This window comes from Larimichthys crocea, chromosome XI, assembly GCF_000972845.2.
Source record: "Larimichthys crocea isolate SSNF chromosome XI, L_crocea_2.0, whole genome shotgun sequence".
Lineage (NCBI taxonomy): Eukaryota > Metazoa > Chordata > Actinopteri > Sciaenidae > Larimichthys > Larimichthys crocea.
In genome coordinates this window covers 23277609-23349697 of record NC_040021.1, presented here as the reverse complement: position 1 = coordinate 23349697, position 72089 = coordinate 23277609, and the positions used below count along the sequence as shown (strand labels likewise).

Sequence of the window (72089 nt, the reverse complement as noted above, 5' to 3'; positions counted from 1 at the left end):
ACGAGAGACCAGAGACAAGAGTCTGCTGCAGGTTCAGAGTTCAGTCTCACCCTCAGAAACACGCAAACAATCTCACCTTGAGGTCCATGTAAGCTACTCTGGAGCTTTCAATCATGTCACATGATCTGAGAGTCAACTTTTCTGAAATTTGAACATCTCCAGTTTGATTCCATGACAACCGAGCAAGTATGTTATAACGAGAGATGCAGGGTCACAAAAGCATCACGCTGGACAGGAGGTGTGCCGAAAATCAGGTTGACTTTTATTCTCATATCAAACAAAGGTGGTCTGGAGGTGCTGCTCTTCCCATAGCATACCAAAAAACCTACTAAACCTACTAAAACCATTTTCAACATATATATACTCTGATAGGCCTTCTTTCCAGTTCAAATAAGCCTATCAGAGTAGATCTGTGAAAGGGAGGACAGACACAATAAATTTATTTATTTGCCCTAAAAAACGCACATTAATTTCTGCAATATAAACAAAAAACACAGTACATTCAACTGATTAACAACATGAACAATGTAACTTAATTAACTGAAGAATTTCCACCCATTCCATCTTCCATTCAAAACAATACCCACCTCCTTTTAGCCTCCATAAAAGGGTACCTATAGAGGTGCGCTTCCTCTTGACGCCCATGCCCAGAACAAGAATATATATATATATATAGAATATATATATATATATATAGATTATATATATAACAATTATTTTTTTCACAAGCTGAATGAAATGCGTTGTGTGTCTGACAGGACCTGAGGGAGTGAGGGTGGTGGAGGCAAATAAATCACCGCGAGGAGGCCATGCTGAGTCTGTTTTTATCTGCAACATAATACAGAGCAGATTTTGACCCCTGCCATCGCCTACGCAATCACATATCAGCTATATGAAGCTATGCCAGATGTTTTTTTATGACCACTTCTGGAGAAAACGCTGTTTTGATTACAACTATGAACAGGAGATTTTTTATGTGACAGAAAAGGGCATTTGTAAGGTGGGGAAAACATGTTGCTGTCACAAACTGTGGGGTAAGAGGCGGGCAGCTGCTCATCCTTTTCTATTCCCACTTTAAATGCAAATATCACATTCTACTTTGTATGCATAAGGATGCTGCATATATGAGGTTTTATGTGCTGTTATGTTCACATGCTTTTTATCTTCTTTTATCTTCCTGGACTGAATATCAGGACAGGCCATGAGGTGATGCCCCGGGCTGGGGGAAAGCCTGCCACTGTGAGGGAGGAGACAGGCGATGATGGATGAGATGAAAGCCAAAGAGAAGATTCACGATAAAGCACATAGATAAAGTTGAAAAGGAAGCTGTTAGAAGCACAAAAATAACTCTGTCCTTGTCATTTCATATGAAAAATTGTGTTTTGAACTGAGCTACAAGTGTGGTTTCAATTTGAAGTGCTCTTTTCTGGTACCACTTTCTAATGATGCACTCTATAACGATTACCTAATTACTCTATGAATAATTAATTAACCATCTACCAGCAAAAAACAGCAGGAATAAGTATTTATTTTCAACAGGAAAATGAAGAGTGTGTGTGAAGAAAGAGCTGCTTTATAAATCAGAGATTGTTTGGGACATGCGTGACTTGCTTTGTCTTTGTAACTCTTTGGTTAAGTCCTTAAACACCTTAAAGTCTTTGAACAGCCCATAAAATGAAGGAATGCTTGCTTGTAAAATCAACAGATGCGTTTAGTTATCAGTGATGAGTTCAACCAAAGACAAGACGAGACAAGAGGAAAGTCTGAAAGGCTGAAGCAGACACACGTGTTTCCACCTCTTCAGCGATGTGGGACAAACTCCAATGTCTTCAGTCTGTTCAAAAATGCATTCTTAACTTCAGCTGAGGACAAACGAAGAGGGTTTTTTCTGGACCTGGTCTCAGTGCTCAGCTGCAGTGCAGATAGGATCATAACACAAAGTGGGAATTTGGTGCTAAACAGACCATAACTCTGGAAGATAACCACTTCATTGTTTTTTTTTTTACCCAATTAGATTAAGATTCATATCAGCTTGAGTAGAAATTTAGAACTAAATGACTTTTCCAGATCACATCTACCCAGATGTGAAATAAACATGAAACACTTTTACTGGCTGTCTGCATATTTCTTAGATCTGAACTCGTGATTTGTGTCTGTATTTTCTGATATTCAATTTGTCAGTTTATTTTTTTTTAATTATGTAGCTTGATACAAGTATGTCTTCTTGGAAGAAATATTTATTGACCTCAATGTTTTAGGAGAAGTGGAAACTCCACAGGGTGCATGGTGGTGTAGTGATCAGCACTGCGAGGAGTGTGTATGTTCTCCCTATGAGTGCGTGGGTTCTCTAACTATATCACATTTAATGGTTCCTTGGTGGCGCACTGGGTTTATCAGCCTCATGTGTGACTGACTGAAAATGACAGACTGTGAAAGACAACAAAGTTGTCCTTTCCTTTCCTGTAATATTCATTGTGACAGAGGTCAAAGGAACATGACATGACAGAATGCTATGAGAGGACAGTGGGAAAATGTGGATGTCTCAAACAAAGTCCAGACAGGAAATCCTGTTTTTATTTGTTTGTTTTTCCTGATTGATGTTTACTGCACCCTCAAGGTAAGGAGGGCAATGATAGTGGAGCAATGGAAAGAATGGCCGACAGACTGACTTCTGGAAGTCTCGGAACTCTACTGGAAGATGAACACCATCCTTCTAAAACATTCCCTCGTTTGGTGCATTTCAAGGACTGCATTCTTCCACTTACGTAGCATCGCTAAAATCAGACACATCGTGTCTTAAGCGGATGCAGAAAAACTAGTCCACGCATTTGTTACTTCTAGGCTGGACTATTGGAACTCTTTGTTATCAGGCTGCCCTAATAAGTCTCTTAGAACTTTGCAGTTAATTCAGAATGCTGCTGCACGTGTTCTGACAGGAACCAAGATCAGAGATCACATCTCTCCCATTTTGGCTTCCTTGCATTGGCTGCCTATTAAATATAGAATAGAATTTAAAATTCTTCTCCTTACTTACAAAGCTCTCCATGGTCAGGCACCATCTTATCTAAAAGAGCTCATAATACCTTACTACCCCTCTAGAACACTGCGCTCTCAGGACACTGGGTTCCTTGTGGTTCCTATAGTCTCCAAAAGTAGATTGGGAGCCAGAGCTTTCAGCTATCAGGCTCCTCTTCTGTGGAACAAACTACCATTCTGGGTTCAGGAGGCAGACACGGTCAACACCTTTAAGAGTAGACTTAAGACTTTCTTTTTTGATAAAGCCTATAGTTAGGGCTGGCTCAGGTCATCCCTTAGTTATGCTGCTATAGGATTAGACTGCCAGCAGACTTCTCATGATGCACTGAGCTCTTCTCTTCTTCTCTCTCTCTCTCTCTCTCTCTCTCTCTCCATCTGTACACACTCATGTCTCATTAATGCATGTTACTAACTTGATCCCTCTCATCAGGACATAAATATTTCAGGATAATATGATCACAGAGAACAATTTAGGACTGATTCATAAAGACCTTTCCTTCTACCCAGGCAGCAAAATGCCCCAACAGCCTAACAGATCCATGGGACCCCCTCGCTGCAGGGGTCCAGCATGCTGGACTGTAGTGTTCTCTTGGTTGTACTCGCCCACTTGTGGAGAATCTGGTGAAGAAGGAGTAATCTGCGCAGACCTCTGTAGACCAGAGCTCATGATTTTTACACCACTGATCTCTCGAATGTGTGTTCATCTTTCTAATGAGGTGTGTATGCACTGCAGCTCTTCTATTATACACCTCTGATAAAACCAGAATCAACTGCCCCCACTCAGCATTTTCACACACACACACACACACACACACACACACACACACACACACACACACACACACACACACACACACACACACACACACATATGTCGTGACCCCTGTGGTCTAACTGCAGGCATGGTTTTAATAAAGAATTCCAGTAATAATCTGCCTTTTTCCATCATTCTGTTAAGATAATTTGCAATATTGCAATACTCTGATAGGCTGAATCTCCAGTGTGACCTTGTACGGAGACATTTTTTTAAATCTTAGAGATTATCAGTTCGAGGACTTTCATTAAGCTGTCATACTGTAAAGAGAATGATAAATGGACTGTACTTATATATCTCCTTTCTAGTCTTCAGGCCACTCATTACATATCTCATTAACCCATTCACACACATTCATACACTGATGGCACTGGTTGCTCTTATAAAAATCAGGGTGAGGGTCAGGGACAGGTCAGAGAGGTTACATTTAGATTGGGGACATACTGGCTACTCATTAGGGGATATGTTGAAGAAAGCTGTTTAAATGCTATAAGAACCAACTGTCAGAGCTCCTCAGGGAGCCTTTTTCTCTGTAACCCCTTTAGTGTGTTGCACTGTGAAACGCTCCTCTTGTACAAGAACAATAAATTCAACTTAAACTTTGATGTTTTGAATCCGATCCTTCTTATTTAAGGGTCTTTCTTTAAAATTCCTGTAACAGTTGCCATACAAGGTGCCAACTGCTCATCAGTTTGAGGAGCTCACCATTCACACACATTCCCACACTAATGGCACAGCCTTCAGGAGCAATTTGGGGTTCAGTATCTTGCCCAATGACACTTCAACCACTCTACCTCCAAGCCACAGCCACCCCAGTTGACAACAATCTGGAGTAAAACCCAAAGAAAAATCACACACACACACACACACACACACACACACACACACACACACACACACACACACACCACACACACACACAGTGTTCCCAGGCTGCCATGCCGTGACATCAGTGATGACAGGTGGACAACATTGTGTTTAAAGATGGGCTCCCATGGATCTTCTCACAAGCTGTCGTACTCTGCAACAGGCGAGCAGTGAAGCGTGATGAATGATAACCAGAAAAGATGAGACTGATGCTGCCGTGCTCTAAGAGATTCCATCTGTGTGCGGAAGTTACAGCGGCGGGCCTCTTTGTGCATCGCATCAGGATTCACTATGAATGGAAATGTGAGGTTTATACTATAGCTGCAATGCGTCAAAATGTTTTATTCTGCAGTTATTGAAAACTCTTTATTTATTTATTGAAATTAAAAAAAACACTAAGATGGTTTCATCTTTACAGTTTCAGTTTTTGATATGTGTACAGTCTGCACACTGCATGATGCTGACATGAGCTGGCCTTAAACACTGAACCTTGCATGGAAAAGTGAGAAATATGAGTGGACAGAGTGACAAACTAAAGCATTTTACATGAAAGCATCATATAAATACCATTTCAGTGATTGCAACAATTAACATAAATTTAACCAATCCCTGCAACTTTTACGCAAATTTGACCAATCATCAGAGATTATCACCAATCATAGCTCTCTGTCTAAACCTAACCAAAGCTTCCCCACAGCGAGCACTGTCTCTTCATAACGCTGGATTCTGTTTCAGTACTTTAGGTCTGTTCTGTCTGTTCTGAAGGACACTTCCAGGTTTCATCTGGACGACTTGTTGGCTGTCCTGCTGAAGCAGATCAAAACCTTGGACTTCTCTTGTCTCTGTTTGCAGGTTTGGACTGTTGCTGTTACATGAAGGGAAAAGAAGCAGCAAAGTGAAGTACAGAACAGTTTGAGTTTGAACTGTTTAAAGTTTGAACTGCTTAAAGTTTGGTTTATTTGGGGCTGTTTGTTTGTTTGAGGAAATGCAGCACCAATCTGCTAGACAGAGCCACATTTTGCTGGTCATACTTACATACCTTTAGGATTCTGACTCATAGTAAAGTTAAGTTCGCGGGGTGGTTTTGGTACTTTTCCTTAAAGAGTCCAGTGTGTAGGATTTATTAGCATCTAGCTATGTAGAAACTCCAAGCAACTGTGAAGGAGATGGCTGTGAAACATGCAAAAATGTCAAAGGCCCAGGCAGACTCCGCTACCATGTGTGAAGACTATGTGGAAGAGGAGTTTACCCCTGCTTGTGCAGAACAAATAGATGGCTCTGCGTTTACAGTGTGGGTAGGTTTCTGGTAACATCCTGACTCATTTGTTAAGGTTATAATAATAACATATGGTTATGGTTCAGGAATGATTGTGATCCACCACTCCTTACACAGACATTTCCTCCTTTGCTCCTGTCATGATTACAATGAGATTTATTTTACAGACACTGACCTGTAACAGATCAATGTCTGACAAACATTCACAAAGGACAGTTAAGAACATAATATATATTTGGTTGAGATTAAATTGAAACTTGGAGAATATGAAAAAGCAAAATTAAGCTTATGACCTTAGTTTTGCTAGAATCAGAAGATTGTTGGTTTGATGCCCAGTTTGCTTGTCGAAGTGTCCTTTAGGCAAGACACTGACCCCAAAATAGCTATGTGAAGGTGTGAAGGTGATGAGCAGTTGGCACCTTGCATGGCAGCAGCCTCTGCTGTTATAGTATGTAAATGGGTGAAGTCTAGTTGAAGTGTGTTCAGGTGATTATAGACTAATTATTTAAAAATATAATAATGAATATATTCTTCATCAATATAGGTGCCATAAAATAGTAGCGTTATAGAAGTCATTAATGATGCACATTACCGAATGTTGTAATTGTGGGGTCACTTTAAAGAATATGCCATTCACAAGATAAGGTCAGACCTGCTGTCTGCAATTTAAAAATCAAGTGTCTAGATAATGCATGATTGGATTGGAAAATTAACATTTGTTGAGCTCTCTAATATGTCTATGTATGTCTAGGTAGGCCTATCTATATATTTTTAGGAAGAAGAGCAGCAGGCAGAGGTCAGACCTGCCGATGTGGACACACCAGTGGAAGGCGTAAGCTTTTTCACAGTATCTATTGGTCAGATACTGTGCAGCATCTATGGTACAGACATCTTTCTTTCTGCCTTTTCCATAGGACTCGGTTGAAGATCACATTCTTTACGATTGCAGACATGCAGCAGAGTGGGTCGAGGCCAACAAATGACTGTTCTCTGCCAGAGTGGACCTGTCTGATGTTCTGTGCATGGGGGAGGAGGAACAGGCAGAGGCTCGCTGCAGGGGCCCGGGTTCGAGTCCTGACCTGTGTGGCCCTTTCCCGCATGTCATTTCCCATCTCTCTTCCCATGTTTCCTGTCGATCTTCAGCAATCTTCAATAAAGGCAAAAAGTCCAAAAAAATTATATAAAAAAAAGAAAAAAAAGAAAAGAAAGAAGAAGTGGATGAGCATGAAAGGGAAGCAATTCCTGGAGCCCTGCAAGTTCACATTTGACAACACTGAGGACATGGAAAGAAATAATGGACCAAAGAAATTATTTGGCATATTGTGAATGTCACACAGATGAGTGAGTTTATTGTGTTCGAGAATAAAGGTCTACAGAACATTTGATCATGCTGGTGTGTTGTTGTTTTTTTGTTCTCATTGATCACTTAATAACTTGACATGGATTATGCTGTAGACATCAAGAGTTAGGGTAGTATTTAGAAGTATGTAGTGTTGCTGAAATTTCTGGGAAGCAATTCACCGACACAAAATAAGGATCTTGAATCAATCAATTGGTCCTTTAAAGTTTTTTTTATTTTATTCTTGCAAGAGGAACAGTTCTACAAATGCACAAGACAGTCTGCAGAAAATGTTCAGGGTGGGGCAGTCCCACACTGATTCTTATACATTTCTAAGGAGTATTCGTCATTATTATGATTTACTTATCTAACTGTACCAGGTGGTTACAATGGAGTGTGTTCATCCCTATCAAACCTCACTAACAAGCTCTGCTGGACCGTGAGAACCAAGGTCAAGTTTATACATCAGAAAACTACTTCTTCAAACAACTTGCATAAATGAGAGAAAGATTTCTAAGCGCAAGGTACTGAGTGAAACCAAACAAGATTATAAGGCACACAGTGTTATACTTCAAAAACTTTTTGAATATTACTGAGATCAAACATGGCTATATATGGTTATAAAAAAACACACAATCATGTAATATAAATTTTCCATTACAGTAGGTGTTCCAGCAGCACAAGAACATAATTAGCATAGATATAGAACCATGAAATGTATGGTGGTTAGGAATAAAAATACAGAATAATACAACAGAAAAACTAATTAAAAAATATATAGAAAAGGTACACAATAAAATGTATAGGCCTATGATATCTTATGAGATGTTGGCTTATGAATATGAGTAATAGCTTAAGAGAAAATGTGTACACTGACCAATGTTATTCCTGCCCTCCGTTGTTTTCAGTGATCAACTATTTGACCTCTTTTCAAGAGCCTCAGCTTTATAGTAGGCTACAAATAGACAGTTGAGCCCGAGTCATATCACCCACCGTTTGTATTTCATAATGACTGAGTTGTAAAATTACGCAGTGCAGTGTATATTAGTCTACATATATGGCAATCATTAATGAGAAGTGTTTTGAAAAAGACATAGGCTAATGCTTCAATTGTCCAAATCAAAAGCTTTATTTTTTTCTTTGAGTTAATACAGGTTATGGATTTATGACTTTTTGTCCTAGATTTGGACAGAATAAATCAAAATGTCCACGTTGGGGCTCATGCACAATGCACAACATAAAAGGAAAACACAGAACAAAAAACGACAAACAAAACAAAAGTTTAATATATAAATAAAAACGATATATACTATAGACAAGGAATTGATAGATTTTATGTCATATTGTTTACCAATTAATGCATTTGTGAGGAAAACGATTCAACCGGAAGGGCATTCGCAAATTTATTTTGAAATGTATCCCCTGCATTTCCTGTCCTGACAGTGGAGGTGGCCTGAGAGTGGAGCCTGTCGCGGTATTGACCTCACAGTGGAGGTCTGCAGCCAGGACCTTTGTCACACTAGACCTTAACATAACGTTGTTTTTTGTAGATGCCTTGCATGATAACTGACTGAATTTGTTGTAGTAGCCTGTGTTACTCCAAACCTGCCTGTTTTTTTTGTTGCCCTGCAGCTTTAATTAAACAGTGTTGAAAACTAGGCTCCGTAACACAGCAGTGAAACACAAATCCCTGCATGTCAGAGCTCAGAGCACCATCCAGGCCAACTCTCAAGTGTCTGTGTAGGACACTCAGAGGCAGACAGCAGCATGTTCTCTTCCTGTTCTCATCAGCTACTGTTCTTCTTATCTCTGACCAAAAGGAGACACCATTTCAGTGAACATGTCACTGACAAGCGGACGTGCTCACAGAAGAAGAGCTCCACTCCTGGCACACTGAGTCAAACAAACAGGTTTGAATAACAAAAAATAAATCAAGGGAAAATATGAACAAAAAGACTTGTGTCATGTCTCATTTGACTAAGATCACAGACTCTCATTATGGATTATCTCTCGTAGTAAAAATAAATGGTGTACATGATGTTTCTCTTTTATCTAATCTTTCTAATAATACCAGCTGCAGGTAAAACAGATTGTGTTTCTAAAACATATTTTAAATGTCCTTATATCTTTATTTATTAATAATTGTATGTTAATGTGTGATGTGTAATGTGTGACAGCAGGTGTCGTGGAGGAACAATTGTTCCTAAATGACTTAATCCATGCAACCTAATGAATATTTTGTGTATGATTAACAGAATATTCAATAATATTTGATTTTAAGTTGCTCTGATCAGCATTTTAATTAACAATGAATGAAGAGACTATGTGTCATTTCTCACAGTGATGTTATTACTAACTCCTTTTAGCCTCTTTCAGCTCATTGTTTTGGTTTTATGGTTTTGGTTGGTCTGTGATGTCTTAAAAAACTAGCTATCGCCTTTATGAGGCAATCAATGTTGCACTGGCAACTTGTTGTGCTGCCCCTAAGTGGTATAAAACAATACATGTTTAAGTTTAAAAGTTGAAGGGAGATCAAATAGGCAAAAGACAAACAGCAACAACAACAAAAATTGTAGACAAAAAATGTGTTACAAAAACACAATATACATGTAGTTTCGTTTATTTATTGGATGGATGTACATAGATCTGGCCTTGTTGTCTGCTAAACAACACTGTGTTATCAAATGGATCAAACATGTTGAAATATGTTAAATGTTAAGTGTCAACGGTTATGTATGTCGTGTTAAGATTAATTTTAGAGTAACTTTAGAGCACAAATCATTAATAAGTGTGAAAATTATTAATTTTTGATACAATCCATGAGAAATTTTGTCAAACAGCAGTTTATGGCATCAATTAAACAAGGGTATACACATGTTCTACATACACATACCATGCCAGCTATGTGGGCTAAAAGGTTATTTTAAACCAATACACTGACTGTAATCCCTCACTTTACCCTCTCGTCCTAACATGTAAAAGAAACTACAGCTACTGTAGAAACATGGCGGAGCAGCATGGTGCACTCTGTGAAGGAGTACTCGCAGCATCTGTAGATATAAAAGCTCATTCTAAGATAACAGAAAGATAACAGTTCTTATTTCCAGGTGATTATACATGAATGAAAACAGAGTTATGATATTATTTTCAATTTCTGCCATATTGTGTAAATGGAGCCCCCAATAGTCCCTGAAGAGTTGAAGAGGACTTTGCTCTTAATTTTGGTATATAACAGTAAATCAGTGCTGATGGGAACACCATGAAGCCTCGGTTACTGTTTCACAGTGGTGCTTTGGTTTAGGAAACTTTACCCCAGTGGATTACCCTGCAAGGTTGATGAGGAAAGCCATGTCTTCTGTGTTTATATGCTCAGTGCCTCCTGAGATCATTGGAATTGCATATTTTGGATAGTTCTCCAACAGTTTGACCTACCTTAGATCACAAGTTAGCAGCTCCAACAATGTGAGGCACAGGAATCCAGCAGAGACACTTCCTGTTAAGAAGGAGAATCAATCCCAGCGGAAAGGGTCATGGTCATCTTTGCTGCATACCAAAGTACAGATTCGCTAAATTAAGTTAGTCCATATACCCTCTGTTCAGAGGGAAGCCTGGCTGCTGCAGTCACGGGGGTGACAGGTCAGATCACACTTTCCAAACTACTTCACAGTGTTATTCCAGGAGCACCTCCTGAGCTGTTTGCTTTCCTATGCAACTGGAGACCTCAGTCTACGAATATGACATGCATCTATGCAAGGAAAGGTCTACTATAACAAAACATACACTGAGTGAACTCTCAGTTAATGAATGTCCATGTCACATTCCCGGGATGACTTTCAGACAAGGCCAGAACCATTGTAATGCATGTAGATAGTGACAACAGAAACTGCATTGTATTCCACTGGAGCTACTCTACCACAGATTTCATCCGCAGTAAAGTTCAGGAAAATTTGTATGCTAATGTGGTACTTTTGAAAAATATTACCCCCCAAAGCAGATACTTTTTGGAACTCATGTCACCAGTACTTAATCTAGACCCTGGTCCCTGAGGGGGGAAGATCCAGAGGTTACTAGCAAAGACGTTTTATGAGACTACAAGATACAACAATCGTTGCAAGGATATGAAATAGTATACACTTCCTAAGCGGCCATATCAACCTAATCTCCCAACCCCATCCAACATTTGGATGGATGAAAGTTAATTAAATTGTGGCAAAGTTTTAGTGTCAGAATATTCAGAAGATATGTGTCTTGGGAAAAATGTATCTCTTAATAATCTCTGCTCACATTCACTACTCCTGTTAGGGAGTCAGACCTGGGAATAGTCTCTTAAAGGGGAGCAGCAGTAACTAAACACATGTGATACAGAACATGACTCTCTTTCTAAACCATCTCTGAGCTTTGTCCATCATGAAACTTATCATTAGAAAAAGTCAGTGCAATAAATTGGAAAGAAGACTTCCAATAGAAGGCTATTTAGAAACATTTGGGCAGTATGTTTTAAATTTCTTTTCTTTCCAAGTCTGAGATCTTGTCAATTTTATGTCTGTGTGTAAGCTACAGAGCCAAAGTCAGGTCATGGTTAGCCAAGCTTAGTAGTAGTGACAAAGCTTGTGTGGCTCTAAAATGCAAAAGTAACATGATCAAAATGAACACTTCCTACATTTTTTGTGTTATAGTATGTTAGTTCAGGGCCAGTTATTGGACAATTCCTTGATGGAGATTTTGGTTTTGGTCTCTGAACGACACAATGTTACCAAACCTGTCAGCCTCACATGACAGAAATTGTTCCAGCACACAATCTCTAAAAGTTCTGTTCATGCATGGTTAATAACGTGATAAAATGTGTTATTTATTGAGCTGTAAAGGTGCTCACAGGCATATTTTAAGAGTGTCAGTTCTTTATAGTTAAGCTAGGCTTCCATGAATTAAACCTTATTCTCATATTTGTACTACTTCCATGTTTTATATTGAAACAGAAGTAAACACAGTGTATACAGTTGATACATTTGAGTGCATTGCTGCTTGTAGTCCTTCTTTCTTGGCTGTCTTCTAGTCTGGTACTTGATACACAGAAATCAAATCAACATGGATTATTTCATATGACATCGGAAGGCAATCCAAACTATGTGGTAGTTCCTAAAAGAGAGAAATCAGATCCACATTCCCTGTCTGCCCTGCCGTTTCTTTTTCACACCCATAGCTCTTAAGCATTTACACAGAAAAGGAATGAGGAGCCAGGCAGGCATTCCTTCAGCATAGTTTTCATCCTGCAGAGAGGAGTCATGGCTGTACACACACAAACAAGGGTCGTGTGAATCCTGTGTACCTTCTGCCCCTCTCAAATGAAACTGTGACCTAAGAGATGAATGCACTCCTATTCTCTCCCTTTCTTAGCGCTGACACACACATGCACATTCCTCCTTCACAGTGTTCAGAATGTTCTACAGTGTCCTGGATGCAGGAATTATCAGCCTCCATAGCAGACAGAATAACAACTCTGAGCCTGGCTTGCCATGAGATTGCACTGGTATGTAATCACATAGAGAGAGGGCTATACTCACATATTAACCTGTGTGTATATATGTGTCTGTACATGCACACAATGAGATGGTGAAAGAGAGATATTGAGCAGAAAGGCACAGGTTAACCAAACAGTGCGGTTGTTATCACAGTGGTGTTGGGCTTGGTTTATTTACTGAAGCTCGGGGACGAGAATGACGCCATTGCCAAAGAGCCACATATGTTGTATGCAGTGGGAGAAGAGATAACATGAGGAGAGGACAGCTGGGGTGTTTCATTACAGAGAAAACGCAGTGGAACAGAGATGCACCACAGATACAACACCTCTGTCAGTGTGTGCACAAGATTACCACCCACAGTATCTAATAATGTCAGGTACAGGCTCATCAGGATGATGACGAGTCTGTCCTACACTTATTGGATACTGTGGGTGGTAATCTTCTTCACACACTATTTATTGTCTGTCTGTGTCTGTGAGAACAATGGTCTGCTAAACTTACAACACAACATTCTGCAATATTCCAACATTTTACTGTGTGAAAACCGTGGACGCCGCATCTTTCAGGCTAAAGAGAGGACAGGGTCCATCCGACTTGTGATCAGTGTTCAGTCCAACATCTGTGAAGGTGTAAGAGCCACTTAAGCCATATAGCTTTATTTGTTTATTTGCATGTGCCGTCAGTTAGTCTTAGTGCGCATGGGCGCAGAGCAAAGGTTTGGTTAATTGGTTCTAGAATCTGAATATCTGAAATTGTACTCAATGTACCTCTCAACCGCTGCCCCACACAGCGGCAGGGGTTGAGAGATTAATTAATAAAACCTTGCAAATTAATGCAGAAATCACGTAATGGAAATGCTACTGCCAGCGAGTCTAATACAACACTGATGACTGTTTTATAAAAAATTTTAAAAAAAGTGCCCATAACAGCAGCAGTTGCCATGGCAGGGCAGTGGTAACTGCCCCAGACACCGCCAAGGCACAGGGACTGGTGGAAACCCCATCTGCCACTGACCTGCCGCGGCAGCTGGGGTTGCCACCGGAAGTGCCACTACTAGCTGCCGCTGCCACGAATTCAGCCATGTTTTAAAGAGAGACTAGGCCCCACCAGACTGGTCCATCTCTCAGGTCAGGTCCTCCTAGTGGCCTGGCACGCTTCCGTATTGTGGAGTGAATTTGCAGCATTTCTCTCTTGCAGCTGTTTTGGGGTTTTGTGTGTTTTTGGTATTTGCAGCATTTTTCTTTCGCATTCGTTTTGTGGGTTTGCATGTTTTTGCTTCTGCTTGGTTTCTGTGATTGCAGTATTTTTCTCTTGCAGCGTTTTTCTGTTGCATTTGTTTTATGTGTTTGTGTGTTTTTGGTTTTGCATTAATCTTGTGTTTGCAGCGTGTTTGCCCTGTACAAAGGAGGCTTGGATGGATATAAGTTTTTGACCATCGTCATCTTTTTTCACATGAAGGACAGATTTAAGACGTGGAATTTTTGTAACATTATAAGTTGTTGATTTCTAAATAAATTATCCTCTAAGATAACTTTGTCTCTTCATGATTGCAGTGGGTTTTTCACAAGAGTAGTGAGGTTCATGGACACGTGTCAAAAATAAGATTACTCAGTTGAGTACAGTAAGTTGCCGTTGGTACATAGCCACTACAGATGGAGCAACATATGCTGCCAAGTAGACAATGTCTTTTTCAGTGACGGCTTTTCCCAGTTCACCACCACATCCACAGTAAAAGAGTCCAGGTGCTAAACTAACCTGCCTACAGTCCAGACTTTTCACCTATTGAAAATGTTTGGTGCATTATGAAAGATCAAATATGACAAAGGAGATGTTGAACTGTTGAGCAGCTGAAATCCTTCAGCACTTTAAAGACAAGACTTTGACAGCAAAGATTTGTCAGTTCACAGGAGTTTAAAAGAAGAGCTGATAAACAAAATGGAAAGTCTTGTCCAACATTTTTCAAATGTGCTGCTGGCTTCAGAAGCTTGGTGGTTGTAGCAGATATTCAAATGAGAGCTTTGAACCTGAAATGGAGAAGGCTTCCATGTGAACAGCAGTTGATGTGGGTCAGTCAGTCCTAAGAGATGAACTGTAACATTAACATGACACGTGTCAATAATTTTGAACCAATAATAAAAACTTTAGGTCTACTCATGGGAATGTTTCTAGTGTCTGGTTAGGTGTGCTTCCAATGACTACAATGACAGGTCAGTCAATTACTGAGTTGTTTTCTATGCAGATGATGTTGAACTTCTCATCCTGGTTCATTACCTTTTGTTTTCTTTAACATAACAGTTAATCTCTGCCTTTGCTTTGGGGAGCATTCCACTTATTTTACCTAAAGATCATTTCACTTCCTGTGGGGAGGACTATTCAGCCTGTGAAAACAGTTGTGTAATATCTTCTGTATCCAAGAAAAAAACTCAACACATGTCATAGTGATGTCATCATGTGTGTCTCAGCTTGGATGTGGTAACCACAGACAAACAATCCTTCTGGGTCGGTGGAGAGCACTTCTCCAACTTCTGTGAATGTCACATCTTGATCCCCACATCTCCCCCCTCGTCAAAATCTGAAGCTGCAGGCTCACACATCTTGAAAGCCTTATTAACATTTCAGCCATTGTTTGTGACAAGCTCCAACACTGTATGTCTGTCGTCCTTTAATTCTTTTGCAGGCAGCTGCAGCATTCTCACAATGGAAACTGCTTGGGTTAATCCAGTGGATTAAAACTAGATTAAAACTTTTATTGTGGCTAGTTGAAATGTCAGTGATAGTAGACAGATACTATTCCAACTTGGCATAACATTGGTTCATTTCCACCCTCTAAAGTTGTAAACCACACAGCCGTTCTTGTGCTATCTCCTATCGGCACAAACTCCAGACAAAGTTTTAAACCCAGTGTTTAGTTTGTCATACTGTAGAAACATGGCAGTTCAACATGGCAGACTCTGAAAGAGGACCTGCAGCATCTGTAGATCTAAAAGTCTCATTCTAAGGTAATAAAAACATTATTCTTATTTTCAGGTGTTTAACCACTGATGAAATCAGAGTTATGTTATATTCTGTATATAGAGCCTTTTAAATCTGACACACTGAATCTGACCTTGCACATACATAACTGTGTCTTTAGAATAGGCCAATATAACATCAGTTAAAGGGAAACAAGTAAAGCACAAAGTGTTCTCCATGGTAATGACAGCAGCTATATATCAGAAGGTATCTATACAGGAAAAGAAGATAGATAAAAGAAAAGAGATTTAAGCAAGGCTAAAATACAGAGTTTCACATAGCAATGTGTTCATTAACATGGAAATTACAATAACCTTATATTGGTTATACTTTTTATTGTAGTCAGGAAGACACAGTCTGTTTTATTCAATTATGTGCAAATGCATTTACAAAATGTCCCATAAATTATACAGTCAGACAGAAGCTCCTTCCAGCTCTCCTGGCATACTTTCTGATCCAAAAAGCCTCCACACTAATCCACAAATGGACAAAATGGAGCCAGTTTTTCAAATGACACAACATTCCTTCAGAGAATATATGTATAATAAGTACAATAAGCTCTTTCTGTTTAATGAAATGAAACTGGCAATCACTCTCATCCAAGTTTGACTCTCTTTGGTCTGCTGAGGCTCTCTTCAGGCCATTTTAATTACCTGCATTTTAAATTGACCTGTGATTGACGGTGAGTGATTGTGACAGAGAAGATAGAGGCAAGAAGAAGAAGGCAGGATGAGATGGAGATGGAGTTTGAAGATGACGAATAAAAGAGAAAGAGGAGAGTTAGAGGACACAGTGGTGAAACAAGAAGGAAGGAAGCAGGAAGTCACTACTGTTGAAGGAAATTATATTATTTAATACTTAATTAAATTATTTAATTTAAAACATAATTCATGTATAACCTATATGTATCATATATATATATATACCTGTTATCATATTTAATACTGTTTTCATGAGTGCATAATCACCTGAAAATAAGAATTGTGTTTTTGTTTCCTTGAAACACCAAAGGTTCTAAAAAACCAACATGTTCTTTTTTTGAGTGAAGTGAAGGTTTAGCATTCATCACTAGTTGCCACTATAGACTGTATAAAACATGGATGTAGTATCCATGACATCCCCATGACGTGCGGTGGCTCTGATAGTCTCCATCATGTCAGTCCTGCCTCTGCCGCTAACCGGCTAGACCAAAAGTGGACGAAGAGTGGTAGATCATGGGTGGAGCTGAGGCAGGCTGAATGAAACCTGGTTGCTCAAAGAAGACACGTGTAACAGGACCCACCTGTCAAAGCATCCATGCTCTTAATCCTGCATAACTTTAATCCTTAATATAATGTGAACAGGTGAGTTGTATATAAATTCACCCTCAGTACAGTTGTCATGAACGGGGAAATTAGCTACAGAGACCAAAACTGTTTTTTGTACCAGGCTGTAAACATGTTTATTTCTGCTGTGAAGTTGGACATTTGAACATGGGGACTTATGGAGACTGACTCACTTCTGGAGCCAGCCTCAAGTGGACGTTTGAGGAACTGCAGTTTTGTTGTTGTATTGGATTCACTTCACAGCCACGGAGGTTGCCACTCAGAAAAAAAACATTTGTGAGTGTTAGATGTGCTGGTAGGCAAATTCTGTTACATTTGGACAAAGCCAGGCTACCTGTTTCCCCCTGTTTCCAGTATTTATGCTAAGCTGAGCTAACCAACTGCTGGCTGTATCTTAATATTTAATGCACAGACATGAGAGTGGTGTCAATCTCTCATCATGAAAGTTTATAAGCGTGTGAACATGTTTATTTCTGCTGTGAAGTTGGACATTTTAACATGGGCTGTTGCTTTCTCTTAGCAGTAAGAAACCACAGGGACATAAGAACAAAGAATCTAAGACTGAAGATGATGATGGATGATAGAGACCATAATGGAGTTTGCTCATGCTAACTTTCAGCAAGCAGTGGAAGCTGAGTAAAGCTTTCCATAGAAACTTAGAAAGAGTTTGACCAAAAGTAAACACATATAACACACACACACCAGCTGGATTAGTTATTATAGCTGATGCAGACTAGCTGTTAAAGTGAGTTGTTATCCAGGAAGCTGCTGATTGGCTGATCTGTGTAAAATGTAAACATTAAAAAAATAAATGAATGGAGTAGTTTTAATGGGGTTTGCCTAAATAAACATTGTTTTGCCAGAGTTTGCATTCCTCACATTTCAGGTTTTTCTTTAGGTTTTCAGTAGCACAGGTAGAGAACAGCACATCCTACAGACAAAATGAACACAGCAAGATGATCTATTACTCTGTTTCCTCTCAACTGTCCATCCCATATTTTCCTTTCTCAGAAAGAAAATGTGTAAGCCTTAAAAATACAGTAGTAATGAAGAAGATAAACCTGCACATCTGGAAGATGAGATATGACAAGAGCTGTGAAATTCAAGCCACATGACCAAAACAGCCCTGTGTTAGAAGAGACAGGCTACAGCTGACAGCACCTTCAGATGCAGTGTGACTGACATTACTGCGTCAGCTTATCGACTCTATGGCTTCTCTCTGTTTGTCACACGACATTTTAACATGACAGAGAAACATAAAAAAAAGTTTTATCGCAACAAGAAATAACAACAGCACTTTGCGTCATTAGGAGACAGTTGATTCATGCTTTCGGTCCCTTTTCACTTAAGAAAATGACTCAAGAGAGTCTTGAGAAATGAAGGGATATTCCATTTGACTTTGACCTGGTGGTCATGGTGGCCAAAACGTGTACTTTTACTTACTTGCACATTTGTGCTTTCCAAAAGGGTGAACTCCATGACCTTTCCCCTACTGCTGCCCTCAGGACAAACTGTCAGCTCTGTACACCAAATAAAGTGTATTATAACTTCATTGGCAAAGAAGAGTCAGTGTTGAGCTGATCTTCCTAAAATCTTGATGTCAACAATGGACTGAATTATAGTATGTATGGTGATCCACATATTCCACTCTCATCAGCCAGGCAGCTGTTTTTATTGAAAGAGCATCAATGACAATTGCACCGGCTGACTTTGGCCACATGTTTTTGTCCTGCCCTCTACTATCGGAGTTCTGGGCAGCAATATTTGAAACAATTAGTAAAGTAACAGGCCAAACTATAGTGCTCGAGCCCTTTACTGGCCTCTTTGAATTTCGACCACCAACTAAAATGGTCTCACTCTGCCCCTCTGACTCACAATAAATGGATTCAGGAAGTTTTGCATTGCATTCCTAGTACTAAAGAAAAAAAAGCGTGAACATAGTGGAGCATTTAGAAGCTGAAGAGCCGGAAATCAAAACTAAAAGGAGACACAAACATGACTGAGAGTGAATGACAATGTGAACACATCACTTTAACCATGGATACTTCACAGAACGTTGTGTTAGCTTGACTTATGCTGACCCCAAGTGTCCACAAAAAGCATTAAAAAATGACAGCATAGTCTTCACTCTTTTGTTCTTAGATAACTTACTAAGTATTACATTAACATTAGTATAATATTACATAGTACTGCATTATATTCTATTGATAACATCTGCACACATGTGGTTTCTGTGAGGAAATGTTTCCACACAGCCTCCTACTAGTGTCACAGAGAACAGAATTGTTCCTGCAGGCTCCTGATTGAAAGCTTTGTTTTGCTGCTTCAGATCAGCATACTAGCACTGATGCTGAGGAGTGGCTTCCTTTAAACCAATGATAACTGTGCAATGTGAACACTCACTTTTGTTGTTGTTGTCAGGTCAATCCATATGTGCAGTAGCTTTAACTAACCAACTATCTTCATGTTTTCTGGGAGATCTACAGTTTACACACACAACCTGCTGCTCATCTGATCACAGTCTTCTGTGTAATTGTGTGAGTATGTGGGAAATAAGATTCACAGAAAATTTACAACCAATCACTTGTATGGATTAGAACATGAATAACCAATGTAATATGCATATACTCAGACATTAAAGATGTTGTAAGATGTCAGAAATAATGGTGTCATGGAACAGAGAGTGTACTCTGCTTATTGAAAATATGCAAGGCCGAGTGTATAGAATACAGACACCATCTTTCATAAGCAGTAGAAGAAAAGTCCCTAGAAGAAAGTCAGGTTGACACCATTAAAATCGGAAAATGGCTGTAAAGTGAATATAGAGGTGGGAGTCAAATTATAGGCAGAGCTGGTTGGAGCACAGCTGAACTCCACACTGGGAGGAGAATGCAGCGTGAGGAGCAGCCTCAGTCCATGGATCACTCGGCTTGTTTGTACTCTGATCCTTTACAGTGAATTTATATTGCTTTGAACTCTATTTCTTTGAAACCCAAGTGTTTTATTAAAGAAGAATTAAGCAGTGTACTGTATGTGTGTGTGTGTGTGTGTGTGTGTGTGTGTGTGTGTGTGTGTGTGTGTGAGAGAGAGAGAGAGAGAGAGAGAGAGAGAGAGAGAGAGAGAGAGAGAGCCTGAGGACATCTGGCCCAGCTGAAGGTTTTCACCCTCCTCCTCTATGAACTGTCCTAACCTCATTGTTCTTTTCCTCTTCTTCTTTTAATCTTCCAGCCTCTCACCTCTTCGTACAGGTTTGTTCATTGTAGTCAGGGGCGCCGTATAGGGGAGAAAAGTTAGGACAATTCCAAGGGCCCACGACTGACAAGGGCCCCAAAAAATAGATGTGGTGACAACAGCTACGCAGAGGGGGCCCAATTAGATTTTTATTTGTCATGGGGCCCAAAATTCCTGGCGGCGCCTCTGATTGTAGTTACAGATTAGAATGGCTATGCAAAAAGACACATTGAGCATGTCAGGACACTCTGTTATTTGCTGCCTTTCTGAGAGGACAGAGCCAATCCAGCTGTTTCTCCCAGCTTCTAGTCTTTATGCTAAGCTAGGCTAAAAACATCCTGGTGCCTAAAAGAATACTCCACAAACGTAGCACATCACCCCTAAAACAGCCCCATTCACAATAAACAGCACGCATTCTTCTTCCTTGTAAAACCTGAAGCCTGCATTACCCACAATGCAACTCCACCTCCAACAAGTTCAATCAGCAATTTGGGTGTTTCAAGTTAGTAGTAGTTAATGTAGCCTGTAGCCTCACACGGTTGTTTGTTTAAATATAAATATGAACATTTTTTTTCTTTCCATCTGTAGCAACCAATAATTTAATAATGTTGAATAATGTAACACCTGCCAATGACGTAATAATTCTGACCATTTTAAATGTAAGTAGAAACATTTCTAAAGAAATTTTGAGTGTGCCTGACTCTTGCCCCGTCGCCCCCATACATTATTACTGACACTGCTCAGCAAACTCAGTATTAATACAACAAGCTGTGTCATCATTGCCTTTTTAATGTACTCTTATTTTGAAGGGACTCTTATTTTGAAAGACTTTTGTCTTGTCTGTGTGTGTTTGTGTGGTCTTGTGTCTGTTAATGAGGGAGTTTTACAAAGTCCTTTATTCTGAAGGGACTTTTATTTTGAAAGACTTGTCTCTTGTCTGTGTGTGTGTGTGTGTGTGTGTGTGTGTGTGTGCGTGTGTGTGTGTGTGTGTGTGGTCTTGTGTCTGTTAATTGGAAAGTTTTACAAAGTCATTTATTTTGAAGGGACTCTTATTTTGAAATACTTTTGTCTTGTCTGCGTGTGTGTGTGTGTTTGTCGTGTGTGGTCTTGTGTCTGTTAATGAGAGTTTTACAAAATCTTTTATTTTGAAGGGACCCTTAGAAGACTTTTGTCGTGTGTGTGTGTGTGTGTGTGTGTATATGCATGTGTACGTGTTTGTCTTGTCTGTGTGTGTGTGTGCTCTTTCAGGCACACTCAATAAATAAATCAATATATTAATACGTTACCAGTTCCAGTTGTTACATTTTCATCTAACACAGAGCAAACCCCCCCACCACCACCACCACCAAGAATTCAACATAAATTGAACATCAGTGTGTACATTTTTCTTTTGATTTTATTACATTGCCTGCTTAAAATACACAGACCAATAAGAAAAATACTTTGAAATTAGGCTTCCAGATAAACTTCAGATAGGCCTAATCATTAATAAAACACGCTTCTTCAAAAGTAATATAGGTCAAATAAAAGCAATATACTTCCAAATAACAACACAGAACATCAGTAATAATTTTTAATATTACCACAGTAGCCTATTAATTTCACTGTTTTTTTTTTATAATCTCCTTGTCATTTGACTGTTGTAAACACAACTTAACCCAAGCAACAACACAGAAAATGAGGAACAAATAATGTTACCAACTCCACTGTTTTTTTATCTCGTTTTCATATGACTGGAACACAATTAGGCCAGGCAACCTAGCTTTAATGTGAGCTCTGCCACTGTATTTCCTGAGCCAGTGATTCGATGTCTGGCGTGACTTTGGTAACAGCCAAACGAAAGTCGCTGTGTACATCCAGTCTGTTGCGTGCCTTTGTTTTGATGGTGACCAAAGCGCTGAAAGCCGTCTCGGACAGGTACGTTGTGGCGAATGGCAAGATGTATCTGGTGATCGCATGATTAGCAAGCCTAGGAGCGACCCCTGGTCTTTGCCAACCAAAACTGCTTAAATCCATTCTCATCATAGAACCGCTTGCAGACAGAATTGGACTTAATATCCATGAGCTCATCCTCAGCCTGGAGGTGCTCCACTTCTTCTTCTTTTGCGAGAAACGGGTCCTCACCCCATGCATCTTGTGTAATATGTTCATTAATATCGGAAAAGCGAGAGTGCATCTCTTCTTGAAGTTGATCCATGTGGCCGGCGAATTGTCTGGTCAAAGCATCAGGTAACATCCCGCCTGATGTTTTACAGTTGCAGTGTCAGTGAGAGGTGGGTCAGTCCGAGTTTCTTCGTCTTTACTCACCATTGGTCCAAACGCATCCACTTTTTCTTTGCACTCAATACGGTGCCATCTCGCTTGCATACGTTTGTTTGTTTCGTTGTACAGACTGAATATATCAGCAAGATATGCAGTCTTGATTAGAAACTCGTCTGTCATTTCATCTGCTAATTTATGGTTGTGGTCGGCCAAGAATTCACGTATTTGGTCTGTCAGTTCCATAAATCGCGTCAGCACTTTCCCCCGGGAAAGCCAGCGAACTTCAGTGTGAAGTAGGAGTGTCTGATGCGTCTCATCCTCACACAGATGTGCAAACATTCTTCTGTTGACCGGACGAGCTTTTATAAAGTTCACTATTTTGACCACAGTCTTTAATGTTTCGTGCAGGTCTTCGCAGAGATGTTTGCCTGCCAATGCATGTCTGTGAATCATGCAGTGAAACACTAAGCAGTGCGGGGCCTTCTCTTTCAAACGGCTGTTGAAGCCCTTATTTTTCCCCATCACTGAAGCGGCTCCATCAGTGCAGCATGCAACTATGTTTTTGTAGGAAACGTTGTGGCTTGTGAGGTAGGTAACTGCACCTCTTGTGGTAGATTTCAGATTGACAGACATAAGGATGTCTTGTTTTACCGCGGTCTCCTCGATGTATTGAACGTAAACGATGAGGATTGCTTCCTCGGACACGGTGGTTGTTACATCCAGCTGGATGGAAAATTGACCGGTCTTCAGCTTTTCGATGAGTGTCTCAACGTTTCCTGCCATTCTGTCGATTCTGTCTTTCACCGTGTTGTTGGACAGTGGAATAGTCTTAAATTTGTTAGCCACCTGCGGTCCACACATTCTCTCGACCATTTTAATGCACGCAGGTTTAATCAGTGTCTCACCAATGGTGTGTGGCTTTTTGTCTTTGGCGATTAGGAGAGAACATTCAAGAGATGCAATCGTTGCCTGCCTGTGGTCGCTGCCAGCCCTTAACAAGCTGTCTTTAATTTTCTGTGGCCTGTTGGCAACAAGGAGCTCCTTTTTTCTTAGAAAAAACTCCTTCGGTTTTCCCACCGTCTCTGGATGTTTTGTGGTCTGGTGTCGTTTTAGCTTGCAGGGCTTCAAACTTTCGTTCGCCAGTTTGTCACGGCAAAAAATACATTCAGCTCGAACTTTATCCATTGCTTCTACGAACCCAAACGCCATAAAACTTTCTTGGTATCCTCTCTTTCTTTTTTTGACACATTCCTCCGCAGTCTCTCCAACCTGCGGCGTAGCCATCTTTCCCCTTAGCTCAGTAAGTTGCTAGGCAACTCAGTCCTATTTATGTATTATTACATTATCGCTGCAGTTATTACATTTTCAAAAGATTTTGTAATCAAGGGCCAATAACACAATAACCAGCCAATAATGTATATTATTGCCATGTTATTACATTATTGGCTTTATTACATTTGAAATGGCCAAAATGATTACGTTATTGGCAGGTATTACATTACTGGTTGCTACAGCATCATTACGTAACACATTAAAACACATCAAAATGAATAATACAGGAGAAAAGAGAAAGGGAAATACGAAGTGTCAATATGTCCTGCAAACATCTGGACAGACAGACGGACAAATAAGCAGCACAGACTCAGCGATGTATAAAATTACATTTATTTACAAATAGATATTTTGCAGAGTGATTCCAAAGTTTGGGTAAAAGATTGTCGTACTAAAACATGGTCCTGTATTCTCTAACTTGAATTGTACAACAAGTGTGACACAGTGAGCATAAAATACATGCACATATCTATACACTCTGTTCCTGTCACCAAAATAGATCTGATTACAAAATATAGTGCTCAGTATAAACATCTGTGGAGTTCTGTCCCGCCAGCTGACTCACTATTCAGTTTTCACAAGTTCTGAAAATGCACATTGGAAATGATTCTTCCTCTGGTGTGTATTAAAATAAGGGAGCTGCTAAAGCTTTGCAAAAATAGACTCTGCGGTCTCTGTCGATGCTGCTCTCTGCATGACATTACAGATGTGCAGGTTCTGCATCTTCAACAGCGGATGCTGATGTGTCACTGTTGGCTGAGGACACTGCTTGGGAAAAAATATGAAGTCTTTCTACAGCAATAAAGGCAAAACTACGTTTCACCCCGATTGTGTCTGAGGTTAGGCCGGTGACAGAAGATCAGGCAGAGGCAAAAGAAAAAGCATCAAGTGACAGCCTGTTTGCAAATCTCTGGAGAGCTTCTGGGCTGTGTGCTGTGAAATAATGCAGGATCACACCACTGTGAGGGGGGAGACGTGATGTGTGCCTCTTATGACAGGAAAAGAATGGGACATTTCTAGCACCAGCAGCTAATATGAAGCTTGATTCAGTCCATAAAGTTAGAACAGTCTTCAATTTGTCAGGATTAGAGAAGAAATGTTTCTAGTAATTCTGTAGAATGTGATAGTTTCCTTTTAAAAAGAACACAGATGTCAGTCTGACTGCCTTTCTTTTAGGATGAGGTCAATAAATACACATATTGGACATTTCTAAATTCATCTTTGCTTATTTGTTTGATGTAGTTTTCTTTTCTTTTTTTAAATTAAAGCCACTACGTGCAGCATACTTGGCACCCCCTAGTGGTGGTAGCAAAAAATAAAAGACCATGCTACAGTATACCCACAAAAGATACTCCACAAAAATCAATTATAATAATAATTATTATTAAAATCAAGACGTTCCCCTGGACGTAGCTGGTGGTGTGTGCAGCACCATCAATAAGACCTTTAATAATAATCCATCTGCAAGAAGCTGATATCAGCCCATACTTCAGCCTCCAGTTCTAATGTGCATGGCTTGTCCCTCTCCCAGCCTTTTCAGCTACTAGTATCCTGAACCACGTCACAGCTTAATGAACAGTCCACCACTGAGATCCATCAGCCTGCAGACACACACACACACACATTTAAATCCAGCTGCTGATGACAAACACTTCAGCAGACGAGGGAGACAACTTAAATGTCTCTTTTCATTAAGCGGCTTGTAATTCTAATTCCATTAAAGTCCATGAAAATGTGAAAAATAAAGGTTTGCTTTCATGAGGAGATGTGCTGCATTTTTCAGCTGGAATGACTGAATCAAATATCAGAGCACTATTCAGGAGGAGCAATTTCTAACGTCACTATTATATCTTCTATATAAATGCAGTTAGGATTGTATTTAAACAGAGAACACCGACCACTGAGGCACTACCATCAGTTACCAACACCACCAGGAAACTAGTGGCCAAAGTGTGAGACCAGGCGTCACTGGAACTCCACAAAGAAAAACACCTACATAATAACAGAATCATATGGGCTGTAAAATCTACACATAGTGGCTTTAAATAGGTTTGAAAATCATCACTGACCCTGTAATATGACTCACTCACGGTGGTCCTGGGAGTTTATAGAAACACAACATTAAAGGAACAGTGTGTAGGATTTAGTGGCATGACTGCAACCACCTTGCTTCACCTTCTCCTTCCTTGTGAGAAGGAGAAAGTATGGCGGCAAGAACCATGTGTAAAAGGTGACAGTAGAGTTAGTGTTTCATTTGTCCATTCTGGCCTACTGTAGAAACTGTCTCATTGTAAGGTAACAAAAACATTTTTTCAGGAGATCTTACACTAATGAAAACAGAGATAGATATATTTATATTATAATAGAGCCTCCTAAATCTGACACACTGGACCTTTGAGTCACAAAAACCCTCCACGACTGAACATGCAGCTCTATAAAATGATCCACTGCCTTAATATGTGAATAGAATCCAATATTGAGGCAAGCTCAACGGCATAAGAGAAGAAGGGAATCTATAGACACAATGAAGGGCTGATGATTTACAGGCAGCGAGGGGAGAAGCTTGGAGAGAACGATGTGGGAGGCAGAAGGAACTAACACATTCTAACCGGGAACTAACATCAGTGAGAGTCTCACCACAGGGTTCCTCCTCTCTGCATCAATCTCCTCTATTGGGGCATAATTGTGTAGAAGCTAAAGGGAAAATAAGTTAGGGAGAATGTGTTTTCCAGTGACTGATGACTGATGTCAGAGAGGCTGGTAAACAGAATGGAGAAGAGAGCTCGCAGCAGCTCTGCCTCTGACAAAGTGCTCTGCCGTCCTCTGCTGGCAGCTTCAGGTAGGTACAGTACAAACTGCCCTGTGCACTGCCTGCAGGGTTTGCAAACTTTAAAAAAAAGGAAAAAAAAGAGAGGCTCATTTAACTGGCCAAAGTCGTGAATATACATGCACAGCCCTGTTCAACAGATCTGCTCTCGCTCGGTCAGATCAAACAGATCCAAAAACTTGCACACATAATAGGATTTATTGCTGAAGACCCAAGCAGCCCACTTCTTCTTCTTCTTCTTCTTCTTCACAGTATGAGTATAGCTTATAGTGTTTCTGACATTTTGAGTTCTTCCTGTCACACTCAAATCTCACCGACTGTGAGCTGGAAAACACTTTGACGATTGGAGCGAGAGGTTAACTAGTCAATCAGCCCGCTGAAGAAATTATCTAGTTATCTGCAGTTTAGGCGTTTCGCAGCAAAGACGCCGGGTGGTCTAAGCAGAAATAACATTGTTCAAAAGGAAACAGTCACTGATGCACCCCTCCAGAGAATGAGTATTACAAGAGGTGGACTGCAAACAAAATGAAATGTCACTCACGTGAGTCTAGCTGCTTAAAGGACATAAAATCACACACTACATTGCAAAGGTCGGGTGAAGCGAAGTTGCACAAGGCCACGGCTCGAGCCGTCAAGTCCACAGTTCAACCACTTTATCTAAACCGAAGAGGAGGATGAACCTCGAAGAATTATCCTACAGAGGGGACAGTGCAAGACTCAACATGTTAGAATAAATAATAAGAAAAATGAATTTCATCGTCTTCTCAGTAAACTAGGCAGTTGTCCATGTAAACAAACCAAAGTGAGTTTTACACTATAGCCATGTTTCGATCCTAATGTATCACACATTTTAGCCAAACTTTCAGTCATTTGGCAAAAGAAAATGCAAATAAATGTTGTTTTCAGTCCCTCCCGCTCAGTCGGTAGCGCCAATTCTCCAGTCAGAAAGCAGAAGAAGACACGACGAGATGACGCAATTAAAAGCGCGCCAGTGGAACTTCAACCAGTAAAAAAAAAAATTAATGAGATCTGTGTGGAGCTATCATAGGTCATGAGGAAACAGCTGATCAGTCATGTGACTTAAGGGTTTGCTACATCACAACTTATTTGAATTTTTTAAAAATTTTGCCGTTTTCTAATTGCGACACTTCAGAAACGCTTCTACAGTTTTATCACCGACACGTGCATTTCCTTTTCACCAAACATTTACAGAGATGATTTTCTGTTTTTAATCTGCATTGCTATGCTTTTTGGCACCTCGCTGCCATTAACGGTCAATCATTGGAATAACACTGAACCTGTGAATTGGCCTGTATGTAGGGATACACATGGTCAAAAACTCTACGGCAAAAACTGTGAGAAGTCATGAAAGGAAAAATCTTGGATTCAACCTCATACATGGAAAAAACACAGAAGGTATGGTTGCTTTCTGTTTTTTAAATAAATGACCTTCCAGAACATTTACCACCACAACAAAGTCACCCACTGACTTTAACTGAGGTGAGCTATCAGAGACACTATGAGTGAACAATGATCAGGATATGAAAAGGATTGGGCTGGTTGATTTCATTCTGATTTAGCCCTATTTCCAGATCCAAGACTGGTGCAATGAAGACAGCAACACAACACGTCTCTGCTTTTGTGCTTTCTGGTTTCGTTTCGCAGTTTTTCACGGACAGCTGCAATAAAATCAAACGGATATATAAAACCTATCCCAGTGTCTGGGACACATCACAGCACGGTAATCTTAGTAGCACTCCAACAAAAGCATTTGGTATGACGTGACAAGTGTTTTTCAGATCACAGAACATGTGTTTGATTGGCAGACTGTGTTTCCAATCCAGAAACATGTTTTTAAAATAATTGGGCTAAAACCTGTCTGATAGCTTGTGTTACTGTCCACTCAGACTCTTTTTAACTTCTGTCTGAGTAGTACCATGTCATTTTATTGATATTAAATCTGTGCACAGGTGTGATCACAATGACTTTTCCAGACTCCTGTATTGTGCAAATTCCAGCTTGCAGTGTTGTGTTTGGAGCCTCTGTTAAACAACACCTGAGTGTTGGAGTCTTGCACTGCCCTCGATAAAAGACAACATATAACTAAAGCAAGAGAGTACGAGCAGTAGGTAATAACACCTTTGGTATACTGTGTAAGAGACAGCCTACGAAATCATGAACCCAAATGTTAATAGTGAGAGACTGAGAGCTCCTGTTGGATAATAAGAATGGTGTATGAAACAAAGAAGCTCAAAGTAAAGATGAGAAACAGCTGAAGGTTAACAACATACAACAAACTTCAGCTTTAAGACTAAAACATACTCTGTGGAAGGACACAGACTCTCACACCTCTTTACTACAATCTACAGTCAGGGCTCTGCATACCATGGATGTATCATAGATGAGGATGGTGCCTATTTAAGTCAATGCTGGCCTGGAGCATACAGCAAAAAGAGGGTTCTAGCTTCCAGGGTAACGTCCTGCTTATGTAACCCACTGACGATGTGCGTGTCTCACACTTGCCCCCCACGCCCAAGTTCACGCGCGGCCCATAGACTCGACACTGTGATGACATCTGACCTTTAAAATTACAAATAAAATCTCATCTTGAGGAAGATTTATGAATGCATGGATCAAATATGTCATGACTGACTTTGTCACAGTTTTACAGACATCTCAGGGAAATGTATGCTATACCACGAGTGGCCACTGAGTAAAATAAGCAAGAACTAGAGAACAAAATATGGACCTCCCGACAGCGAGAAGAATAGCTGCTTGGTTTGACACTGAAGAAAGCTCCTCAGTTGGTGTGACCTGATGCTTGACAGAGCTGTTGCAACATCAGGATGCTGCGTCACGTTTAACCTCCATGAGACATGAGAGGACACTTCACTCCAACCAGTGTGTGTTTGTGCCCTTACATAGAGTATGTTTCAGCCATTATAAACCCCATCACAACCACCACCACCACCACCCTCCCCAAGCTATCCTATCACTGACCATCACCAACAAAGCCACCAGCACTGACACATGCAGAGGTATATAAATAACCATTAATATATCATAGAAAACACTGACCGCTTCCAGCAGAGCGCTCGCTTCTGTTCCAGCTGAAGTGACTCTTAAAAACATTCAAAACAGCTGGAGGTGATGGAGATTCCTGCCACCATTAACAACAGATTCTTCCTATTTCAGCATCACGCTAATATTCCTGCACTCCAGTGCAGCTACAGCAGAATTATTTGCATTGAACAGACAGAAGAGGCAAAGATGCCAACATCTCTATGAGCCTCTAAACACCAGAATGCAGTGCAGCCATAAGACATGTTGAGTAACGGTTGTGACTCACTGTCATTGTCAGAAAACCCATTTTCCATGTGTCACTCAGGAGGAGCTCAAAGGTAATAAGGATAATTCTGATTTTCAGGGACAACACTTGCCTCTTTAAGATTCAACTGAACAAAACAAGTAAATCTTAACACTGATCCAAAGTCCCAACTCCATCTAAACCCCTCAGCTTGATACTGAGAACTCCACAACTCAGGTCCTATTTCATAGTTTTGGCCATCAAGTGATCAAAACATGAACAACTGGACAACAATCTGACAGTGATTGATGTTTAGTGTTCTTCTTTGTTTTCTCTGTCTGACTAATCAGAGGTTTGTTTCAAACCTGAGGCTGTTTCCAGATGTTCCACAACTCATTTTGTTATGATCACTGACAGATGTGACAAAAATGAGACCTGAGCTGTAAAAAAGCAGATTTATCCTTTAAAATGAGGCAGGCTGAGTGGAACATGAGTACACCAAAAAGGTACATTATGACGCTTCATCACAAATTGATGAGATCTAACAGCGTAAGAGGATCTGAGGAGGAATCGTCCTTCAGTGTTGGAACTACGCTACAACCACATGGTGGACAGTCTTCAGTCCACTCCCAGCAACATGAAACCCCGCCTGCTCAGAATGAGTCACTCTGTATAAGAGCATCAGCTGATTACATATGTCACATATGTCAATGCGCTGACATATCACGGGTCCATAGACCATAGAAAATGGCTACAGATTTCCACACCTCTGCATGGCAACTTAGCCGACATGGCTGTGGGTCCAAACTGGACCTGACCTGAACTCTAACTTAGCAAAAAAAAAAAAAAACAAGAACGCCCTCAACTGCTTCATCAGCGGAAGGTGACGTGACAACAGCATAGAAGTGTGAGAGAGCGGGGATCAGGAGAGGCAGAGGGAGCTTGGAGAGGAGGCGAGGGTGCAGACCGGTGTGGGGACGCCGTAGAAGGAGGGGTCAGTAAATGGGAAGAGGAAGAGGAGGAAGAGGACCACCCCCAGCAGGTAGGAGGACAGGACTGTTATGCGGTGGGGGTGTTCCAACGCTGTGCTGATAGCAGGGAAACCCATGTAGTTACAGAAGGAGTGGCAGAGGACTGGACCCATCAGGTGACCTGCAACACAGAGGACGAGGAAGTGTTAACACTGACCAGCATACAGGAGAGAAGGATTCATGGCACCACGCTCAAGCTCACAGACTCTACTACTGTGCAACTTATTTTCATTCTTAGCATGATTTTTGACTCAATTTCACCAGCCTTTAACATACACACTTAGAGATCTTTCTGTTAGAAACACTAGTTTTCTGGGTGCTGCTTTGATGTGTTTTTTTGTTATTAGAAATAAATATATAGTGTATATGTATAACCATATTCCCCTTAGAGTTTACCTCACCTCCTTTTGTTAAATCAATCTGACATTTCATTGAATAAATATCTCTGTTGACGCCTTAAACATCTGGTTTCATGTGACTTCCTCTTGAGCCGTGGTAACAGGTGCAGATGAAAGCTCCTCACCTGTTCTGATGAAGATGAAGGCGGTGTAGGCCCCAAACACTGCTGTGTAGGAGAACTGGAACACTGTTGTAGAGAAACACCATTCATCATCAGCTTCTTGCTCCTAACTGTACCTCCCTCTGTGACCGTGACACTCGCACATCATTCCACACAGCAGCTCTCACCTGCAGAGAGGAAGATCCCTGACAGCGTGCCCTGCCTGAACCTCAGCAGCTCGATCACATGGTGGAAGTGAGCTGGAAGAGACACGGCAACATTGTTGAGGGATTTGATCAGGAAGCTTTCACTGGTACTGGCTTCAAAATAAAACAGAAGAATGAAATAAAATCCAAAAATAGGAACATCAGACGACGTTCTTCTGAGGTGCAGCCTAACACCTGGTTGGTTCATTGTTTAGTGGTACGAGATGCATCAACCCTGCTATCATTTACTGTGACATAATAATACAGATACATGTATTTTTGAACATGTAGTGCAGTGAGTATTAAAAGAATAATGAATTAATTACTCAAGTGTCTTTCACAAGTTTCTTTTAGATTATTTAAATTGGGGTTTGAAAAAACACACCCAAAGATTCAGAACTACAGCAAGGATTGGACAAAATCACAGTGACACTGCTACAACTTCAGAGATAGAGGTCAGTTAAAACAGTAACTAACATGAACATCAGGAGCATGCTTCAGTCCCTTCTTACATTTGGAGGTGGAAATAAAAGGCAGAACTCACCGACTCCAAAGAAGAGGGGGCAGGTGAAGATGGCTGTGGAAGGACCAGCACAGGGCACCAGCATGGGCAGCATGCAGGCCCTGAACACCAGCTCCTCTGTTAACGGTGCCACCACCTGATTCCTCAACCAGCGCATGTCGCTGAAACACAACATCCAAAACCACGGGTCTGCAGGGAGACAGACAGGAGGAGGTGAAGGTGGAGGTGGAGGAGATCGTGTCATGTTTTGTTTCATCAGAGAATGACACGTTTTTGACTTGTGGTTGAAATGCAACACAAGCTGGAACCAAATCTGTCAAAAGCATCAAGATTTGGACTAAGATGAAATGGCACTGGTGGCATATAAAAACTCACCAAATGCCACGCGGATCCCGTCCATGAAGCTCCAGGGACAGTCCATAGCCAGCTGCATGAGGGGGCCCAGAAACAGGACCTGCAAGACAAGACAGGTTCTAACTTCAGGCACTGCCTGGATGTGACTGACTGTACTGTATCTCATCATTTTGTTCATTCATGATGTATTCCTAAAATATTTACTGTTGTCACACAACATCAACATGAACTACATGCAGCAGGTACCCCTACAGTCTTCTCTGTTAGTGTGTCTTAATGCACAGTGTCAGCACTTATTGACACACGCAGGTCTCACAGTAAAAACAGGAGCATCAGCTTCATGTAATCACTGTTATATTCACTCCTGTGTGAAAAAGCATGATGGCACAGTAGCCTGGAGTTTATGTCTGATCAGTGTTGACGGCAAATGTAGCTGATAAAGCAGTTGTTTCCTCAGAGTGTGCTAGAATGACCAGGAACGCTGTCCATCAAGCTGTACCCTCACTGAGCAGCCTAAGATAGCTGTTAGCAAAGAGTGAAACAGTGGCTCTGCATCAGACTGGCATTATTTCACTCACAGTTAGGGTCGTAAAATTCTGGGAATTTTCCTAAGTTGGAATCGGAATAGGAATTAACAGGAATAAACCAGGAATTTACTGAACTGACGGTTGGCCCTGAACAGTGAATATAAATATAGTTCTGGGAAATATATTTGAGCATAATCTAAAACAACCAGACTTCATGCAGGTCCACTTGAATATCTGCTATTCCTCAGTCACATGCACATAGCACACTGCTTACTGCAGGGCTATTGAGGCCACGCCCCCTACCTGCACAGGTGATTTCTGTACCTGGACCACACTTTAGAGCCCAGAGCACACAGAGACTGTTGAAGACACACATTTGAGCTCGTGGACTACATAATATTGTTCAATAAAATAATTCAAACTTGATAAAGTTCTACTTACAAATAAATCTGTTGAAATGTTTTTTAATTGTTTTATTTTGCATGTCTGCTTATGACAAAACTAAATGTTTAGATTTATGTTTGGATATGATACACTTTGTTTAGATTACCCCCAGTTTACAGTTAATTCACATAAATTTCCATCAGTTTAAGTTTCTGATTTGGATTTTTTTTCCCAAAAAAATTCCCAAGTGTAACTTTCCATGGAAAGTTTCTGGAAATTTACTGGAAACTTTCCACCCCTTTGCAACCCTACTCACAGTACTGCAAAGAAAAGGTACTGGTGACATACTCTGAAAAAGAAATTCTATGAGTACCCCTGAAGAATGAACTGTCCTGACCTCTGGTGGAAGATTAAACACACTGAGAGAAACACATCAACAGTCTGAGATCATGTAGCTGCCATCATGAAAGTCATCACAGTGCAGGCAGATATTAGTGTGCATCAGTGATTGCATCACTAGTAAAATTAGCACGGTTAGCATGCCTGTTGTATCTTGTTTAATTGAGTTATTACCATGGATATAACTCAATTAAACAAAATGCAACACTTGGGCACTAAAAGCTCCACTTTAGACTCAAAGTGACACTTGGTGGCTTCAATCCAGACAACATGTCATGGTCAGAAGTGTGTAGAGGTTTTTTTCTTACCATGGTGAGCAGCAGAGGAAGGACGACGGCAGGAATTAGACCTTCAAACCGCATCCCCATGAGAGCGAGTAACGACGGGCCAGTCTTAGACACACACACACACACACACACACACACACACACACACACACACACACAAAGAAGTCAAAACCTGCAATAAGTCTGATAACACATGAGCTGCAGCATGAGCGCACACAGCCACATGAATATATTCACATGTCAGACGTGGACTCACCCTGACGCCTGTGAACTCTCTCCATGCCCACACGAACAGAGGCGACAGGCCCGACACAATCAGTACGCTGGTGAAGCGCCTCTTTATCACAGTGGGGTGATCCCTAAGAGAGTGGAGACAATGATCACACCATCATCATCACCACCATCATCATCATCACCACAGAGGGACAGGAACTAAAGCTGCTGCAGCAGCTTGTCACTTCCACACACATCGTTCCTCATTTATACAAGAATAGTACATTTATACATATCTTTATTTTATTTATATCATTATTAGTTTTATATTCTATGTTTAGTTGTGTTATAACAATGTTACTACAATGTTCTTACAAAGTTCTTAATGATAAGCTGATGTGTGATATCCTGTGAAAGCTTCGGTCCATTCAAGTGTCTCCGTGAGTTATGAATGGCAGTTGAATGGAATCATTCATAACATATTAGAGTAGTTGAATTATTAATTTCACATTAAACTAGGCATCAAGTGACTGCTCAGTGATGCTGCTCTGCTGATGCTTCGTGAAAGTGTTGGAGCATCACTTCCAGCTCTTGATGACAAACTCCAGTTCACTCCAGTCGTCTGCTCTGCTTCCTGAGGAAGGCTCGCTCAGAGTTCTTACATGAAATGTGAGGTTTGACACAGACATGAGTGTGGGCACGGACACAGGAGTCAGCTTTAATCCTGATGAGATGATTCAGTGTTGACCCTGAACAGAACTGGTTCAAGATCCACAGACTGCACACTTCTTCTCTACTTCTTCTAGAAGTCTTTGAACCTCCTGTACCTCTGCTGACGTCACTGTCACATGTCAGTGAAGTTATTCAAATATAATAAGGCCCCTCACAGGTTAGTCCGGCCAGGCTGGAGCCGGGCTGGGGATGATCGGTGACTTTAAGAGCTTCAATACAGACCACAAATAAAATGTTACCATCATTATTATTATTATTATTATTATTATTATTATTATTATTATTATTGTTATCAGTGTCAGATACAGTGTGAGGAGCACGTGCAGCACTGATCTCAGTCACATGAATCATGTTTGTATTTACAGTGAGTGCATGGAGACCTATGGATGATGATGATGATGAAACCACGCAGTAACCAGCTGCATGCAGAGCTCACCTGGGCAGGTCACTCCTCCACACGTACAGACTGCCGACATACGAGCAGGCCAGCAGCAGGCAGGACAGCACCGACACCCAGCACAGCCCGTCCGGAGGCACGAAGCCGTCACCGCCGAGCTCCGTCTGCTCCGTCACAGAGTTCTCCGCCGCCATGACGACCGAACCGAACTGCTACTCCGCCCCGGGACGGTGTCTAACGGGATGAACCGTCCAGCAGCATGAGGTGTGAAACATCCAGCAGGTGTGTCGGTGTGACGCGATCACAGACTGCTTTAATGTGAGCTAACGATGCTAGCCGGAGGGCTAGTTTCTGCGGCGCTGTATATCAACGTCATCACATGTCGCCGTGTTTTCCCTCCTCCCGCTTCTTCTTCTTCTTCTTCTTCTTCTTCTTCTTCTTCTTCTTCTTCTTCTTCTTCTTTCTCCGCAGCTGGTTCTCTTACTGTGTCCTTCGCGCCACCTTGTGGTCATTGTTCCTTCATTGTTCTCGTCCTTTGTTCGGTTTGTTCCATGTTCATAGTCTGCTTCTGCACCTCTCTGGGCATGTCTGCTCAAACAGAGCATCACTTTGACGTTAGAGTTCTCGAACTGTTTCTATCCGGCCCTGTCACTGTATGCTGCTGTTACAATACGGCCTGTGCTGTTATTGATTCACTCAAACATAAAGTAAATATGAGAACAATCTACGTTCACCAACTCACCAAACCACAGTGTGTTTCATGTCCTCACAGAAATGGAACATCTAGTGATGGGAAGTTCACTTCTTTTTAGGGAGTCAGATCATTTGACTCAGCTCACCAAGAAGAGCCAAACGGCTCTTCATTTTACCACTTCTACTTTCTATAATTCAGCCAAATTCAGCGCTGTCTTGACTTGATGATTTATATGTGTACACATATATCATTTAAATCATTCAATACATCTTTTGTACTGAACTATTCTCTTCTGTAGAACAAACTACCATTCTGGGTTCAGGAGGCTGACACGGTCACCACCTTTAAGAATAGACTTAAGACTTTCCTTTTTGATAGAGATTATAGTTAGGGCGGGCTCAGGTCATCCCTTAGTTATGCTGCCATAGGATTAGACTGCCGGGGGACTCCCCCTCCCTCCCCCCTCTCTCTCTCCCTCTGTACAGTAAGTCTCTGTTGACTTGTTCTGTACACGTGACATCCATTGCACGTCTGTCCGTCCTGGGAGAGGGATCCCTCCTCTGTGGCTCTTCCTGAGGTTTCTTCCACCTTTTTTCCCTGTTAAAGGTTTTTTGTGGGCAAGTTTTTCCTCACTCGAACCGAGGGTCTAAGGACAGAGGGTGTCACTCCCTGTACAGATTGTAAAGCCCTCTGAGGCAAAATATGTTTTGTGACTTTGGGCTATACAAATAAAATTTGATTTGATTTGATATTCAAAAGTAAAAATTACATTTTTAAATATCAATAAATTGCTGTAGCCAATTGTTTTCCCTTGTAACTCTCTGAAACAACAATGAATGCACTAACTTGCTTGTAGAAGCACTCTGCCACACAAAGCAGATAGAAACTCCTATAGAAACTTAAGCATAGACATAAAAAAATTGTCGCAGCAGGCATGTGACATTCAGTCAGTGCATGCACCATATTGCTTTATAAAAGAAAAAACGGCTCGCAGACAGGAGCCGGCTCCCATCGATCACTTAAAAGAGCTGGCTCTTTGAACTGGCTCGTTCACAACCAAGACATCACTAGTAACATCTAGACATAATTTTGCTGTGAGCTACATCCATTCTGATTTGTAATGAGTGTGTTTGTCTAATAAATAACTGTTTCTAATTTTTATAATCAAATGTTCTTCTGTTTTGAAAAATAGCTTTCTTGTTTGTCTTCCTTTTAATCACGTTTTGTATTGCAGATTATGACAAGCTTTCTGTTTTTCTATCTATATCTATCATATATTGTTAGATATTAGATTAAATGGTGGTTAGCAATGCTGATTATTAATTTATTATTTCCAATGTTTTGACAATCAGTATTGGAGAATGTCGTTTCCATGGTGAAGAAATTGAACTTTGACCTATCTGGAACAATCAGCAGTAACAGTGACATCACCTCTGTCATAGATGTATGAACATGTGACAATTCTTACTGACAGATTACAGACAACATGAAAGTAAATAATCAGATGACTGAAGGCTGAATTCCATTTATCTGCTTCAGTTTCAGTGTTGTATTCACTGTCACCCTGCTAGGACTTTCTAGAACTCTTGAATAGAACAAAGCCAAACACTGTGTGTGTGTGTGTGTGTGTGAGTGTGAGTGTGTGTGTGAGTGTGAGTGTGAGTGTGTGTGTGTGTGTGTGTGTGTGTGAGTGTTGAAATGTATTCCATTAAACCTTTGTTGAGTGGACACATTCCCATCACACGGTGCAGTAAGGCTACAGAGTTACTTTGTGAGATAAAGAGTCAGTGTGTAAAGACTTGCTCTGTTTCTTTGAACCATACCATGGACCGTACAGTGATGGTTGGAAAGCCACATTCAGCACTGGGTCCATTTAGTAGCTGCTCTGGGACTGTTGATTGTTTCACATGATCTTCATCCGCAGATTGTCATGGATTTATTTCATCATGTTGGCTTATATTTAAGTTTAAAAGCTTATTCTCATCTTTGAAACAATTTTTGAACTTCATGAGAATAAATGACATTACAGTGTGAACACGTGTTTGTAACTGCTCCTCCTCCTCAGACGTCGATTTGTTACTTTGTAGTTACTTCAGTAAAATAATCACTCTGAAGATATGGCACCATCTTTACTGCGTACACCACAGAACAGTTCATGACTGATGGTAAAATGTCTAAAAAAGATGAAAAACTCCAGACGTTTGTTTTTCTAAACACATTCCACAGAATTGACATCGGTCAGTTCAATTTTGATGGAAAATTAAGTTGTTGTTAATTAAGTTGACCAACAAAGCAACACACATGGAGCCGTACAGGCTCCTCTCCACAGGAGTGAGCTGACGAGCTGCTGTAAGATGACTGAACACACTCATGAGTTCACTGTAGTGTTACAGTAGACAAGTGATACGTTCACCAGATGGCGCCAGAGTAATAAATGTTCAGACCCAGTACAGGTTGTAGCATCCATTATGAATTTATTAAAAAGTCATTCAATATTTAAAAAGTGAGGACATGATGATTAACAGAGACATTTCTGATTTTACCACCTGTGAAAACACGCACACACACACACACACACACACACACACACACACACACACACACATTGCTTCAGATTTGAGTTTGGTTGTCATGGTTTTCTTATTCTTCATCATGACATGAAAAAGAAGCTTATATTTTAAAACAAAAATGACAAGGTGCACAGTATTATTATTCTATAATAATAATAATAATAATAATAATAATAATAATATTCCATTCGACATACAGTGCAGCTGAGTCTGATGGGTATTTGCTTCTTCATGTATTGGCTCCCTCTTGTCTATGTGACCTTTAATTCCCCACACCCCACTGTGTTCACTCAGGTCCTCAGACCAGTCATGGCTGGTCATCCCTCGGCTCGGCTCCTCAGTCAGTGGAAAACCTGCCCCACCACATCAGATCCGCCCCCCCTCTACTGAGTCACACAGCTCGAGGTGCAACTCTTCTCTTTGGCTTTTGAACATACCTACATTTCTACCACAAAATGGTTTTAGAAAGGTTTGGTAGTTTATCGTAGTCATTTTATCCTGCTGGGTATTTGCATGATTTTATTATCTGCTTCATTGACCTTTGACATGTGACCAAAGTAACAGAGTCAATGAAGTGCACACCTGATGATGATCAGATGGAAAAGTCTCACAACATATTACAGCTCATCCACAGGAGAGTGTCTGAACCAGATGTTATGAAATATCAACGTGAAAAATCTGAATATGACCAACAGGATTCATCAGTGTCTGTACACATGTCCATGTGTATCAGTGTATCTGATGGACGTGAAAGAGACTTCAATCACCTGCGAACCCAGAACATGATTCATATGTTAAACATTAGTAAATGATTAACTAACTAACAAAAACCATTAGTTAGCTTTATAAACCATGTATGCGTATTATAAGAAAGAAGTCCCTTTCATGCTTTGTAAATGAAGCTAAGAGGAGGAGGAGGAGGAGGAGGAGGAGGGTGTGCACTCCTCCAGTGAGGGAGAATAGGAGCTGTAAGTGATGTTTACACAGGATGAAAGGCACCAGATTTGGAGATCCAAATTTACCAGCATCACATGAAGGCAACACAATATTCATGTGACAAGATTTATTTATTTATTTATTTATGAGAGAGCGAGAGAGAGAGAGAGAGGGAGAGAGAGAGAGAGACGTAGGCGTGACATCGGGCTGTCTGCTGTTATATCCGGGAGGAGTGAACGTGTCTCAGTCTCCGGTGTAACGTGAACGCAGGAGAGGCGATGCCACCGCTCCTGATGCTCTGTGCTTCTTTTTCTTCTCCTCCGTCTATTTCTTCACTCCTGTTCTCCGTCTTTATGCTTCCCAGGCTGTGCGGGGACTGACAGAACCCAAACACCCACACACACACACACACATACGCACGCACACACACATACACACACCCAGAGGAGGAATTACGCACAGATCCGAGCCGGTCCCGGACCTCCATTGGCAAACATCAGCGGGTACGGCTCTGTTTATCTGCTTTCTCCATCACCTGTCTTTATTCCAGCAGCTCCATCCGCACAGGAGCAGATGGCAGGAGACGCCAGCTGGCCTTGTTGTCTGTTTCGCTGCTCTTCCAGGGATGTGATGGAGGTTAAAGTCACCTTTTTTTTATTTGTGGATTGTTGACTTGATCACCTTTATTCAAGCTGACGTGAATCTGTGTGAGCTGAATTGATTGGTAAGTGATGTGAAACTGATGGAAGTGATGCGGGATGTGGCTGTGGATGGAGTTTTCCTACGGAGGCTGTGTGAGCCTTTTAATTATTTACCACTACATCACTGCTGCTGTGTGTGTGTGCGTGTGTTTGTGCGTAAGGAGGGTGTGTGTCCTGCCTACATGTAGTGTGTGTTGTCTGTGCGGTGGAATCCCCTGTGTAGCTCCAAACCCTGCGTGCGCTTTAAACACGGCACAAAGGGCTGTTTATGTCGCCAAAAAGAAAGAGATTTAACGGTTAAAAACAAAACAACAGTAAGGAATGATAGATTTTGGACGTGGATGCTGATTTTTCTGTTTCCTTTATTTCCACTGAAGCCTGTTTGTGGCCCAATCCGCTCAGGTTACTACCTCATCATGTCTTAACAGAGAGTAGAAGCACACAGCGTGGCCCTGGGAAACGCAATCCGCTGCAATCCGCACAGACAGAGCAGGAATAATAAAAGCAGATAGAGGCCATGTTCGAATCATCCTTGACCAGAAATCAAGGCTTTCTGGCACATTAAAGATTTCTTGTAATATTCCCCTCTCTGCTTCTAGATGCTTCCAGGAGCTTTGAGGAGGAAAGGCTTTGATGGGATGATTAGCTCAAAATGGCTCACAACACAAGAAGAAGTAGTAGCAGCAGTGTTGTGATGTTTGTTCGTGATCCAACAGGACTGTAGTTTGCTGAGTAATGAGTCATATTTGAAGCTTGCTGGGTGATGACAGATTCAGGCCTTTAAAATATAGATGCACAGCGGTGATGCTGCTGTGATTAGAAGCAGGCTGTTGCTGGATGCACATATGTGAGGTCAGAATATGTAACAACAGTTGATGGTTAATGGTTATGGTGCAGTTTATGGATTCATCTTTGGATGTAGAGATGATCAATGTGAATGAGATGCTGCATTTATTTAGAATCTTACTCATTACTCTTACGCATTGAAGTTGCCACATTTTAAAGCAGCCTATACATGTGAGCGTAAAATAATAATAATAAATAATGAATTTTCCCCTTATGGATATAAAAGTTGTTCCAGTCTGCAGTAAAACAAACGCACCATTCTTGAATTAAACACTCAGCGGTTTTGTTGATACAGTCCGACTTGGTCTGGTATGACCAGTAGCATGTTAGCAAACTTTAGATAGACGTTGCAGTGTAAGTGACTGAGTGAGTGTGCAGACTGACTCTTCACTGTACGACCACATCAGTTGAGTTTACTTTTTTTTTTTTTAATTGAGGAAACTAGTTGCCCTTAAAAAAAAATGTGTGATGAAAACTTCAGTGAATTTAGGTTAAAAGCTTGAGTTGCTTATTTTAAGTTCAGTACACTAAATATGAAGTTAACTTAAAATCATTTCTAATATCAATTGTTTTTTATTTATTCCATTTAAAATTTAAAGCTGAATGCACTCATCTCCAAATTGATAGAACTTAAAAATTGCTTTACCCAATTACTTCACCTATTATCTTTAAACCAGAAACTCTAAATTAAGGAAATAAAAAGTAAACCACAAAAGTACATTGTTTTACATCATGTTTTATTTGAACTTAGAGTTTAGAGAGATTATTGTCACTTAAAATTTTTAAACCACAATGTTTGGTTGACACGTTTGGAATCATAAAATCAGTGGCAATACTTGTCGACTGGTTCTGTCATGCCATAAAACTGCCAGGGTAACTTCCTCAGCAAAAACAGTTCCAAATATAGTTTGTTTATTCTCGAAATTTAACAAACATATTAGAAATAATGACTTCCTTTCAAACCTACATTTTTTACTTCCTTTGCTAGCTAGCTGTCTTCTTTGTTGAATGTTTCAGTGGAAGGATGTAAAACCATCAGGGGAAATACAAATCTAAAAAAAATCTAAAAAACTTTCAGCAGTGCTGTAAGTTAGTGATGGGAAGTTCAAGTCTTTTTATTGATTTGGATCACTGACTCTCGGACGGTAAATCTAATAAATCTTTTTCATTTCATTCATTTTAAAAAGGTCCAGTGTAGGATTTAGTTGCATGAAGTGATGTAATCGCTGCACTGCAATACCCCTTATCACCCTTGCCTACCTTGTGTAAAGGAGAAACAACATTTAAATGGCCCTGTCTAGAGTCACTATTTAGTTTGTCTGTTCTGGGCTACTGTAGAAACATGATGTTTCAATATGGCGGCCTCCATGAAAGAGGACCTGCTCCCACTGTAGATATAAAAGGAGAATTTTTAAGTAACAGAAAAACAAAAAGATTCTTATTATCAGGTGATTATACATGCATGGTTCTATATATCATATATATAGATCATAGTATTTTTAGCAGTAGTATTGTCAGTAATAGTACTAGTGGCACTTCTATAGGTAGATGCTGTTATGACAGAGTCAGCTTCTAGAAAATTCTTGGAGCGGAGGAAGCTCTGATCAGTGGAACATGCAAAGGACATTCAAAACAGGAGCCATCAAAGACTGTCACCGTCTGTAAACTCTCCATGTCATCCCCTCCACACCACCTCCTACTGTCCTACGTACTGTTCAACCCGTCCTGCTCTGCCGCTCCATCCGTTTGTTCTACATGCTCTCTGTCACAAACCGGGTCAAACTCACGCATGACCAGCATTCCTGCCGAGACTGTAGGTCCCCCCACACCCCACAACCTCTCAGAGCTCAGCTGCAAGGCCATCGCACACATTGCAAATACAATAGCACATGATATCACACATCCACTCAACCGCCTCTCTGGACAGGTACAGGTCTCTGTGGCCAAAGCCCAGTACCTGCAGACATCGCAGCCCCAAACAGGATGACTCACTGAGTCTTGTTTTCATGTTGCTCTGCCTGTCGTTGTCGTACTTCATGTATTTCTGTCTGTCACTACACGATCACGTATGTGATGTACAGTGCTGAAGAATTACCCTCAGGGGTTATAAAACTAACGCCTAACTATTCATAAAAAAAAATTTTGAACTATTAAAAAGTAAGCCCAGTGCATGACCCCTGCCAATAACTAGCTGTTATGCCCCAGTCTAGGGGTGCCTAGGGCATAACTAGAAAGGGCCCCATCTTCCCTGAGTCCCAAGTAGCCATGTACAATAAGTTTTAGATTTTGAATGAAAAGAAAATGATTTATTCACAAAACAACTATAACTAAGGTATCAGCTTCAGGGTGGTCCAAGGCCAAAACAACAACCAAAACTATTCTATCTGGAAAATAAATCACTTGACTTACCTCCCTAACTAACAAAACAGGAAAAAATAAGATCAACTCAAAATGGCAGTCCACCCCTACCATCCAAACAAAAACTACTTCCAATCTCGAACAAAAGACTTCACAGAAGGACGTGTGGCTGGTTGGGAGAGGAGGAGGAAGAGGAAGTGACGCTTGTCTACACGACAGCAGCCATCTTGGCTCCTTATATGTCAGGTGGTTCCCAGCTGCAGCCAATCACGGGCTAGGGCCTGGAATCACTCCACCAATCATCTCCCGGGGATGGCACATCCCTATTTACATGTGAAATTGACAACAAAAAAGAACACAGGGCACACAAGCAAACACACAGCAGACACAAATATGAGCACAGTCATAACACAGCTAAGACACAGAGAGACCAGAAAGAACTAACTGCTACTGTAGTACACCCTGATCACATAACAGCTTATTAAGGTTTGATAAATGAATGCATGATGATCACAATCTCCCAAACTGCAGCTTTAAATGAGATTGTGTGTGTGTGTGTGTGTGTGTGTGTGTGTGTGTGTGTGTGTGTGTGTGTGTGTGTGTGTGTGTGTGTGTGTGTGTACAAGATGAGGTAACACAGTAGCAGCCCACCTGTCAGCTCTTACGAAACTCAACGGGTCAGAATGAGAGGAGGTGAAGCTGCAATAACAGGAAGTTTAAAATAGCAAAAATAGTGGCAGCTGCAGGTGAATTGTTCTGAAGTAGTTCTGAAGTGGTGAAGTGAGCTCAGTTTAACACCCGTTCCAATCTGAAGCTGATTCTCTCCGAAGGTTAAAACATTTTTCGGAGAGAAAAGGACTGCCTAAGTGCAGCGGTTGGACGTAGACGTGAATGAGGACACAGTGCTGCTGCTTACCTGCACTCTGGGTTCTACTAAAGATCTGATATAATGTAGAACCTGTTTCCAGCCTGACATCTGTTGACAGCACGGCCTTTGCATTTAGTGACGTTCATGTTATCTCAGCTGAGCCTGTGTCGTCACTGAATTTAAATATGCAAAATAGTTTGATTGATAAGGTCAACAAACATCTGTGGTCAGAGGAGGAAAAATGAGTGAAGGACTGCTATGACTTGGAAAAGAGTCATGTGATATGAGATGTTACAATAGTAGCCAACTAAGCTAACATTACTTAAAATTTCAGAGTGTAATCCCACTGTGGTAAACATGTTCAGCTGTACTCGAGTATTTGTTCTGATTACATTACTTCTGATCAGAAAGAGTCGACAACTTTGCTAACAGTCAATCATCAACCAGGTCCCCAGCAGCAGACCCAGCAGCAGCTAATATTACTGACTAGTCCAGCAGCAGTCAGCCCAGAACCAGAACCAGACCCAGCAGCAGCTAATATCACTGACTAGTCCAGCAGCAGTCAGCCCAGCTCAGCGTCTGTCTTTCAGCCTTTTATTTCACCAAGCTCTCACCAACCACTAAAAGTCAGTCCCACATTTACTCTTGTCCGGCAGCTTCTGCTCACTCACTTGCTGCTCTTCTCTTCTTAGCTTCCTCCGTCAACGTCCTCTTCACTCTTTTCTCCTCTGCCATTATGTCCATAGAGGTATAGAGGTCCAAACACCTGTAGTAACTAACATTCCCTCTGTGCTCTGAGTTCACAGTCCGGGCAGCCTGGCTAACAAACATGAGCTAACAGGAGCTAACAGCAGCTAACAAACTGAGCTAACATTATCTAACAGCAGCTACAGTTGTCAGCAGTTTACTTTACTGTCCATCATAAACTCTGTAAATCACAGAGAGTTGAGGCGGAGCAGCGGAGGACATCAGAGGGAAAACCAGAAAACATTTTCTCCATAAAATATGATCCAGTTTCACCAGAATCAGTCAAATAGTTGGTGCTGTGTGACTTAGTGCCGTAAAGCGTTACATACTTCTCCCGACCTGGAGCCCAAAGTTACATAGTGTGAGAACAGATGTAATGACAGAGACACTGTTCACCTGATCACAGGTCAGTGTGGATCAACAGGAGTTACGTTGGACTGAACTCTGTGGTCAAACACTGTGACATTCAAGTCCAGAAACAGCAGCAGGCAGAGGATCAGACAGGATGTAAACAAACCAGCAGGTTAGCCCAATGTTTTGGACAAAAACACAAAGGTGAGGAGTAAAATGATCAGACAAAATGTTTGTCACGAGGTTATGAAACAGGTTATGTCTGTAAACTCATTAACAGGCCTTTCTGTTTCAGGTCAGACCTGCTGTGCTGTTGAGCACACAGTGTTCCTGTTAGCAACGTTTCAGGTGTGCTCGCTTTCAGTTTGACCTCCAAAGGAAGTGCCTCAGACAATCTGGACAAGCTAAATTGTTTACAAGCCGTCTGATTGTCTGGCTGCTCGAGTTTTTTTGTCCACTCAGACTTGACAGCGATGTCACCGTGTTCCCAGATGTCAGCAACAAACATGCTGAGTACAAAGTAATAACTGATGGCAATGGACAATAAGAACAAATTGAAATGAATAATGGCATAAAACAAAACATGAGGCTAATATTTAAGATCGGCTCCATGATTTTGTTCAACAGCACTGCCAAATGTCAACATTTATCCAGCTCACCTTGACTTCACTCAACAAGTTTGAGGATTTAGGATGGAGGCACAGTTCATCCTAACCTCCTGTGTCTTATGTTGTGGATCAATGCTGATTCATTTCTGTTCATCAGAATTACAAAGTGTGATGCTCTGCGAGACACCTCATGAACTGATGTTATACTTTCTGTGGCGAAGCAACAAGCATGGTGTAACCACATGGTGTTAATGTACCACATGCCATGGAGCTTGAAGCTGATCTGTGAGTTGTAACATCTCATAGGTATCACTCAGACACCCTGCCCCCCATGAGCAAAATCTGACTCATTGTCCCTCCATAGATATTAAATATCAGCACAGCATCTTAGTCCTGATGTGACCAGCTCTGATGTGGGTGGCATGTTGGCTTTTTGTCAGCTGTTGACTTCTTTTTATATTGCAGTGACTAGTGCTTAATGAAGAGAGTACAGAACATGTCCACTGTCAGGGCCAGGCCTCTCTACAAACAGGGTCATGTAAACTGTCCTTCTTTGATATTTAAATAAACCTGACAGGTGTGTTCTGTCTGTCTGTCTGTCTGTCTGTCTGTCTGTCTGTCTGTCATGTCCTGTTCTCTTTCTATCTTTGCTCTTTTGCTTCATTTTCTATCACCTTACTGCATCCCAGATAGCAGGGCTATTTAGGAGCAGACAGGACTGCAGGACACATACTCCATCACAGCAGAGCAGCAGCCACACACACACACACACACACACACACACTAATATATCTCTGTTGCTAGCTGCATTGGTTTATATTCATGCAGAACAACTTGTGGATTATATAAGTTATGCATACTGCTAGCTTAGGGTGCCTGAGTGCATGACATGAGGTCGATATGATGCAATTCGCTACATGATTTCACGCCCTTATAGTTGCATCTTGGGACATGCGGTACTTCTGTTTGATCATCGAGTGCCCACTTCACACAAAACACACAAGAGCGATTGATGCATACTGCTACAGACTACATCAGAAAGAAAGCTGTCACAATATTCATCAGAATATTCATATTTATGCCATAATACAAACTCATATTGTACACCTGTACACCTACAAGTTCAATCACACGTTGCAATTTTTCTGTCACCAGATTTCATAGATGTAGCTAGGTAGCCATGCAGGACGCTGTCCCCATTCTTATTGTATTCCCGCCAACAAAGCTCTGATTGGTCGACACCTTGACTCATTGAAAGAAATCACAGATGTTTTCAGATTCAGACGGCTGGAAATCAAACAACAGATAAACTGAAGTCAAAATGTTTTATTGAGAAATAAAACAGTCATGGAAATGGAATGGAACCGACGTGAGCAGGAAATGGAAGGTGCAGGCTGGATTTGGTGTCGGGGGAGGGTAATGTAGCCGTTCATAACACTTGTACAGTATGAAGGGTTACATAATGTGGAGCAGATATGCTCTCTGGCTCTGCCATGATTTCAAATATGAAAACATACGTGAACAATCTGTCTATGAATGACTGTTACGTCTGCCTTTATTGTTATTGTTTTCTTCTCTTCAATTAGACCTTTTCCCTCTCTGTATGACCCACCAACCCAAACACCATCTCAGCTCCACTGAGCGAGAATACATGTGAGGAGAGAAGTGGAAACTCTTTCTTTAAACAGGTTGAAGGGGAAGAATGTGATGAGTTTTGTCATGAGGCTGTAATTCACTGCAGAGTTCATTTGTCAGTCGGAGTATATTTAGCTCCCTGTTCATTTGTTTCTGGAAGAGACAAATTTGACTCTTCCTTTCTTCCTCTCTTTAGTCTTTCTTTCTCTCCCACACACTCTACACACACTCGCCCTTCCTGCAGTGGGCGGTTAGAGAGAGTGAATGCTGGGAGTGAAGGAGAGGGAAGCCTAGAACGAGGAGAGGAGCACAAATGTCCAAGAAAAACAGGATGGAGGGGGAATGTTGAGCTATGATTGGATCATAGTATACACATTCTGCATGTGACTGTATATCTGCTAAAACAGTCCAGCCACCTGTGAAATCAGGATCAACAAGTGGAACACAAAAGCAGCTAGTGGAAGAGAAACACAGGAGATGATGTCAGCTTTTAATATGTCCAATCATGTTGCATTCTTCTGTTGCATCCACTTTGTTGTGCTGTGTCACACACTGATAGTCATAGTGAGCTGCTGGGTGATTTCCTGTGCAGTATCGTGCTGCACTGTCAAACATCAACGGCGATGTAGTGTTTACTGATGCAGAGCAGAACATGTGCATTGGTTGATATTATTGTCATTATTTCAGTTTGTATAGTTAAATAAAAAATTGTTTGTCCACCAAAGTGCTTCTAGCTGCATGATGCACGTCTCAAAGCTGCATGAATTGTTTATTTGTTGGCCACTAGAGGGCAGCTGAACAAACATATTATCCTCTTACATTATAAAGCTGATATGGTGAACATGTTAGCAAACGTTTGCTTAACATTACCTCATCTTTGATCTGTAGTTGTGTTGATGAATTTTCTGGCTGTCAGATATCTTCAGCTGCTGAACATAGCGGAGCGTGAGCCTGAGGGTGACGGGAATATCATTAGTTTTAAAGGAATTTGGTAATTCCTTTATGTGTGTGTAGAAAATGTTATGGCAATCCATTAAAGGAGCAGTGTGTAGGATTTAGTGGCATCTAGCAGTGTGGTTGCAACCCCCTCCACTCACCCTCTTGTTTCAGTGCGTGAAGGAAAAACTATGGTGGTATTAAAAATGTGAAATCTAGAGCCAGTGTTCAGTTTGTCCGTTCTGGGCTACCGTAGAAGTGTCTGTAGATATAAAAGGCTCATTCTAATGAAACAAACAAACATAATGATTCTTATTTTCATGTGATTATATGCTGATGAAAATTGCGTTATGAATATTATATTCCATTTCTGCCATATTGTGTAAACCTCTCTCTCTCCCTCTCTAAACTCAACCAGTTTGAGATATCCATCAGCCATGAGCCGGGTTCTGCTCGAGGTTTCTGCCTATTAAAGGAAGTGGTTCCTTGCCAACGTTGACAAGTGATAACTTCTGTTATAATTTGGCACTATATAAACAAAACTAAATCTTACACACTGGACCTTTAAATAGTTGTGTTGTGTTTCAGTCTGGACCAAAATGGTGGACAGAGCAGCTGACAGACATTACAGAGCCATGCTGACAGTGTGGCAGCTAAAAATACTGATTACTACTGAGTGTAATTAATGACTACAGTAATAAACACGTTTTATGTTTTAAAAACAGCCAGTCAATCTTGATTTCTTTTCAACTACATTTGGGTCTTGAATATGTCTGTATTAGACTGTGATGTGCAGTCATGTTGTGATGTATGATTCAGTGTGTGTGTGTGTGTGTGTGTGTGTGTTCCACCGTGCAGGCTTTTGTTGCATTACTTTGTACTGATCTGCTGAGAGAGCTGCAGCACTGTGATGTGTGCTGCTGTGATACAGTGTGTGTTATGTTGCGTGGTTTTTGCTCTGCCGGTTTCATCCTGGTTTACGACGCTGTGTTATTTGCAGTGTGTAGTGTTGTGTAATAGTGTGTGTGTGTGTGTGATCCTGAGCACCATCAGCAGCAGCAGAAGCAACCGTTCCTACCACGGACCCTCCAGCCACTCCACTCTGCTCCTATGGACTGCATTCCCTTTATCTATTTCTCTTTATTATTCTCTCCTCCCTTTGTCTTCCTTTGTCAGACAGCGTTTCTTTGTTTCACTCCTCTCTCTCTCTCTCTCTCTCTCTCTCCTCTCTCTCTCTCTCTTCCTCCACCCCCAGGATGTGGCTGTGGGTTGATTAGAAAATGCGTGGCACAGAACAGGCAATCCATCACCCTGCCAAAGCCGCCACTTCCGCGCATGCGCTCACTGACACATACACCCAAACATGCATACACACACACACACACACACACACACACACACACACACACACTCCGCCTTGTTCTCCTCTTCCTCGTTTCCCTCCTTTCTTCATCATCCACACAGATGCAGCCATGCTTTGGTGTGTGTGTTTTTCTTGTCCAACAGAGCAGCATCATCTCACGTGTGCCCCTCCTTTCATTTCTTTCCTTCACCTTTCCATGCCCTTCAAACCCACTCCTCCTCCTCCTCCTCCTCCTCCTCCTCCTCCTCTTCCTCCTCCTCTTCCTCCTCCTCCTCCTCTGGGCCCACTCCTCCTTCTCGTCTACATTCACTCATCCCTTTTGCTTTTATAGATTATCCTGATGGTAATTCAGCTCAGTGAGAGACTGAGAGAAGTACAAAGGAGGATGGAGGGATGTGTCACATGATCAGACAGGAGGTTCATTATTTCTGCAGTTTTGCAGTGGAGGTGTTTTTTAAAGCCAACCAATTATGATTCATTAATGATATAAAATATCCACTTCCTGATCAATAGGCAAGCCTGATGCACAGCCTGACCAAATATAATCACCCAATTAACATGTACACAACACTTTACAATCTGGAGAGTAATAATCCCAAAGTTATTATTATTATCTAAACTTTCTGGTATTATTTTTGTTTTTTCCATCAAGATTCTGACAAACCACAGGTCTCTCATTGCTTCAGAGAAGAGGCTCGTCAGGTGCAAATTCTAAATACTTTGTTGTAATTGTAAAAACACGCATAAGTCATCTAAAATTGTCCGATGATCTTGAGGTTAAGGAAAGATAATAAAGGTGTTAATCAATCAAAGTATTACAGGTTTGTACAAATTAGAAACGCTTCCTTCCATAAAGAACGCTTGAAGGTAGGTCACATGACACATCTAACTACATCGAGAGACAAAATGTTCATATTCTTTCTAAATGGTCAGATGTGAAGACAGTAAGGATGCTATGTTTAAAGAATACTGAGGCCTTTAGTAGCACATGCAGTAACATCTTAAGCTGTTGAATGTACCAAAATTCACCCTGTAGTGAACTCATCTTTATACACAGGCCTGTACCTTTGACTTATCTGTAATCAGTAATCATTGGTGTCATATGGCCAAGCGGCTGGGAGGCGAATTGAGGAAAAACACTTAATAAGGTAGAGCGTTTAAAAAAAAAAACACTTTCCTATATCAATACTCACAATCCAAATCCAACCAATCAAATCCAATAACCTCCAACTCCAAACTCCAGTTCTTAACAACTCTCAACCACCTCTTGTCATGACGTTCTCCTCAGGATGGGAATCCCACTTTTGACGGTTTTTATTGATAAAAAAAGAACCCTTAGTAATAAAACCACCACAATTTTTTTCAGTAGCTTTCAGCCACATTCCATGGTCAAAGGCAACAATTCCACTGACTGATGAAGCTCATGAGATATAAATGAAAGCTGGACCTTGAACTAAGATTATTTTGTGAAATACTATTGACAGTGTCAAGAGTTAACTTTTAACTTTGTTCGATTATCAAAACTATCTAAAGAAATGATAAACCTTTTTCATCCAGTAACTCATCGTGGTCCTGAGAGGATGGGACATATTGTTTCAAAGAGATGCACCAATCCGATCAGCTGGATTGATATTTGAGGCCTCAATTACTACACCAACATGATCTCAGTACTCTCAACACAGTGTACAAAAACATCAAAGCTCCTGCATCAGATTAGAAGTTAGTCCTGGGAGAGAAAACATTTGAATGGTGGCTTCCTAATTTTCCCAATACTGACCAAACTGCAGTGTTACTGGGAAGATTAGTTTTGGCACAAGTGATATTTTTCAACAAAATCTCCCATGTCAGGATTTAGAGGAGTCCCCCAAACCCCCAAATCAACACATGAAGCTCCTCTTTCTACCTGTTCCTCTTGCTCTTATTCTCCTCCCACTCCATTCATTTGCTTCCGTCCAGCCAGCCTCCCCTGAGTCCACTCTGCCTTCACCTCTGCATCACAAGCACCGCTCAATATCCAGCCAGGGCAACAGAGAGCCTGGGTAATGAAATGGCCTCTTGATACCTGAATCTGCCTTCTGCCATCCGTCATCTGATTATGAGAAGCTATTTCTATTCAGGCTTCATCAGATGGCCAAAATACAGTCACATCTAATAATAACTGTGGATTTCACTCATTGGTGTTGTACTTCACATGGTTTAGTTTGTGTGAATTATGATCTAAAAGGACTTTTCCTAAATGCTGACATAGAAAAAATCAAACAGGAAGGAAGCGGAAAGCATCCAAACTTGGGATAGTAGTTGTAGTGTTATTACGTTCACCCTCCTAGGATGATTATCTAATCTGCTCAAAGGGAGAACAAAGCTTGTACGGCTTTGTCATGCTTTTGCACCGCTCGCTTTCCACCATGTAGGTGGTCTCGCCCACTTTTGATTAATAATAGGCTTGAGCATTAAGAACTGGCTTAGAACCTGTGTGCAGAGACAGGGATTGAGCTTTGTTTGACTTGTGTAAAACGAATGTCAAAATATCCACAGAGTGACTCATTCTGTATGTGGTAGAAATTATCCCACTCTTTTTAGCACAATATTCATATTCCCCTACTCTCTCACCAGTTAATTAAATTCTTGTCAATGACATTATATTGGTGTATTTGGGATTTTCTGTTATCAGAGAATTGTACATTGAGTCCATTGTGTTTTAACACTAACCCAGATAGCATGGCAACATCGATTCAATGTTGGTCTTCTATCTGAGAAGCCATTTCTTTAACTTGCAATCGAAGGCTCTGAAATGCCATTGTAATGAAGCTCTTGTAGAAATGAAAGTGTGTAGTGCAGTGTAGTGAACCTGCTCCACCTCCCTGTTTGGTGGCTGTGGCTCAGGAAAAGGTTGCATGCCTCCTGGGCTTCGTAAGAATCTCGGATCTAACAGTTCGTCAATTCAAGGCTATCTCCTTGTTAACTGTAAGAGCCTGTAAAGGAGACATGCTCTCTTTTTTCTAAGCTTTATATCACTATCCAAAGTGTAATTCATCACCCTGTGTAAAATGACAACACAACACATGCATCATGAAGTATTAACAGGGTTCATAGTTACATATATCAGATTTCCAGCCTTTGTGGAAAAAATCTGGACCACGTGTCCCCATCCAGTCCTATTAGGATGGGCCGGCTGTTCTCTGAAGGCTGTAGGTCAGCGAATACAAAGCACTTGAGTCACAGAGAGGATGACAATTACCACAAGAGCCAACGTCACTGAGACTGAAGCTGATCGCCCATCTTCTGCTGCTGTGATAACACACATTCAGCCAATTACTCCTCAATTAGATTTGTTGGCTCTTGTGTGGGGTTTATCATGGATGCACAGGTAAAGGGCTTTAATGAGTGGCTGTCTATTGACAACATATCAGCATGGCCACATTTGATCCAAAGCACACCTTTGGGACAGTTACCTCCATCATTGCAACCTCTGTGCACTCAACTGCCAAATAAAATTGAGGGTTGAATCGATGCTGTTAGCAGGCTTCTAAGCTGCTAACGGGTGAATGTGTAGCGCTGTACGGTTTGGATGTTTTAAAAGATAGCAGCTGTATTGTGTCTTTTTCAGGAAGACTAACAGACAGAGGAGACTTTCAGCCAATAAACATTCCAGTGTTAACTGGCAGTGCACGTCAGCATGGAGTACTGCCTGACAGATAAGACTAGCAGATAGTAAACAACAGCCTGATGCCTCGTAAGGACATCACATTCATTGTTTGGCAGATCGCTCAAATAATAAAGATACAAGTTAGTAGCAAACACAAGGCTTCATAAGTGTCTGATGAAACATGTGGGTGATGTCATTATGACCTAATATGTCCACAGTCTATGGCTGTAAAATATTTATATAATATATAAATGATGGTGCTGATTAGGGTTGCAAAGTTATGAGAAACTTTCCATGGGAAGTTAAGTTTGGGAATTCTGGGAAACTCCATGGGAATTATGGAAATTTATGGGAATTAACTGTAAATTGGGGATAATTTAAACAAACTGTATCATGTCCAAACATAAATCTAAACATTTTGTTTTGTCAGATTTATTTGTAAGTAGAACTTTATCAAGTTTTAATTTTATTGAACAATATTATGTACTCCACAAGCTCAAATGTGTGTCTTCAATATATTTTCTCTAACTATATTTAAGTTCACTGTTCAGGACCAACCTTCAATTTTGTAAAATTGCCAGCTTATTCACGTTTATTCCCATAAATTCCCATTAGTTCCCATGGAAAGTTTCCAACTTTAAAAATTCCCAGAATTTTGCCCTAGTACCCTAGTACTGATCGAAATTGAAATCGTAATCGAAACTTTACAATCTCAGTGATTGTGATGTGTATTCTATATACAAAAACTGTCTGAGCTGCACTAATAAAAACTTTGATCACATTTATTGTACGTTTCGGTCAGATATAATTCAGTCAGGAAATAACTGATAGCATAACCTCGACTTTTCCTGCAGCCTGTACCAGCTGCATAGATGTCTCTTGTAGCTAGCCATCAACATCCATATGTCGAGTGAATTTGTGACACATCTTTTTTCTCTCATCTCTGTATCTTATGAAGTGAAGTATAAGTTCAGGAAAACTTGAAAATGTTGATATCGTAGGCTGTTTTTGGATGCTACATGTTAGCATAAAGTATAATGGTTGCTCAGTGTTAGTGCTGTGGTCATCTAATTTGGACACAACACAACAAAACTTGGTGTACTTCCTCATGCATCATCCAGTTTTTATTGCATATTCTGTCGCATTTAAAATGACTTTCTCCATCAGTAACACAAGACCCTCTCTTTCTCTGAATCCCTATCCTACCCTCCCCAGCAGCGAGCCCCAGTTGTGGCCGGTGGGCATGGTTTTGGAGGGTAGCTCAGAGGCGCTGTGTCCCCCCCCATCTCTGGAGCTGCGCCCATCCTGCAACAAGAGCCAGCCCTCACCTCCTCTGGGCTCAAGCTCACAACCCCACGACGGAGTCTTCCCTGAGGACAAGGAGCCCGTCAAGTACGGCGAGCTCATCGTCTTAGGGTGAGATACTGAAGTGCCATCTCTGCTGATGTTCATTTATATGTCTGTCTGTGGTTGAGTATGAGCCTGTGTGACCTGTTGGTCTTCACTGGTCCACTCAGTTCCTTGTCCTTGAGACCTGACGCAGGACCCCACTCCATCCAAATTATATTCAGTCTGATTAGGTATGGTAGGGTTCTGTTGTATTGCTGTGGGTTTCAGATCTGTGTTCTTAAATTCCTTTTGCAGTGAGTGTCTTTTTTTTTTAAAGAATTGTGTTTTAGTGCACTGACCTTCAGTGTCAGTGTGGGTTTTAAATTCAAGAAGAAGAACTAGATGCACAAGAGCTTGTAATCTCCTGCTGTAAATGGAGGTCCTCACGTGTCCCCTTGGTTCTTAGAATCCAAAACCCAACGTCTGAGTTAGATTCAGTCTGATCGGGTTGGATAATGTTCAAACGTAACCTACAGGAAGCATCAGCAGGCAAAGTTTGAGCAGCAAAATCATACAATGAACAGATGTACAGTATAATACTTTCAATTTACCTGCCATGACCATTGATTACTGATGACCCAAGGGGTTTGTCCACAACCAGTAACATGTATAGACTGTTGTGCCCTCATCAGTGTGCCATAGAGTAGTTCAATTTTTGCTACATGATAGTAATGGAAAATATTCATAGAGAACTGAACAAGAGAAGTGAGGTTTAATTTGAACGGCGGCGGCGGCAGTGGCTCAGTCCATTGGGACATGGCTTGGGAACCAGAGGGTGGCCGGTTCAAGTCCCGCATGGACCAAAATATGGAAGGTGGACTGGTAGCGGGAGGGGTGCCAGTTCACCTCCTGGGCACTGCTGAGGTGCCCTTGAGCAAGGCACCAACCCCCCCCCCCCAAAATTGCTCGCTGGGCGCTTCTCAGGGGGGGCTGCCCATCTCTCTCCAACTGCATGTCTATGAGCCCTTGTACTGCATGTGTGTGTCTGGGTTTTAACCTCTGGGTTAAAATGCATGTAACATATAAAAATAGAGTGTAAAAACAATTTCCTCATTGTGGGATTAATGAAGTATATCTTCTTAAACAGACAGAGTATCATATTTAGTTTCTCACTGATTAAAGGCTGAGGCAAATACCTGAGGGGTATTTCCAGGTCTCAACTGCATCACTCTCATTTCACGCAAATACCTGTTTTGTTTTGCCAGTGAACAAAGCAAACTCTGTAGTCTGATTTTGCAAAGTAATGGCTGAACATGCAGATGAGGGAGAGAAAGGCATGAACATGCACTTCTGTGAAAGAGTAGATCACAGTTTCCATTCATGCCAGGTTATGAGACATCAGATTGGCCAGTTCAGATATGAGAGTAGTGTCCATATTTTTATTTATCTCTTGGAACAAAATGTTTTTAACTTCCAAAAATGTCAAACTATTAATTTAAAAGTTTCGTTTTTTATTTGTGACATCTTCAACATATATGTCAAGTTTAATCTAACAAGACCAAATGACATACAACATTAATGAGCTTATGAGTTATTGGTGGGCATTTGTTTGATATATTTTGATTTGTATAAAATTACCATCCTAAGCTACTGCATCATAATATGGTACTTTGTAACATTGTCAGTACACAAACGTCCCTCTAGTGGGTCGTGGGAGAATCTCTGATATAATTTTTAAAAATGAAATGATTGAAATAAGTTTTGCATTTCCTGTAATATTTTGTTTCAGCATCAGCCTGCTATGTACTCACATTCATACACATACAGCATGCACAGATCCATAATCAGAGCTAAAATGACAGGGCGAGAGGAAGTGGAGGTAAAATGCAAAAAAAAATGAATCCAAATGGGAAATATTATGAAGAAGAGTATGGAACAAGAATCCTCAACTTAAACCAGTTCTGTACAGTTGATAATAAGTAATAGGGTAGTGTCAACCTGCACTGCTGTAATTTAACATTAGTTAACAATAGCTTAACATGCAGAGTGAATGACTCAGATTTGACTGTAAGAAAAAGCTCATATGTACCACTGTGTGCTAAATCAACTGCTGTCTTCAAATTTAGACGTAGAGTGGGTTCTCCAAGCTTCTTAGAAGACTATTAATATTCTCCACCTATACGCTTTAGGTACATGTAACAGTTCAGCTTCAGAGTTCTTCTGTTACAGGGATGCCATTCACACACACTAAACCACAGTGGTAAATTTAAACATTTAAACCAGGAAACCTGCCACCATTATTTTACAACATCCATCCAATTATGGCTTCAATTTAGCCAGATGAACATGACTGGGGAGAGTGTGGGTCGTTATACGTGCAGTTTAATATGGAATAATCTTGGCTGGCAATACTCACCCAGAAATAAATCCAAGGATATTATATTTATTATATGTATTAATCTGGGTTTTGGAAAGTATAATCCACAGATCCACTCGGATTTAGACAATTGGTTATATATAGACATGGTCCTAATCAACCTTCAGAAAGCATTACATTCAGTAAATCAGCAGTTTTATGCAATATATTACAGGCTATTGGATTTAATAATCTAATAGTTACTTGGTTTGAATCTTGGCTAAGTAAGAAGTCAGCATATATTTAGTGTGTAGATACTAATGGCACATTATCATAATTCAGAAATAGGTGGTGTTCCACAGAGATCAATCTTGGAACCCTTCTCCTTTCTTATCAATGTAAATGACATTTGCAATTGATTGTGATCTATTTATATACAATGACTATTCTACCTTTAAAATGTGTCTTTAATATAGTTGCAAAATTCTGGGAATTTTAAAGTTGGGAACCTATGGGAATTTATAGGAGTAAACAGGAATAAACCGGGAATTTACAAAATTGAAGGTTGGACCACACTTTTGAGCCCAGAGCACAAGACTCTTGAAGCCACACATTTGAGCCCATGGACAACATGAAAATGTATTCATACAGTAGATAGCTAGCTGATAAGTTGGATGCTAAATAATTATAGCTTGCATCGTTTCAATGACCATTTATGAGGCTATCTTATCATGATGCTAGCTTACCGCCAATTACTAAATTACCTCCAATTTCCAATTAATTCCCATTAATACCAAATTTCCATAATTCCATCTTAACTTCCCATGGAAATTTACTGAAAAGGTTCTACCCCTTGGTAACCCTAGTCTTTTTATTCCTGTTTATACACATCAGGTTAATTTTGGTTTTATTTTCACTGTGATATGTTTGGAAGAGACTTATCAATAAAGAAGATACACTTTATCTATCAAAAATAAATCACATTGTCACAATCATTTCATGAGAAGAGGTACAAATATTGTATTCCAACTTCATGGGCAACAGTGTATCTATCCAGCTGTCGATTTCCTTCCTCTTATCCAGGTCTTGGGTCACAGGTGGCAGCAGGTTTAGCAGTGAGGTGACATTCCATGTCCTGATGGCCATTTTAAATTAAATTAAATTAAATTAAATTAATTAACTGTTAACATGTTTCAGTACCTTGCTGCCAGTCATGTATAAATTCCTAAATGGCCATGCACAAGACTGCGATGGTCTCTAGTTTGTTTGAACAAACTAGAGACCAGCACAGATATAATACTAAGCACAGTCAACATTCAGTAGAAATTGAAAGATATTCATTGTTCTACATTTGTTTGTTTCAATGTGTGAGGGTTAACATTTGAACCTCTATTATGGTTTTTATAAACAGGTGTGATTTTTATTTTGAATGGAATGACCAGGACCAGGACTACTATAGAAGTAGAATAGGTTATTTCAATTTTAAGTGTTATTCTTTGTCATGCCTCATGACACACGTGACATTATATTTTTCTTTTTGTCATGACATAATTTGACTTGATTGTCATTTGTTTTGTAATGAATCTTTACATAATATAAGATAAGATAAAACTAAGACACTGATGAATCATCAATAAATGGTAAATGGGCTGTACTTATATAGCGCCTTTCTAGTCTTCTGACCACTATTCATACACCGATGGCCTTCTGGAGCAATTTGGTGTTCAGTATCTTGCCCAAGGACACTTCAACATGCAGACTGGAGGGGACCAAACCGGGAATCAAACCGCCAATCATCTGATTAGTGGATGAATCTGATTTTCAGTTTTGGACACAGTTTGGTTTATAACAGCGACCTGACCTAAACTAGTTCATGATGACCTAATCATCTTAAAACTCAGATGGCTCAGTAGCAACATTTGAAATGAATCAGTGAGTGAAAAAAGTATTTTTGTTCAAAAGAGAAAACATCAGGAAACACAAAATTGATTTATTATCAATGTAAGTCAGTTCTTATCACAATGAATTTTCTTCTTGTGTTTCACAGACATAATGGGTCACTGGCCAATGGGGACAAGGGTCGCAGAAGAAGTCGCCTGGCCCTCTATAAGAGACCTAAAGCCAACGGGGTCAAACCTGATGTTATCCACAATGTTTCAACCCCTCTGGTGTCAAAGGTGAGAAATTACAACAGTGATCATTACAGGTTGGGTTGTCATTCAAACTGAAGGCTGTCAGGTGTTTTCTCTGACCTACGTAGAAAGGGACCAGATTGTGTGTTCTCAGACGTCTGTTAGGGAAGTGACAGTTTCTTCTGTAACACCAAGACATCAATATGAAATCTGAAGGAAATTGAAGAAAACAATGCAGACATTCATGGTCCTCAGACGATGAATCCTACTTACCTATCCTCTGTTTTTTTGCCTGGCTGTACCCTCATCATTTGGAGGGAACTGTCTCAACAACTTTTGGATGGATTACCTTGAAATTTGCTCCAGACAGTCATGGTCATGCTAATTAGCAAAAGTTAGCATTCTAACACGCTAAATTATGATGGTAAATATTTATCTGCATGTAGCATGCAATGCCCTGCTGCACTACAACCTCACAGCACTGCTAACATTTTTGCACATTTGAATACTACTCTGGTTCACAGAGGTCTCTCTGCAAAGTATATCTTAAAGATTGTATTGTATGTATGTTTATATATATATATACATCAACATTTCAGCTGATAAATTGACACTGTCATCATTTTCGATTAGAGCTGTATTGTTCCTCCAGAACAGGAAATGTCCTCTGGGTAGATTTTCCTGGAGGACAGACCTTCAGCTCGCCTTGTCATGTGACCTGGATAATGTCTTTTCCATTGGCAGGCACTCAGCAACAAAAGCCAGCACAGCATCTCCTACACACTGTCACGGAGCCACTCTGTCATTGTGGAGTACACCCATGACACCAACACAGACATGTTTCAGGTCAGTGTCTGCCCACACACACACACACACACAGGCACGTGTACATGTTCATGCCAATTTAACATTTTAGCTGCGTGACCTACAGCAGGTAAAAGAAAACTTGAAGTCACAAACAAGGCATGTTGACTGCAAAAATGTAAAAAAGGTTGTCAAAAAGTACCAAATTACAGCACTCCACAGTTAAGCTGTTATATTAGAAATACTAATAATAACTTTATTTTTTATTATCTATTCTTATATAATTAAGTTGATTGAGACAACGAGTTGATTGATGCTCAAGTTCCCTGTTCAGGGCCAACCTTCAGTTTTGTAAATTCCTGTTTATTCCTGTTTATTCCCATAGATTTCTGGTATTTGGCATAAATTCCCGTTAATTCCCATGGAAAGTTTCTAACTTTGAAAATGTATGGATTTTGCAACTCTAGTAACACTTCTAGTCCACCTACATGTAGTTTATAGAGTAATTGTAACATGTCAGCTGTTTGGTTTTATCTATAGATATTCATCACATTATCTTTATGTGGCATTCATGAACATACACTGAACCAAACCTGAACCACAGTCAAACCAGAAAATGTTGAATCACGACAGTTACCTTAATTTTGGGGTGGCTGTGGCCGAGGTACAACGGGTCGTCACTAATCAGAAGATCGGATCTTTTTCCTGTTTTCCTTGCTGCTGTCACCAAGTGCTTGGTGCTTTTTTTTTTTTTTTTTGTAGATTTCATAGCTACTTCATGCAAATACATGCTGCTTTTAGAGGGCATGTAACTCCAAAACCTTTTACTTTAGTGTGTACAAATGAAATGAGACATCATTATTATCAGTGACTTTTAGGGTGTAAGCTTGGCTAATCTCTTAAAACAGATACCTGCACATGAATGCAGAAGCTTCTTGGTTCTGCAGTTTCTGAACCCAGAATTTAGTGCCTGGTTTAGTTTTTTATTTGCTTTTTAAAGTGATCTGATTCATATGCAGATATCTGTCTCTAGAGATTAGAGGAAATGTGTCTATCCCATCATTGTCACGTATCAAGTTGCTAATTGGACTGCAGAGGAAGTCTTGGCCCGGATATCCATTATGCTTTTTCCATACATCTATTGGTTACACCGGAAGCCCAGAAACATTGGTCATTGCCCACAGATTGGGTACTGAACACACTGGCTCATCTCACTCTTCATGAAGAAAGCAGATAAGCATATATTGCCAAAATGGTGAACTATTCCTTTAAGGTGTCTTTCAGATTATAATATTTAGTGAAAACAGTAATTAAAGCTGTCAACCCTGTAGAGTCAGAGAAGAAAATATAGTAATACACACATCTGAGTGAGTGAGCAGGTTTGCCAGACTTCTCGACTTTACAATATCTCATTCACCCATTCACACACATTCATACACTGATGGCATTACTGCCATGCAAGGTGCCAACTGCTCATCAGTTTGAGGAGCTAACCATTCATACACATTCACACACCGATGGCACAGCCTTCAGGAGCAACTTCGGTATCAGTATCAGTATCTTGCCCAAGAAAATCACTTTGACACGCAGACTGGAGGGGATCGAACTGCTGATCTTCAGATTAGTGGATGACCCACTGTGCCTCTGAGCCACAGCCACCCCCAGAAACAGAAACAGAGAGAAGGAACAAAGAGGTTCAGTGCAGGAAAGAACAAAAGTATCAACCAGAAAGAGGGAAGACAAAACACTGAGGAGATAAAATATAAAAGAGAAGATGAGTCAGACCTGTCTGTTCTCTGCGGCTCGCAGTATTTTTCCAACCACCTTCTCTCATCATCAATGAGATCCATACAAAGCCTCGACTCCAGCAGACACGATCAACAGGGCTGCACGTCTGCCTGCTTAATGTGTGTTTAAAGGGTCAATTCACCCACATGACACTCCTCCAATTGTAACCAGGCAAACAGTCTTGGTGTCCATATGGATATATCTGCCTCCACCTACATACAACTGAATTCATAATGTGTTGCTCATAATTTAATATTGGAAAATGATTGTCCTTTGTTCATTTCAGTAGTACGTTCAGTCTGTTGCTGGTTTAAGGAAAACTAGCCAAGCATAGATCTCCAACAGGCCAACATCTTTCATTTCACGTTATTCTTAGAACAGAGTGTGGTGGCTCTGACTGCCGCCATCTTGGTAGTCCTGCCCATTTTTACCCAGTGAAATAATAAGTACCCAAAAACATCATATGAAGTCATTAGTGAAAATCTCAAAGACACATATCTGGAAACCTAAACAGATAAAATAAAATCTACTGAAATTACATCACTGGATAGATGTGAGAAACGTCTCACATCTTCAGCACAAACACTTAAGGATTGTTCATTGTTTCATGATGTTGATCCCTCTCTCTTGGTTCTCTCAGATTGGCCGGTCCACAGAGAGCATGATCGACTTTGTGGTGACGGACACGGCGGGTAGTGGTAGCGGTCAGGGCGGTGGCGCAGCAGGGGAAGGTGGCGGTGGCGGAGGCCAGTCAGCCCAGAGCACCATTTCCCGCTACGCCTGCCGCATCATGTGTGAACGCAGCGCTCCCTACACGGCCCGTATCTATGCTGCCGGCTTCGACTCCTCCAAGAATATCTTCCTGGGGGTGAGTGACCTAGCTTCTCCTGGTAAACTACACAGGGGACTGGTAACTGTGGCAACCATGGTGAGAGCAACAGCTGGGACAGGGCTGCGCCACCCACGGGTGACATCATAGCTGTTAGAATGGGTGTCAGTGTATGTGACCTGGCCTGAGGAAGCATGAGAGAGGAAGGAGCAGGGTTGTCCGTGTGAGTGTGTGTGGGTGTGTGTGTGTGTGTGTGTGTGTGTGTGGGTGAGTGGCAGGGACTTGCTGGTGGTGTTAGTCATGTGTGTTATTAAAGTGCTTGGCTGTGATCGTATGTTAGTGTCTAAAGCTAATAGAGAGATGAGTCTGGTTTCATAATTAGTCAGTGGACATGTTACATATTATAGCATGCAATATCGCAAAACACTATATGTGATAAACAAACGAGTGAGTGTGTCTCAATATACAGCTATTGACTTTATTTATGATATTTAAAGCAACATTAGTGTATAAATTAGTATTTGTTGGGAGTGTAATACCTCTGTGGTAAATATGTTCAGCTGTACTCGAGTATTTGTTCTGATTACATTACTTATGATCAAAAACTAGCGATTCGACAACTTTGCTAAAACATTAGACAAGTGCAACACATCGGCCCTTTTCGGTTTCTTTGCCTCTGCCATCATGTCCATAGAGGCTGCTGAGCCTGGTTACATTGCCCACGTGCCCAGTGGTCCAAAACACCTGACAAACTGAGCTAACATTGGCTAACAGCAGCTAATATCAGCTAACTATATCAATATCAGCTAACAGCAGCTAACACTAATATCAGCTAACAGCAGCTAACAAACTGAGCTAACACTATCTAACAGCAGCTACAGCTGTCAGCAGTTTACTTCACTGTCCATCATAAACATCATAAACTGTAAATCACAGAGAGTTGAGGTCGAGCAGCTGAGGACATCAGAGGGAAAACCAGAAAACATTTCCTCCATAAAATATGATCCAGTTTCTGCTGTGTGACTTAGTGCCGTAAAGCGTTACGTACTTCTCCCGACCCGGAGGCCAAAGTTACATAGTGTGAGAACAGACGTACGAATGACAGAGACACCGTTCATCTGATCACAGGTCAGTGTAGCATCAACAGGAGTTAAAATGTGTTTACTGAAAAAAAATTACACAAGGTTCCTTTGAAAAATGTTAATAATACACATATGATAACATGTCTCCTTTCTGGAGCCTTACCTACCTACAGAACAGCAACTACAGGTACATAAAGCCATGCAAACCAATAATAGCCCTTACTCATGACAGCATGATTTCATCCTATGCAAGATTCATCAGGACCCCCAACAACTAGGCCAGCAGTCAGAAAGATAATGTCAGCAACCAGTCCTCAACACACACACATGCACACATATCACGACTGAGGCTTGTATAACTCCCCAGCCAATGGGGGTATGAACACACTGATATATGGAACAAATATTGTCTTTTTATTAAAAGTCAGGCTCTGCGGTTCACCTCTGAACTGTATGATGGATGTGGAGCAGATAGGACTGTTATTGTGCTATTCATAAATAATGCATGACTATGTTTATGGGAAAACTAATGTAATAATCTTTAAAATTTTCATTCTATCAGAGCATGTCAGCATGACTTCACTACTTTCATTAATATATTTATAGTCATTTTCATTGATACTGGTGGGATTCAAATCGCATACCACGCACAACAGATTCACGGGAAGTGATGTGATATTCAATGAGACGCAGAAAGATGCAGCATTTGTGTTCAAGATTAGCGTAATGGAAGGCATTGTTGACTGTCTTTGTAAAGGCCTCACTTACAAAAACTTTGTTTGAAGCACACCTCATGTAACTTCTTGAAACCTCCTTTCCAATAGTTGAGACATTTCTTAACCCTCTGAAACAGATGCAGTCCGACCGTCACACCATGTCGGAACTTGTGGATTTGAAGCACTGAAGTCTTTAGTCATCTTTATTAAAACTGCACAACGTGACTTTAATCTCTGAGCCCACGATTTGTTTGGATGCTTTCTAAAACTTCACGAGGGGCCACCAAAGTCAAAAATGTTCCAAAGCCCACACTGTGTTTCCTTGTAAAATTGAATATGCAGTGGGTCATCATTTTTTCTGGAGAACTGCAGTGATTTGGAGCTGTACAGGACTGTTGTTGACTGTCCAACCACGTCTCCATATCCCTCATTTTTTGGATCAGCAGGCATAGGTCGAGAGACAGAAAATAATGATTTAGATAACCAAAGCTAAACAAAGCTTTGCCAATATCCAAACACACACCTCTGACCCACAATATTGCTCTGACCCAGAAGCTAACAGTCATGTTTGGTTTAAATATTGGCTTCATAAGATAAGTGAGGGTTAGCTTGTGGCTCTAAATCATATTTGATTGAATAAATGTTCGTACACACCCTCAAAGGTTCAAACAGTTTTTCACCAGTTTTCAGTTCAGGATTAAAGGGTGGCTCGATGACACGCTGAGGTCACCCTGAGCATACCCCTGCACCCCTAGCAGAGAGATAGAGATGAATTCATCTCGCTCAGAGTGTTTCAAAGTTCGTCATGTCATTTTCTGAACTCATCTGACACGTTTCAGTCGCTTCAAAATGGCTGCTTGACTGCTCCCGTTAGTGGGAGCACATTCAGTGGACACGCCCCCACAGTCCTGGAGCTGATAATTCATTTTTACCTGATTTTCACTTCTAATTTCATAAACTTGTTGATATTTTTAATCATTCAAATTTGGCTGGATGGTTAATAACACTTTTTTTGGTCTGACAAACTCAGAACACACATTTATTCTTTCTTTACATGGACTTTAAGGAAAGATTTGATATATTGAAACACATTTAATACCAAATGCACGATCATTGCAGGGACATGATAAAGAACGCAGCAACGTTAGAAAACACGAAACAACATTAGCATTCATTTTGAATTTGTAAGCATCTAATAAGTCGGAGTAAGGAGTCTACTATTCACACTCTGGCTCTTTAGGTGCTAAATGTTGCACTGTGTTCTCTAACTGTGTTCAATATGTGCAGCTTTACAAATCAAACAGCCTTAAAGAAATCTCCAGGCTGTTCCTGCCTCGGCCCTTTATAAGCTTTTTTTTTTTTAAATGAAGCTACACAGAAATCTGCTGTTTCATTCCACAAGAGCTAATTTGTGTGCATAACACATCCTTTCTATCAGGGATGGGTTTATTCTTAGGCGTGGGTGCATCTCTGTGCATTAGTCAGTACAGTAGTCATTCTGTACCGCGCTAAATATAGCAGCAGAGAAAAGCAACGTTGGCTGTTTCTCTAGGCAGCCACCTCTGACATCCACCTCCACCACATCCCTCTGTGCCTCCCCATCATTCCCATAACATTTACGTCTGCCTGCTCTGTGTGTGTGTGTGTGTGTGTGTGTGTGTGTGTGTGTGTGCGGGGGGTATTTTCAGGAGCGGGCTGCCAAATGGAGGACATCAGATGGCTTGATGGACGGCCTGACCACAAACGGGGTGCTGGTGATGCACCCGGCGGGGGAATTTGTGTCTGAGCCAGCTCCGGGTGTCTGGAGGGAAATCTCAGTCTGTGGAAACGTCTTCGCCCTGAGGGAGACTCGCTCTGCCCAGCAGAGGGGAAAACTGGTAAGTTGAAGAGGGCTTATTGGAGAATGAGTCCTATATTTACTACTTTTACAAAGACAGTGTAATGTAAGGGAGTGAACCATAAGCGCTGCTGCATTACCTGGCTGTCCTATAAACTTTTCAATATATTAAAAGATGCTATATAATGCTGTAGAATATTGTCCCTGTTCTCTGTTTGTGTAAATTCCAGCAGAATCTCCAGCAGGGGGTGGTATAGCTGCTGGCTTCAATTCACGCCACTTTGTTTAGGCATTTTCTGTATTGACCTGAGCCACACAGTTAGCATAAACATGTGGATGGCCTCGATACCAGCAGGACAAAACTTCAGCACACGCTCCTGAAATACTTCCTTAGCAGTCTAAAAAAGAAAGGTCTTTCTATTATAGGACATGTAGGAGGTAGTTATAGCCATGAATTTGTACGTTGTCCTCATGGTGGAGGATGCATCAAATGTACAAGGGCTGAGTTTGTGTTGTGGCTTCAGTTGTAACCTCACTGGTGGCTCTTGCTGCATGTCACTCCCCCCTTTCAGTCCAAAGATACTGTCTGTTCTTAACTGACTGATTCACAGACATGCTGCTGCTGTTGTTGTTTTGAGGAAAACCACTTAGAATTGATGGGTGTCAACTGTCTGACGTATAACTAGTTGAACACAGTGCCATCAGCTGGTGGGACAGAAGATTCCCTTATACACAGTGTACCAGCATAGTGTTCCCAGTTTAACAAACTCCACCGGTATATAAATGAATCACCATTTCCTCTGTCCTGACAGCCCGGTGATGAAAACTGATGTACCCTCTCTTCTTCTCTTTCCCCTGATACATTTCCATCTTCTGTTCTCCTCTCAAGGTTGAAAATGAGTCAAACACCCTCCAGGATGGTTCTCTGATTGATCTGTGTGGGGCTACCCTGCTGTGGAGGACCCCTGCCGGACTGCGCCACACCCCCACCCTCAAACAGCTGGAGTCCCTTCGCCAGGAGCTGAACGCCGCCCGGCCTCAGTGTCCCGTGGGTTTCAACACTCTGGCCTTCCCCAGTTTGGCCCAGCGTGAGATCGTTGACAAGAAGCAGCCCTGGGTCTACGTCAATTGCGGTCACGTACACGGCTACCACAACTGGGGCTATCGCAAAGACAAGGGTCCCGTCGGCCCTGGAGGCACAGCACCAGCCAGCACCGGAGAGAGGGAGTGCCCCATGTGCCGGCGAGTGGGCCCCTATGTGCCGCTGTGGCTGGGCTGTGAGGGAGGATTGTATCTGGATGCCGGGCCGCCCACTCATGCTTTCTGCCCCTGTGGCCATGTATGCTCAGAAAAGACAGTGGTGGGGTGGAGCCAGATCCCGTTACCCCACGGCACCCATGCCTTCCATGCTGCCTGCCCCTTTTGTGGTACCTGGTTGACAGGGGAGCAGGGCCACATCAAACTCATCTTCCAAGGCCCTGTCGACTGAAGCTCAGAGCACTCAGAGGAAAGTGGAGGTGGATTGGACAGAGGTGGATGTGCTGAGTTAAGACTGTGTGCTAGAACAAAAATCTGGACACTCAAGTGTGGGATGAAAGAGAAAGCACTGATGAGACATACAAGAAAAGGACTGTTGACATGATGCAATAGTAGATTGCCAAGGGTTCAAATGGAATATGAGGTGTATGGAGAATATGTAAATAAATTGTGTTGAAATGAACACCTGTGCAGTGGCCTTTTGTTCTTCTCTTTAAAATGTTTTACCTCTCCTCCCGTCTCAGAGGGAGCTGAGCATGATGGCACCTTTACAAAGAGGATCAGCCAGAGTAGAGCTCCAAGGTTAGTCAAACTTACATGTGTATGGAAGAGAAAATGAAGATGAAGGTGAAATGATTACCCAAACTGTCTGAGGATTCATCAGGTGCCCCGTGGAGTTTTCTCAGAACAGAAGGTAGTGTTACTCAGCTATCCTCGAGAGCTAACAAACGTGTTGAGTTCAAGAGGTCATGAACTGCTCAGGGACACCTTGCACCTCAGCTGGATTCAAAACAGACACACTGATGTGTACAGTTGGTGAAAGTATAAAAGAACACAGCTGTGTCGTTGGGGGAAATTTGCGTGGCTGTCTTTTGCTTGCACATACATTATAGATCGACTTCCTGCTTCAAGCTTTCATCACGTATTCTTGATGTAGTCATGCCCTCATGCCGGTTTATTGTACAACCACATTCCTGGTGCATCTTCACATTTCTGGGCTTGTTTAGAGCCTCTCTGCTTGGCAGACTGCTTGTGTTTCTTGCTCGTTGTAGTAATTTAGCTGTGTCCCACAACTTCTAAATGAACTTGATGAGTATAATATTTTACTGTTTAACTGCTAGAAACAATGTTCAAATAAGACCCAAGTTGTAAAAAGAGGTCCTTAAGGTGCCAGTATAGCGTCGACATTTTAGTAGTGTGGCTGCTCGACACGTGTTCGCATGTTGCTGGATGACAAGCCCTCCCCCTGTAGTTTCAGACTACACGATGGTAAGCTGCAGACTCCATGGAGTGTCTCTAAGCCTTGCTCCCAGTATGCAGCGCCCCCATTGTGCTAAAAATAACTCAAGGTCACCAAGCAGCCCCATGCCTCCCCACCAGGCAAGAGATAGAGAGAGAGAGAGAGAGAGAGAGAGAGAGAGAGAGAGAGAGATGTCGGGGCAACTTTGTCATCAGTAGCTACACATCTCTTATTCAACACTTAAGAAAATGTTGAACAAACACTGACAAAGCCTTCAATTTGTCCACATTCTGCACCTTCACACGTCTTCATTAGAGCAGTCGGATGTAAAAAAAAAGGTTTGAGCAGTTATCACTTGTATCTTTATCATGTAATATCTCTGCTGAGAAGGTCTCACTGCAGAGTGGATGCAGAGGGCAGCTGCAATCCCACTCAGAGCTGCCGCAGGCTTTTTATATCAGTGCCAGAGCCGGGCCCCGAACAACAACTGACAATGTCAAATATCTATTCATTTGCCTCTCCAACATTTGCAGTTGATACAGTGATGTGCTACAGCTGAGCTGCCTGCGCCTACAGATGATCTGCTTGGTGTGTGCATGTGTGTGTGTGTGGTTATTTAAAGGTCCACAGGGAGAGGCAAGGGTACCAATCAAGGGCGTCCGCCATGTGGACGACAGGCAGCAGAGCAGATGTACAATATGTTAGCCGGGGAAATGGATGTTATTTCCTGTGGTGGCTCCAGTAGACTGCAACAGTGCACTGCTGTGGAGAGCATGTACTGTTCAGTGTGTGTGTGTGTGTTTGTGTGAAACATCCCTGATGACTAAAAAAAGCATTGATTTATTGAGCTCCCATTATAAGATATCTCATCAGACTAACATGAAAACTGAAATTCATGGTTGTGGTCTGTAGATGAATCCTCCATGTTTTGACCTCTCCTCCGGTCTCACCATCAGGACATGATGGAGTTGCTGTGAGGTAGCAGCACCCCTTTCTGTCTGCTCTGCTGTCTTTTTTGATGCTGCCACTGGGAGTCTCCAAAATGTCTTTTTACACCTTCACTTTTTTGTCTGTTCAGGCTTCAAAGTCTGTTCCAGAAACCTGAAATGAAATGATCCAGGTAGCATAAACATTTTGACCTCCATATATTGATGCCCTGATCAGAGAAGGCCATGAGTCCAGTGATCAGATGATCGGTGGTTCGATCCCCAGCTCCTTCAGTCTGCCTGTCGAGGTGCCCTTGGGCAAGATACTGATGCCCCCAAATTGGCATTGACAAATGTAATAATGGCATCGAATCAAATCATAAAGGTACATTCCAGCAATAAATCGTTACATTTTTTTTAAACCAGTTAAAAGCTTTGCTGCAGCGGCCATGTTATCCTGACTTTTAGTTTATTCTGTTGTGAAACCGGAGTCTTTTTCCATTTCATTATTATCGAGAGAAACCTAAACTTTTATTTCACGATACAATAAGCACCATAGACTAAATTCCATTCAGCCCGTTCTAGTGGATGGAGGCTCTTTGGTGAGGTTGGTTGGTTGGTTTGGGTGTTTTGTCTGATCCGAGTGAACTGACTGAATATTAAAGCAGCAGCAGCAGCAGCTCACTGACTCAAACACAGTTCTGAGCTTTGCTGTTCTAAAGCAGAAGGCAGCTACATCTAACTGACATAATAGTAGATAATGATCACATCGTATATCAGTGTAGTTTCCTGTCAAACTGTATATTTGTAATTGAGAGGGGAAAATGTGTGTGTGTGTGTGTGTGTCATATTTGATTGAACCTGTTGTCACTGTTCTGCTGCAGGGTGAATAGTGGAATGCACTCAAACAAGTAGGACGTGAAGAAGCTGCAGTTCGGGTCTGTCAGGGAGGATACTCGTCTGACTCCAGGCTGGGACTGACTGACTGATTGCAAACACTTTGCAACCAAATCAAATATGATATATATTATCAGAAGCACCTTTCACTTACAACTGATTAAAGGCCTTCTGATTTTACATGATTTTACAACAGCTCAGTTGTCAGTTGTCACTGGCAGCACCAAAACAGTCACTGGAGGAGCTCCCTCTCTAACCCTGATGATGTCATAATGATGTCATCATTAAAAGGTAAATAGGCTTGAGCTTTAAACTTAGATTTCTTGACAGAAAACTTACATTGCAAATTGGACAGGCAGGGAGTGTAATGCAAAGATGATATGGGGTGCAGTCTGGGAAATGTAGGATCCAGTGCTTATGGAGCTGGATCACCCTTTAAGATGACTAGCATCATCTAATCCTCTATTTATTCAAAACACTGTGAAACACACACTGATCATGCTAGTACTGACTTAGTAAATAATCTTTCTTATAATTAATTATGACCAAACAAATGTTAGAGAAGACAGATTTCTCCAGACTGCGCGTAAACTTTAGATTTTCTATGATTCTTACTGTTCGTCATTCTGTTTGCTTCTGATGTCCAGCAGCTGAATTCTGTAGACATAGTACATGTGCTATATAAGGAATGAAAATGCTTACACTTAATACTGAATATTAGCATTAAATATGATTCATAGGGACTGTACAAAAATGATTCTTTTTAATAAAAGGGAGCGCAAAGTTAGATTTTAATATCATTTTTACTCTGACATTTATTGGAAAAAGTCAAACTGACATAACAGTGAACATGAAGATAGATTTTTGTTTGCGTCACAACTCATAAAGGTGTGTTTGACCACACACACATCTTGTAATACTCTGGCAGTTTGTGGATA

The 72089-nt window shown here is 41.1% G+C and overlaps 2 protein-coding genes across 8 annotated transcripts; one reads left to right on the top strand and one right to left on the bottom strand.

Moving 5' to 3' along the window:
- Positions 1–24330: 24330 nt before the first annotated feature.
- Positions 24331–35932, bottom strand: rce1a (Ras converting CAAX endopeptidase 1a). The gene is made up of 8 exons (XM_010751783.3): positions 35739–35932; positions 34614–34716; positions 34379–34462; positions 32782–32860; positions 32428–32595; positions 31866–31937; positions 31702–31764; positions 24331–31299 (listed from the first exon to the last, which is right to left on the bottom strand). Exons 1-8 carry the CDS (start codon positions 35891–35893, stop codon positions 31070–31072), a joined length of 954 nt encoding a protein of 317 aa, XP_010750085.1. The 5' UTR covers positions 35894–35932; the 3' UTR covers positions 24331–31069.
- On the top strand, positions 35896–68551 carry peli3 (pellino E3 ubiquitin protein ligase family member 3). Of its 7 annotated transcripts, none has more exons than XM_027283885.1 (7): positions 35896–35981; positions 55174–55374; positions 59691–59820; positions 60520–60621; positions 63008–63235; positions 66683–66871; positions 67721–68551. In XM_027283885.1, the coding sequence occupies exons 1-7, from the start codon at positions 35959–35961 to the stop codon at positions 68318–68320; spliced, it is 1473 nt and encodes a 490-aa protein (XP_027139686.1). In that variant the 5' UTR covers positions 35896–35958; the 3' UTR covers positions 68321–68551. The 7 variants fall into 7 exon arrangements, with proteins under 7 accessions (XP_027139686.1, XP_027139687.1, XP_010750088.2 ...); XM_027283886.1 differs by having other exon boundaries at positions 35920–35981; positions 55177–55374; XM_010751786.3 differs by lacking the exon at positions 35896–35981 and adding an exon at positions 40056–40402 and having other exon boundaries at positions 55177–55374.
- Positions 68552–72089: the final 3538 nt, after the last annotated feature.

What these genes read in the sequence shown, in the direction of transcription:
- rce1a (XM_010751783.3), bottom strand. Translation starts at nt 35,893, where the DNA reads ATGGCGGCGGAGAACTCTGTGACGGAGCAGACGGAGCTCGGCGGTGAC. An exon ending in GAGAGTTCACAGGCGTCAGG is followed by an intron (nt 34,463 to 34,613) that starts GTGAGTCCACGT and finishes TGTGTGTCTAAG; the next exon opens with ACTGGCCCGTCGTTACTCGC. An exon ending in CTTCATCTTCATCAGAACAG is followed by an intron (nt 31,300 to 31,701) that starts GTGAGGAGCTTT and finishes TCTGTGTTGCAG; the next exon opens with GTCACCTGATGGGTCCAGTC.
- peli3 (XM_019273521.2), top strand. Translation starts at nt 52,197, where the DNA reads ATGAAGCTCCTCTTTCTACCTGTTCCTCTTGCTCTTATTCTCCTCCCA. An exon ending in CAGGGCAACAGAGAGCCTGG is followed by an intron (nt 52,352 to 55,173) that starts GTAATGAAATGG and finishes TACCCTCCCCAG; the next exon opens with CAGCGAGCCCCAGTTGTGGC. An exon ending in CCCAGCAGAGGGGAAAACTG is followed by an intron (nt 66,872 to 67,720) that starts GTAAGTTGAAGA and finishes TCTCCTCTCAAG; the next exon opens with GTTGAAAATGAGTCAAACAC.